General features: G+C 39.6%; 1 protein-coding gene across 3 annotated transcripts; it reads right to left on the bottom strand.

Moving 5' to 3' along the window:
• Window positions 1-17806: 17806 nt before the first annotated feature.
• LOC118210656 (leucine-rich repeat neuronal protein 1-like) lies at window positions 17807-33612 on the bottom strand. 3 transcript variants are annotated; one of them, XM_035387004.1, is made up of 3 exons: window positions 33478-33598; window positions 33065-33176; window positions 17807-21064 (listed from the first exon to the last, which is right to left on the bottom strand). In XM_035387004.1, the coding sequence occupies exon 3, from the start codon at window positions 20794-20796 to the stop codon at window positions 18631-18633; it is 2166 nt and encodes a 721-aa protein (XP_035242895.1). In that variant the 5' UTR covers window positions 20797-21064; window positions 33065-33176; window positions 33478-33598; the 3' UTR covers window positions 17807-18630. The 3 variants fall into 3 exon arrangements, with proteins under 3 accessions (XP_035242895.1, XP_035242896.1, XP_035242897.1); XM_035387005.1 differs by lacking the exon at window positions 33065-33176 and having other exon boundaries at window positions 33478-33612; XM_035387006.1 differs by lacking the exons at window positions 33065-33176; window positions 33478-33598 and adding an exon at window positions 32502-32797.
• Window positions 33613-65710: the final 32098 nt, after the last annotated feature.

Genomic DNA, 65710 nt, shown 5'->3' with positions numbered 1-65710 from the left:
GAGCGATCATGAGACAGAAGCCTCAGAGCTTTGCCACCAGCAGTGAGGAGATTCAATATACATACATAGAAAACAGAAATGACGAGTTTTTACTAATCATTCATAAGTAAAAACTCAAATAAAATGAAAATGAAGGTTGTTAATGCAGCAGTGCTGCTAGTGTGCTAGATAGGGAGCTAATGGTATTCAGTCTACTTGTCACTAAAAATAGTAAATAAGGCATACCTTTCCATAATAAAGTGTAAGATGATTAGTGTTTACTATGAAGACAAGAATACCACGTTCAATGTAAACATGCTAGCTTCTATCATGAAACAGATTCAGCTCTCAGCCCCTAACAGCTCGCTAATGAACAGCTTTGGCATGGTGCTCAATAAGCTCTCATTGAGCTATATCATTTCTCAATTTAATTAAATCTCCTTCTGTTTTATAGTAATATTGATTAGCGCTATGAGCATTGTTCATATACTTCATGACTCATTTAATTCACATCTGTAGTGGCTGAATCTGATCAGCATTGCTTTAAATAGTGTTACTGTCTTTTGATACTGTACCCTTGTCATGTGTCCTTGGTCTGCCAAAGAAATAAATGGAAAATATCATTTCAATTTCAGCTATTCTGGACCCACATAAATACAACTCTAGGGCAGGAAGGTGGGCATGGTTCATCACTAATCCTGTTTCCTGTGAGTTCCCAATCCTATGCTACCTGGCTCTTTGGGGATAAAATTCCTCTCTCCTCTTCGTGGCCTGTCCTGGAGAGCCAGCCAATGGGACTGCAGTATATGGGTTCTGAAAGGGGAAAAGGTGAGATCGGATTGTGTCTGGCTTGTGCTGTGCAGAGAGAAATCACATTACGCTGATAGAGCAGAGCACAAGGCGGTTGGGATAAATATAGCAGGGCCCTATAGAGGACACAAGGATGGATATCGCTATTTCTCTATCTCTCTGTATCTATTTTCTTCCATCACCCTGTTGCTGTTGCTCAACATTTCGTTTGCTCCTCTTGTCTTCCAAGGTCTGTAGAATCAGCACTAAATCTTCATTGGTGGCCCGACGTTAGCATCCATTCATGTGCTTTGAAAGTAAAGATTATCCAAGAAATTTGCTATAAGAATGTGTGATATTTTCGTGGCGCTTTCTTTTCTGCTACTAGTAAGAAATTCCTTGGTAGCCTCTTGGGAAATGAGAGTAAGTTAATTCAATTAATCTCAAAATATAACATTTGGAAAGAGAAATAAATTTGTTTTCTATTGTGGTATGGTCCCTGAAAGTCCTCTGTAAACTATATATGCTCATGGGTAAGTTACAAAATGGCAAAAATTATATTGCAAACAATGCTAATCAATTCCATAATAGACTGAAAATAAATAGTTACTAACAAAGGGTTACTTACCCATTGCTCAATTGTTTCTCTTTTCTCCTGAGTTAAAGGTAGTTAATCATTTCCACAATTGAAAAAGATGTTGACTGATGAAAAGCTCATTCATTTAATGCCACTGGTGCTGTGTCTAAAACAAACACTGAAATTCTACTTGGAGCTCTTAATTGAATCCTTAGAGAAAGCATTGCAGATGTGCAACTGGTTCACTCAATTCCTTACTTGTTTATCACAAATTAACAAGAAAATGTTTTGAGGCTTTCTGAGAGGGAAATGAAATTATATTTGTATATTTACTGTGACGAATTAATCACAAGTCAGTATCAATACACCTTAACAGCCACCTTACTCTTTGCATAAAAGACATACACACAAATGTTTACAAACACAATCAGGCACACGCACACACATAGGCACACAGAAGGCAGGATTAAGCATTTTTCTGACCAAAGTGAAATTGACCACAACCATGAGTGGGTAACCAGTGTGACACTGCACCGAGCTTCAGCAGAGCCATGTCTCATTTCAGCCACTTTTTGAAAATTATGGATTTCGTTGCAGAATAATATTCAGAAATAGTAACAAAAGCAAAAACAACAATACTGTCGTCCTTCAAAGCATTTCAAAGCAAATTCCACCACTAAGTCTACATGGGAAACTCTTAAGTTGTGCAAATAATAAAATGAGTAGTACATTTAGTTTCTTCAACAACCCTGCAGATAATCAATTTCTTGCCTTCTTTTTATCTATTCCCCAAACTGCTTTTGTGCAAGCAGGAACCCCAAGAAGGAAACAGAGTTTCCATGCTTTCATCCACTTTTAAGGTAGTGATAGCTTTATCCTCTGCGCTTCATTACTTTAAGCCTAGCAGCAGGGAGGGGCCCCACTGTGTTGCTGTATACTGTTCTGCCACTCAGGTGCCTCCTGTACTGGAGGAGATGACATCACCAGGAAGAGAGAGATGTCACTGATGAGGCAGACAGGTGCTGTCTCCACAGGTACTGGATCACGCCTCAAGGAAGGGCGTTGCACCCAGGCTGTCCTTGAAACTGAGTAAACAACCCCTTTTTGAGCCAGCTTTGTCGACAGAAAAAGGGCAAACAACACTGCTATTAAACACTGCCTACATAGTGGGAGCACTGGGAGGCCTTCCTAACCCATCGTGACTAATACAGTCCTTCCTTCATTATTTACATTTAACAAATTATGTTAATACTTTGATCAGAAATTCAGATGTTTTCATTTTGTTCTTTTAAAACCAAAAACTTGCTGTTCAAAATCTAGAGGGTTCCTGCTGATCTTGTCTAGACATGGATCAAGACATTCATAATATGGAAATAAAGTTTTTCATTCTTTCATGACATTGCATTACCCTGGAGTGATTCTAGAGTGCTTTCTATTTCTATTATTGCATAAGTTTATTTAATAGGTTAGCGCGACAACATTTCAAGTTCAAGGTACTTTCACAGTCAGTACTAGACATATGGAGCACACTGGCATATCTAATGTGTAATTCCATGGCAGTGTTCAGACAGATCTCAGGGTGAGCCGACACAAGGCTCTGGGCTTCATACAGAGCAAGGCAGCTCCCTCTGCCTTGTGCTCTGAACCGGCAGTCCTGTCTGTGGACATCAGGGCTAATGCAACAGCTTTTTCATCACACCAGGGCCATGTAAAGACCTTTAGAGGGACGGGTGCTCAAAGTGAGAAAAGGGCACCCCAGCCTAGAAAAACTGTTTCATGGCACCCAGGTATCATAAAAATATATTTTACCAAAATGAATTAATCAAAATTAATGACAGCAACAATAATAATACAAATTTTTTTTTTTATCAAATCAAGGGGGAAGATTGGGCATTTGGAGAAAAATGGGCAGGTGCTTTGACAGTGATTAAGGATGTAGGGGGCTAATGAGTTGCGCAAAAAGTTTAGCTAAAGCTCCATTGTGATTATTACAAGAAATACTTGACACAATACATGGACCATTCATATTTCTCAGTGTCATTTACAAGTGCCACTGAAGTGTTGCTAAGAAAAATCTGCACGGAATCCATGCAATATTGTGGAGAAAACATATGCAAAACAATAGCTAGCCTTACTGGGGAGAAGGTTAGAGTTTAGAAGTTCCCCTCATTTAAAGTGTGATATGTCCGGTACACTGGGAGATTATTCTATTACCTGCTCAGGCAGGAGAATACAACAGAGTACATGACAGGACATTAACAACCAAATAAATTGGTACAGACAAATTCTATTCCTGTATGAATTTCAGATGAAATACTCTCCCCTTGAGCTTTCTTGTAATGGCACATTTCTAGTTACAAAGTTGTTTTCATAATTCAAATTCTTATTATTTAAAAAAATGATGATACACAGCAACTGGGTGTAATATTTTCTTCTTGAAATAAATAAATAATCATGCCATCGTTCTACATTCCGGGAAGATAATTTTGTTTTTATAAACGTCAAAACTATTTTTGCTTGCAGGATATGACCCTTTTTATTAGAGCTGACAGTTTTATTGATAACTTTATGACTGTGCTGTGAATCAAACAGAATATGTTAGGCTTTAATAAAATGCACTGATTTCGATGTCTATCATGTATTATGGTATTTGCATAGCCTTTGTCTTCATTGAAAAGCAATTTTGAACAATGTCACGGCCACTGTTCATTGCTGAGGAACGATTTCATGCTCCCTTTGCATCTCCTTCCTCTCCATCTAATGATGCTATTCATTTTAAATGCATGTTTGCCATATTTATGTCAAATCCACCCATAGGAGTTAAGGAGCATGAAATCCATGGGTTGTTTAATAAGCCACGAACGAGGGTGTTTAAAACAGGGTTTCATCGCAATTAGCAGATATTCATTAATTAACACAAATGTTTAGAAATGGGAGGAGCATTTGCCAACTTGAGCTTCAAGCATCACTTAATGCAATCCTTCTCAACCCTGTTCCTTCGGTGATCCGTATATGCTGTTTTCATTCCAACAAATCTCTTGTTGAGTTGTTAGAAATGTATTTATGTTCCCTAATTCTGTGCTAAAACATACTGAAACATGGTTTAGCTTCAGTGAACAGATGTCCACAGCTTCAGAATTTAGGGTTTCACTGATTTCAGTTTAGTGTCAATACAAAATCTAACCTCATTTAAAATGAGTCTTTTGAGAGTATTAGTTTGCATCAGAAACCTGCTCTAACTGATTTGGGGTTTTGAAATTAATATGGAATATCTATCCTTTGTAACACTAATGTATTCTTTGGACATAATGTGGCATTAAGAGGATAAAAGATGCCAGTCTATACATTATCTAATTAAAAACAACAGTGCTTCATACTTCACAAATTGCAATTAAAGTTGGAATGAAATTCAGCTTTTACAGGGGTGCTACAGGACTAGGATTTAAGTCCAATATCTTCGTCACTTTAAGACATGAGGATGGATTAACTAAAGAAATAAATATCCAAAGGAATCCATGCTTGAGGTCTTCCTCTGTCTCCATAGATGCCCACTTACAGAATGATTCCCAGCCTTCTTGATCTCTGGATCAATCCAATTAATGACTTTAGAACTAATCTTTGCAATTAGAATTACAATTATACCACTTTTTATGACGGGTGACTTGCCAAAAATTTCAATGGAGCAGTCCCAGGATAACAAGGGTAACATGGTTTCAAAATTGCTTGCATTTTTAAAGCATAAAAAAATCTTTTGAGGTGTGCTATGTGATCAGTGCTCAGCTTTCCTCAGTGCTTCAGCACAGGAGAGTAGACAAGCCATGGTACAATGGTACAAGGACCCCTCTCTACTATGGCAGAGGTACAACTTAGTGTGGTTCTTATATGTGTCTGTCCATTTTAAATACATCGTGCAGCTGACTATTGTGTGTATATCTCTAGTCTGCCAAAAGAGTGGTCATAGTAGGCCTCTGGCCAAGCTTGTGGGTGCCCGTTGGGCTACCTGGCTAAATTGTGACAGTAAAAGTTTTGAGGGGACATTCCTGTTCGTTTAGAAAGCCAACTTCCATTAAGCAGCATGTATTCTCATATATACCCAAGAGATCAATATGTGTATCTCAGCCTACTTTGCCTCTCAGCAGCAAAATTAGGCCAGATCCATAGTAATAATGACCACAGAGGACAAATTGGAATTGCTCAGCTCCAAACATGACCACCAGAGCCTGGAGAAAGATTCCAGGTGGCTGGACAGGTGCATTAGGGGTCAATACATGTCAGGAGTGCAGGTGATGGCTGCAGCAAAAGCCAATGGCGCTTCTTTACAAGAGGATTTTCCTTTAAATTAAAACAATAAAAAGTCCTAAGTGACCCTAAAGCAGAGGCTTAAGAACAGCAGAAAGTGCTTGAATGACATTATGTCATCATGAACCACATCATAGGTGTACCTTCTGATGTCAGTCAACCAAACCAATGAAAAATATTTGCCATACACACAAAAATATCACTGGTAATTTAAAATTTACTTCCATGCTCCACATTTTTTGGGATTGTTGGCCTCACTCTCCTATCACCAATTTCTATGACATTTTCTTTGGAGTGGAGTACTGTACCTGTGTAGACTTGTTCATAATTTCCCTTCCTCCTTCATCTACATAGATGGTAGGGAGAAACTATACAGTTAATAGTTCTCTCCATCAGAAAAAGCCCTCTCAGTTAAGTACTGCAGCTAATGGAACGTGTCAGACCCTGGCACATCTTGTGTCTCTTCCCACTGTGTGGAAAGATGAAATTCTGATTAATTTCTCTCTGTGAGCCCTGGCAGCCACGGGGCTGTTTGGAAAGCAGTGACATTTATGCTGTGAGTCGGAGCGCAGACAGAGGTCACCCCACTTCACTCAGCCGTCACACCCCCCGGGTCACAGTGAGTCACATGGGTGCAGGGATGGACTTTGGAAATGTGGAAAGAGGGCTAGTTGACATGCGTGAACATGCAGTTCTGGGGTGCATACGGATGACCAAGCTAATGTACATTTAAATCCTTGCATCAACAGAAAAATATTCCCCTAGATTCAATTAAAACATAAATTTCAAGGAAGAACCCCTTTGCTTTAATAAAGTGCTAAAGTAATGTGGGAATTTGTATTAATATCGAACAGCTTACTTTGACTTTTTACTTCATTCAGGGGTCATTCACATGTTTATAACATCAACCCCTGGATTCAACCATTATTTTCATTATCTTTGTGAGTGTTGCTTTCTTCAACATGAGTGTTTTCAGTATTCTTAGTGAAGTGGCAAACATTTGGTTATGCATTTGAATGAATGATAAATGCAAATGCTTATGGAAAGCAGTGACTTGGTGTATGTTTAAGCATGGCCCATTAAGACATCACTCATGCCACATGCAGCACTTTGAATCTGCTCTGTGGTTTCAGCTGTAAGAGGAACTCACATTTAAGACATTAAGGTTTATTTAATCTCACCATGTTCAAACATCTTTCCCACCAAATGCATCACTTCAAATATGATTCCTAATTGTGGCTGCTGCAATAAGAGTGGCCCCATTCTGTCAGTCGTGACAAATGGTAATTAGAGGAATCGTTCACAGATGCTTCACAGAACTGTCCTCTGTTTTAATTTTCAGATTTATGAAACAGAACTTTACAGGACCATTTGATAACCCATCCCTCCCATTACATGGCTCCATTCAGCATTATGTCAGTCACTGACACTTGGCTGGCACAAGTCAGCGGAGAAGGTGTGGAAATATCTGGTATCAGAATGACATCAGAATGCAAGGCGTTTAAGATCCAGACTTGGTTTTTTCCATCTCCGCTCAAAAGGTATAAGGTTGCCCGCCTGCAGGGAGGTGACCTTGCCAGCAGTGTTTTAGTCTCAGTGCCTGGGGGCCTGCATATGCACTGCTGCCAGCATCACCAGGTGGAAGCACACAGGGTTGCCAAGGAAACGGGCCTGTGGGAGGACACAGGACGCAGGGTCTTCTGCACAAACTGACTCCAGCACACGTCTACTGAATCAAAGGACTCTGCTATGTCCTCCAAAATGCCTGCAGTTTGACTGATCTACCGACCTGAGCAGTTTGAGCAATTTGCCAGTTTGATCTACCGACTGCGCAGTTTGAGTAATTTGCTGAGCTGAACACCCTGCAGTTCAATTTAGGTTGAGCAGTCCAACTTGAATAAGTTGTAGGGAAGACTCAACCAATCAGAAAAAAGCATAGAGCATGCACTGTTGTAGGTACAGACCTGGAATGGGAAGCCCCTGGAATCAGTCTTTCATTTTCACCTGGAGTACCAGGTAAGAGGCCTTTCTGATCAAATAACAACTTCTGTTAAATTTTATTTATTTATTTATTTATTTATTTATTTATTTATTTATTTATTTGGGGCATGGTACATTAATGAAGAGTTCTGCTTTCATACCAAAGTGACTATTTAGTTCATTTTCTTAAGAAGTTGCTGGGCAGGTTAATACAGATTATAAGACAAATTACTTGACATCACCAACAGAAAACAATTACACCTCAGGTGACCTTCTTTTAAGATTATTGGATTGCAAGGTTGATTTGCTTACAGCCAGATATGAAGGTTATATTGGAAAATGTACAATTATAAAAATCTTATTTCACTTTACACTAACAAGCAGACTGCTAGTGTAAAGTGACTCTGACCAGGAGAGCTGACTGCCATAATTTGTGACATCGGAATGTCACCTTAAAAATCCCCTCTGGTGGCTGCCCTTGCTGTCCTTTGTTTTGCTTATGAACAATTCATGAGGATCACATGGAATCTTAAAAATGACTGACAGGTGGGGTTCCTTTGTTCAAGGAAGTAACTGCATTGCTTATTGCCAACACTATTGCCAACAGTACAAGCGCACTGCAAATAAAAACAATCCTGCATAAAACATACACAGCAGGAAGAGTGGGAGGGAACTGAGGGCCAGTGCATGTCTGTACTGTACTCCCCCCAGATCTTATTGGATTCAAATTGTGACCAAATCACATATGACTCCATGACTAAATTATTCAGTCTTGGGGTCTCCCACGATCATAGAACTAAATGACTTGCCTATGATAAGGTGTTTTTAAAAGCCATTTCTTAGTTTCATGCAAAATCAAAAACATTCCCATCCTTCAGCTCTTTGAGTACTGGCACACGGCCACTGACCTTAAAGGGTACCGTGAAAAGCACAGTATTGATATTCCATTTCGCCATTATCTTTGGAATTGCTCATTCAATCCAAGCATGAAATTCATCTTGGGATCTCTTTATAAAGTCAACTGGAATTATAGAAAGAGACAGAGATTAGCCTTTGCTGAACGTACCAATCAAATACCAAATAAAGACATGGAGGATGCAAGCCTTATGCTATCAATGTCCAGACTGGTTTACTAGCTGAGCCATAATACAAATAAAAGGGAGAACAGTTGCACACATGCCTAAGTTACAAATTATCTTTATTAAAATTGATATGATCCACTGAAAGTGCTTTTGAGCCTGCAAAATATAACTTGAAAGCTGTGCTTGGTCTATGCAAGCTTTACTTTTACTACTTTTTAAATTTATTTTATGTATTTTTAATGTACTGTCAAATCAATCTTGCTTTTTTTCACTATTCTGTAAAGCACTTTGAATTGCATTCAATTGTATGAATATGTGCTATATAAATAAACTTGACTTGGCTATGCTATCCAGCACTATACCCCAACAGTGTCGAAATCTTGCTTCATATCATTTTTGGTTTTGTGGATTAGGATTCAACAGGGTGAGGCTTTCCATTTATCTTTCAAATTACAGTCACATACCTCCTAATCACTCTAACTAAGTCTGTTTGAAGCAAGCTTGGAACATTGTGCCAAAGGGGGAATATCCTCATAAAGTAAGTTCTATTATTTGTTTATTTCATTTTCAGGGACATCAGAAGGGACAGTATGCCAAGATGCTCACCTATAATAGCCCAGAAAAACAGTAGCATCCTCCATTCTTAAGCCATCTAAAATGTTTAGTACCTGAAATATTCTCTGAAAACACATGGCAACATTGATTTTAAATTCTGGGTAGCAGCCACCCCCTCCTGGCAAGGCCTACACTGTCAGTGTTGGTTTCAGCTGGCCGTATCAAGCCCTTTCCCAATAGGATCTCTGACATTCACTGACATTCTCTTCGATTATTAATTCCAGCCAAAAAAACATTTATTGGAAAACAGATTTTAAATGTTTTTTTTTCCCTAAACACGATTAGGATGCAATGAAAATGTTAGCTTGTTTCTCTCTGAAGGATGACCCAAACATGATGGAAGGACAAATATATATTTTTGTCCAGTAATTCCAGGGGAGAGGGGGTGATTTTAACCCCTAAACAACTTTTAGGGGTTATTCAGGTGATGACTAATGCACATATTTCTAAAATTGATTGTACGTGCATAATAATGAATGAAACTGTAGATTCAAGAAATGCAAATGTTTTAACAGGTGTGCATTTGTCAGAAGACATTGTAAAGATAATAAGATCTTAAACTAAATAGCTACATGAAAATAAATACCAAATTGCTTGGAGACGTAGAGCAAAAAAAAAAAGAAAAATAAAATACAAAAAAAACCCCCACATAAAATCTCTATAAAGCTAATATTACATTCCTCACTAATTGCCTGTAACACTCCATGTGAATAGCATGTCTCCCTGTTGCTCCAGGTGATGATTGAATGGTCTCTGTAATCTGTAAGAGAAATAAAACAAAAACACTGGGGGCCAGGGCCCTGTTTCACATGTCACTCAAACAATTCAGGATAATTTGATGTGTCTCTTATTAAATTATTTTGTTAAATTTCGGCTAGCTCCTTTTCACGAACGTGAATTATGAATTTATAGTTAATCTAAGATGGAATCAACTCAGATAACTGTGCACACTTGCTCTGCTGGGTGCACCGCATGGCAAAAACAGAATCATACTCCTTAAATGACACAAGGCAGGTGATGCTGCTCTTCGTGGGACCACGTAAGCTATGTTGTTTTTATTTTGCTTTGGGGTTGTACTGTCGATCACTAAATTATGGCAACACCGGAACTGTAATATTTTTTCATCTAAAGTTGCCAGCCATCCATGACATCACAACACACAAACAGGCATGCGTAGGCAGGCTCACACATCCACTCCCATGTGGATAAAAACACAAAAATACTTGTTTGTGTTTAACATTCTGTTGATGTCTCATTTTTTCCTCTAACCTAGTGTAGCCTTTTTCTCAAACTGATTTTTTTTATAGGATCACAGTTGATGAATTATAACCATTGAGTTATTAATTATTCAGGCGTTGTGACGATTCAATGCATACAGTGGCCCCATGGGGATAATTGATGATTATACAATAATTGTACATTCTTATCCCAAACATCTACCTTGACTTCTGTTATAAGAATATTATTTTTCTTATTGAAATTGTTATGCGTTTTGTTATGCTATGTGATAGATTAATATAATATTTGTCATTCGTACAGACATGGATTGTTGTTTTTCACAATGCACTGTATTGTTTATGGAACAAAATTGGAGGCTATGTTAACCAACTGGGACATCTTCTCTTGGAAAGGGATTTATTTGGAGTTCACGCCCACTTGTTGCCGCAGTGAGGCAGGGCAATGAAAATGATTGCAGCGCAAGTTCACTCTCTGTCTCTGTGTATGTATATTACAAGCTGTGCTGGTGGGATAAAATTCTGAATGCTCACATCTCACAAATATTGCCTTGTATGTTTTTTTGTGCTTTTTTTCAAAACAAGTTCCTGGGAGACTGTGATGTGGGAGATGCCTGTGCTTAATTCCACAGTACAATTCACCCCCTTTCCACATGCCATCAGTGATGCAGCAAACGGCGTAAGTGGTGTAACGATGTGTTTCCCTCCCTGCCCTGGTTATGTTAGCTTCATTGTGCCTGATGGCCCGATTCAGTCCACCCCGACAAACTGAATTATTCATGACCTTGGTGTTTGACATGTCACGGGGGAAATTGTGCAAAACCGATAATGTAAAAGCCTTCTGCCCCTTCCCCAGCTCCCTCTGATTCCGGGTCTTTCCAGTCTGTCGTGCTGCATGCCCGTCCACGAGACCCAATTATTGCCGATCGATACGAGCGTGTCAGCTTTCAGCAACAGCCTCGTTAGGTTCTGTTTGGGAGCTGTTCTTTGGTGGTTTAATACACTGTGTGAATGATCATTTCTGCTCTTTGCCTCCATAGTGAGTCAATCTGGAGCCAATTAAAAAAAAAAAAAAAAAGAACACCATCCAACCCCCTCCTGCCCATCATACCCTGTCACCTCCTCCCTTTCCTTGTTAACAAGGCTTGATGGTCATTTCAAACACTTTCAGACCTGGTAGTGTGGTGACACCTCCGATGCACAAGGGGAATGTGGAGCACACACTGTGTGGCACAGGCTCTGAACTAATTGACAGAAGCCAGAGTGCTGGGTAAACAAGTGAAGCAGCTGAGGCTGACACATGTGACTTTTTTTCTCCTATTAAACCACAAAAGAGAAAGAAGACTAAATAAATAAACTGAGTAAAGTGACAGACAAAGAAGAAATTGAAGGAGGTGGAGTAGAATAAAAAAAGTTGGGCTTTTTTTGTTGCTGCTGTAGCTCTGTAAGCTGGGAGGTTGCCTAACTGCCTACCAAGAGCAGGAGCGCTGCTTCATGTTCCACCATCAGGAAAGAAAGGTCAGCTGCCATTGACCATGACAGGAATGGACCACCAGCCCCAGCCAAACGACCAAGCCGTGCCTGAGATTTCTGCTCATTGAAGTCCAGGAACAGTCATGTGACAGTGGCAGAGGGTCTACGGAGGGCTGGGGTGTGAGGAGGGGGGTGTGCTCCGTGTGATTAAAATCATATCTTCATCGCCAGGCCCAGCCATGTGCCAGGCCAGCCAAGCCCAGCCAGCGGGTGCCCTCTTGTATGAAAGTGCCACGCTGCTTTGCACCAGGCAGGAAGCGGCATTGCCCGACCGAGGTAATTAACCATCCCAATAACACAAACAGGCGTGCAGTCTCATTTCTGCCACCAGAACCCCCTCACAACACCTCCAACTCCTCTCCACCCTCCCCCCAGTCCCCAGCATTATTTTAATTAACTGGGAGTAGGCCTGTTGTACCCACTGAAGCAACTCAATGTTTTATATTTCCCAGGCTGAATCCACCTGTGGATTTTATTGTCTTTTTTTTTTTGTTTTGACGCTCACTCAAAACTTCACTCTACCATTCATTACTGTAGCACTGGGTCTTAAAATGGTTTCACATCAGCATTTGAAATATAAGACTTACATATTTAATCCTAATTTAAAATATTCATTACCCTCCATGGAATTACCTTTGAGAATGAAACAAAACTAGATTATAGTGCATTTATCAATAAGATGGTGAAAGGAAATTATATATGAACTATCAAAGGCAGACTATATTTTCAGATGTCTTTGTAATATACAGTTCTGTTCATATATAATTATTTAATTATTTCCACGTATGTCCTAACAATGTGCAATTTTATGGTATGGAACATATACAGTATATATTATGTAACACAAAAGTATTATTTTGTTGTCTATGTATTTTGTCTTCTTACTTGAATATACACTGCACTCTGTAAGTATTGGCACAGTGACACCATTCATTTATTTATTTTGCTCTGTACTCCAGCACATTATATTTGAAATGAAGCAATGAGGTTATTATATGAGATTGAAAGGGGCAATGGGGCTGATCCCCTACAGTAAATGGTTTACCCAACATGGATCATGGAAATAATCTCAAATTAAAGGTATCAGTCCGCACTTCAACCTCACTGTCATTGTTTTATTTCAAATCCAATGTGCTTGAATACAGAGCCAAAACAACAAAAATTGCATTACTATCCTAATACTTACAGACTGCACTGTATATAATATTCGGTGAGAAGTAAGACTTCCTTCCCTTTATGTAGTCAGACCACTAGTGTGAAAGCTTTAATGTGAAAACATTTCATTTAATCGACTCTATGACTCTCTAAGGCTCTGTTTATACTTTGATTTTATTTCAGCATAGCTATGGAAACGCTCAATTATATCACGTTTGGTTCTAATGTACAGGTAAATCATCATCTATTTCAAAGAGTGATGGAAATAGATGATGAAAAATGTGAGAACAACATTTTTACAGGGACAATTAATTTATATTGGCCCCTGTAGTTTTCACTAATGGACAGCCCAAGATACTGTAGCTTTACCCAGTTTGTACATAGGAAGCCTCCCTCTCTGAAGCCTAAAATAATAATATGAAAGAATCTGGCCCTGTCTCTTCCCCAGTGAATAGGGAATGACACTGAGGACCGTACTATGGGGAGGAATGTATTTCATGTATTGGACCAGCCCAGGAGCAGCATACAGTGAATAGCATTGATTAGTCTTGCTGTCTAAATGATCTGCTTTCTGCTCCAGTGAACAGACTTTGTTAGTACTGATCTGATCACTTTTTTTTTTAAGTGTTCACAATTCCACTTTCTTTCCCCAGCATCTGGAGTACTCCAGGACTTGTGTTACACACACTCCTGGCAACAACCTGGTGCACAGCATCTGCATCCCCTCATTACTTACATCCTACCATCTGCTCCTTTCCCCCTCTCCATATGACATTCGATTGAGCATAATAGCATTTATTCAAAAGCAGTTGATTGGAACCTGAATGAAGGACACTCAGCAGGGAGTCAGAGTGGGAAAAGAGAGAGAAGCCAAAAGTATAAACATTATGTTTTATACCCAGAAATGAGCACACGCCTCGGTTCATATGGAGCAAATTATTTTCTCAGCATATTATGTTTCCTGGGAATTTTGGGGTTCTGTCACATGTATTGAACATTGATCAGGACAATTATGCACCATCGGGAAAATAGTATACAGGAAATTTGCAGTCTTTTTTTAGTCTAGTTCTATTGGTAGAAGGCTAATTGGTTAGCTTAAGATAGCGCACTTAGTGTATCATACATTCTAGTGATGGCTACATTAGTTAGCAAGTAGCACTCTCAGCATTATGTTAGCTACAATAACTAAAATGCAAGATGCAAAACAATGATTTCAAATAAATGCCAAGGACTGTCTTAAAAAGTGTATACCACACCAGAAATAGCCTTCCTCTCATGGGAAACATTTAAACTGTGAAAAGCCCGGTTTTTAAATGTGTCTTTCAATATGTCACAAATTTGACCAATTATCTATAATTTCTTTTCCGCACAATAAATTGTTTTTTTTAATATTCTGTTCATACCTTAGGAAAATTATTTCAGGAGAAAAAGCACACCTGCTCAGAAAAGAACAAAAGGTGGGTCTGAATATTGCCTGTGATTATAACAATACATGACATGGTCTTCCAGTTAATTCTGATGAGTGAGTTCCAATATTTATCAGTTAATGGCATCTTAACGAAATATAACAATTTACTGAATTGTTTGGTTTGAATCACCTGAATCACATTTATAAGAATAAACAAAGAACTTTTATTATCCTTTCATAAACTACAATTCAACTGTTGGTATAATATAATACTAGTAGTTACAAATGTATAAGCAACAAAAACCTGATTTATGGGATAAAATCTTGAGAAGAAAAATTCTATTCATATTGTAAGTAAGCATACTTTTGCTTGCACATATAACTTTTTTAATATCTTGAAATAGAATAGCACAAAATATAAGAATTTCATTGCTACTAAATTTATCAGACAATAGCATCTACGAAATCTTAATAAAAAATATTAATATACCTCTGTAGCCCAATAAATATATTAATTTGTTTCATGTAAAGGCCTTTCCAAATAATACAGAACAAGCTGGCTGATGTTATTATGTCAGGTGTAGCAGCACAAAACGCAGTGAATTCTAAGGGTGAGCATCTCCACCTCTTGTCATGCCTAAAGGACAATGTGCATGCTGTTTTATTCCTTTGAAGTGTAGATTCTGCTAAAGTTGCTAATGACATTCACACCAACTCCAGAGAGATGAGACAGCAGGATAAATATATGCCCAGGGGAGCATAAATGGAGATTCTGATCTCTCCTCAAAGCTCCAAGCTGTCAGTCATAAGCGCGCACGCAATACAAATTCCCCAGTGAGCCCAGTCTCCCCGAGAAATGCCAGCCAATGGGATCGGTGTGTGCAATGAGGTGGATCCGCGATGCACTTCAGGGAGGTTGCTGTGTGGCCTGGAGTTCATCTGAATTCAGGGACATGCCTTGCCTCCTGTTTCAGTTGTCACCAGCCATCTTCACTTTTCATCTGTGAAATCTGAGAAACTGCTCAGTGGGAAGGATGAAGGAAAATGCCTTATACATACGTCAATACGTATCACTCTATGATCTGAAATATTGTCTGTGTAATACCAAAACCTAATTTCTTAATTTTTGACTATTTATTTCTTATAGTCACTGAAAGCACTTCTCCAGCTAAATACACTATATGTTAAATGTCTAATATAAATTAATAAGCACAGAAATATATAAAACCATAACAATGCTGTCATTGAACCTTTACAAAAAGTGTTTCTTGCTGTTCCTGAAAATCACATTTTTCAACATGGTGGTTTTTGCCTGAAACAGATTACTCAAATGTTTTCTTTTTTTTCTGGTACTTCAACTCTACAAACAGAAAATACAGCACCGTGTTCCCTCTTACACTGTGCCTGCAGTGGTCATTCAGGGTGGATTCACAGGTCATTATGCTTCTGTGCACTCCTTAAGTCAGCACTTTCGGAGACAGCAAGTGCTTTCGGATCATGATGACGGACCGAATGTACAGCTGATGTACCTCTAAGTGGCCACGCGCAGTATTTCAGATGCAAGGTTGCAAATTAGCCTGTTCCTTCTTCCCAATTACCTTCATTGTGCTGAGCTGATGGATGCGGCTGTCAGAGTTTATTGCCAAACTGTGTCTTGCATCGGGCCTCCCCGCAGTTATGCAGAGTGCTTGCGGAGTTTCAGTTCACTGACTTTCTGTACAAATGCAGCCCAGCTCAATACTGGCACTGTGCTGGATATTTGGAGTCCTGCAGATGCTGTGTCTGCACTCTGGAGGCTCGGATGAACATGGAAGTGGGTGGCAATGAACAACAATTGACACCCCCAGGCACACAGACACACAGGGGCATTTGTCATGCCTTCCTTGTCTGAAAGTAACATTTTCAGAAAGTTTCTGCTGAATAGTTTCCCCAGGCAGGAACAGAGCACATTGGGCCAGATTTACTAAAAGACTGCGACTGCTTTTCCCATGCAAAAGCTACAAGGACGCAATATCTACGTCATATTTACTAAACGGTTGCAAGGTGTCAAAATCGCTATGGGGATGTATATTGTTTCTGAAACCTTCTTATGGGTGTCTCCTACTGCAAACATTTGCATGAGAGTGATGAATTAATTTGATTGCGTAAATAGAACCAGTCTTGGTAAATTGGTCGTCAGTGTGTCAGTATACAGTGAATGTTTTGTGCTGCAACTATTTCCTTAGTAAATCTGGCCCATTATGAAGTTTTTTCAATGCTAGCTTTCCAATATTATTATATTTTGTGAAGAGAAAACTGCTGAGATTATACTCTCTCTAGAACTTATCTATGTTGAATGTTTCCAAGCTAGATGCAATTTTGTAAATGCAATCTGATTCTATTTTAATGTACTGTGGCTTGTGGATAGAACATTACCTGAACTTCCTCTAGAGTATGTAGTTCATTACACAGAAACTAAGAGCAAACTAAGCCTCACTGAAATCACAGGGCATTCTAAGTTTTAAAATGCATTTAGTTCAGAATGACAAAACAAAAAAAAACTTATTCCCACAAACCAAGTTGCACACACCTGTCTCTGTGAATTCCAGCCTAATTGTAAGGCTGCAGGAAGTTTCAGCAGAAAACATCTGGATGATTAAACCAGAACTGCTGGCCCGCGGAATATGTTGCTGCAGGGTTTGTTAATAGTTCCCATTATCTGTAATTACCCTCTCTTGGATCTGTATTGATTTCCTGTATACTGTTAAAAGCCTGTCCCAATAGAAAGGTCAAAAAATAAACTAAATGCCATCAGAGACAACAGACATCTTTGAGAATGTAGCCTGTCTTCCCTGCTAGTCAATATGCTCACCCTTGACCATAGAAGTTCCTATAATCCCTCTAGGACAAAGAACACACACACAGCATCATCCAATACTGGAATTTGTCTCTGCCAACAATGGTGTCCCCTAGCCTTCAACACAGCTGGCTCTGCTTTCAAATACATCCCAAATCTAAATATGAGCCTCTTGGTCCCGAGGAACTGGCTTTGGAATAGCCAAGTTCTGGGATGATTTTTTCATAAGCATGTCGGAAGAAAGATTTATACTCTTTTATTTTAATTGTTTCTGAAGTCTGCTGTCAAATTATATAATGAGTCATAACATGGACAGCCTTGTATGAAAATATGAGAACAAAACTGCAATTTATTTTAATCTATTATTCAATATACAACATATTGTGAGTGTGTTTATATCACAACAAAATTAAGTGCCCATTGAAATGTTCTAGCAAATAAAAAAGAATACTCAAGTGTAATTTTTAAAAAAAGCTTTGTTGACTACATATCTAGTTATCAAACATTCACATTTCTATTGCTTGTTACAGTGATTATATCTGCAAACTAAGTTCTAAATTAAAAAAGTTTTTCCCATAAACAAAAAGGTTCAAATGATAGTTGATACAACATTACAGTACAATTGCTAACGGTATTCAATAGACAGTATATCAAGTCTAATCTCAATTTGTCAGCTTATATTTAAGTCCATAGAAAATTGTGTTAATATGATTCAGTGCACAACAGTCAAACTGTTTTACAAAAGAGTGAAAGGAACATTGCAAATCTCTATGAATACTGCCAGAGGAGAAAACAAATGAAAGGAACAGTTCCTTCTGTTGAATCTGTTGACCCCCAGGTAAGTCCACATCCACATCCAAACTGTGCGATTAAGAGTGCACCACAAAAATAAAGCACAGCAAATAAGAGATCTTTGAAGCTAAAGAAAGCTGCCAATTTGAGTGTCAAAACAGGTAGTGGAGAGAAGAGGCATGATGCCCTATAAATAAAAAACTAACTATGACTCTACCACTCTCAGATGAGCAAATCTGACTACAAAAAAATCAGAATTTTTGGTTTTAAAATCTGATTTTTTTCCCCAATTGCGCTCCAAAAAAGCTGAAATGTGTCATTGTGCTCCTAAAAGCAAAGTCTCCTACACTTCACCACATGTAGTAGCTTCTCGTAGTATCAACCTGAGTCGGCTTGGTCTCTGATGCACCCTCCTTGTCCTTCTCAGAGTCCGCCTCCCACAGAGTAATAAGAGGTGGATAGAGCTCATTCAGGGGGATGGACGAGGTCTTCTGCATGTACTTCTTTAAGGAGTGGTGATAATTCTTTCTCTTGAATCGCTTGCCAATGTACACAGCAATGGAGGCCAAGCTGATGATCGCAAACATTGTGCCCATAACGGCTGCCAGGGCAGCACTGGTGCCCTGGTCAGAGATTTCCAGGGCAAAGGCTGCATTCTTGGTGGTTACGTTGACACAGGACCTCTGCGTCTGCTGGTGGATATTTGAGACGGTGAGACATACCTCATACTCAGTGGCAGGCTGCAGGTGGGTGAGGTTGTACTCGTGGACATCCACAGGCACTCGAGCGGTGTAAGTGATATGGGGGTTGTCGATCTTCATGGTGGCTGATGACCACTTCAGGTTGGAGGTCATGACATTGGAGTTTACCTTCCAGGACACAAGGATGGAGTGGGTCTCAGTCTGCTTGACGGAGATCTTCATGAGCTGGGCACTGTCCAGTAGGGTCCCATTGATCCGAATGGTGGACACCCGCGTATCAGCACCCTCGGCGTTCTGGGCCACGCAGGTATACTGTCCAGAGTCCTCCACTTGCATATGGTAGATGCGCAGGGTTCCCTCGCTGCTCAGATGGTACTTGTCAGACAAGATGTCCACAGTGACCTTATTCCCTAGCGGCGTGACCCAGTAGATCTCAGGCTCAGGTTCGGCCACAGCACGGCAGTCAAGGTCAATGGTCATGCCTATGTCCAGACTGAGGTGGCTGGGGAAGGTGTCGTGGGAGATCATGGGGAGGCACTGCTCAGCAGACACTTGCAGTTGCACCTCCCTCACATGCTGGCCCCGGAACTCGGGTGGCATAGCGCAGAACATGGACAGAGGCTCCATGAAGCGGATGCCGGTCTTATTGGAGCTCATCCACTGGATGACACAGTCACAGCGCAGAGGATTGCTGTGGATACTGATTTCTCGCAGGTTAGGCAGCAGCTCCACTGTCCTGTGGTACAGTGCATTCAGGGCATTGTTGTTCAGCATCAAGCTCTCCAGAGATGGCACTTCCCGGAAGGCTAGCCGGTTAATGTATGACAGCTTGGGGTTATTGGTGGCCTCCAACTTAGTCAGCTCAGGGAGATTGTCAAGCGCATATCGGTCGATGGAAACCATCTCCCCCATATTGTTCACACCCAGCTCTTTTAACCGTAGCATGTTCCGGAAGTCCCCTTCCTGAATCTTGTGTACTGGGTTTTTGTTTAAATCCAGGAATTTCAAGTTTGGAACTTTCTGCAGTGCGAGCTGTGGGACTCTAATGAGCTTGTTGTCATAAAAAGAAAGGCTCTCAAGGTTGTCTAGTCCCACAAATGCATTTCCGGGCACATCGGTCAAGTCCATCCCTGCCAGCACCAGACTCCTCAGATTAATCAGGGGCTTGAAGTTCATGTCCAGAATCCCAATTACAGGGTTCTCTCCTATCATGAGTATCTCCAGGTTCGGTGTTGACTCAAACCAGCGGCTGTCTATGATCCTCAACCTGTTGGAGTTGAGGTGGAGCCGTAGCAGGTTTCCCAGGCCAAAGAAGGCATCAGCGGAGATGGAGCTGATCTGGTTGTGATTAATGTAGAGCTCCTGCAAATTGATTAAATCCTGCAGGCAGTGATCAGACATCTCTGAGATTTGATTCTCCTCCAGGTGCAGCGTGGTGAGCTGGGACATGTTTACGAGACCCACATCCCGGATGCTACTGAAGTTGTTCTGGGACAGGTCCAGTTCAGTCAGGTTGAAGAGCTGCTCAAGCTCCTCGCTGGTGTGGGCGATGTAGTTGCTCTGCAGCAGGAGAACCTGGGTGTCGCTGGACAGGTTGCTAGGAATGTGGGTAAGCCGCAGGTCATTGCAGTCAACGGTGGTGGCCTCCCTGTAGGTGGACTGAGGAGTGAACCAGGGTCTGACCTCACACACGCATAGCTGAGGACACTCGTTGGCACTCACCAAGGACAGTCTCACTGATACTAGGAAGAGGCCAATGCACAGCTCGCCTAGTGTGAAGGGGGAGGATGCTGTCCCCCTTGCCATGGTGCCCATCCCCCGTCTATCTGTACGCACCTGAGACGGGATCTAATCCGGAAGTGACAGACAACTTTTGGAGTGGGCGTGAGACTGTCATCAAACAGAAATGTTTATCTCTGATCTATGTAGAGCCAAGGTGATTTGCGCTGAGGAGAGGAACTATGGAATGTGTACTGAGCGAGAACTGGAGATCAGACACCTTTCTGTACCAGTGCGCTTTTCATGTGCTCAGAGATGTGCTTGTGTCTCTTTCTTCCAGCTCTCTCAAAGCGGGTGCACGGACCTGGAAAAAGAAAAAAAAAGCAAGTCACAAAAAGTGTGGTGGTTGACAGGCAGACAGACACACAGAGCCATGTATGGAGCAGTGGGTACAGATTCAGGATAAGCCCATGCACAAAGCAAATGAATAGCATTGTATCTATTAAGACCGCAGACACAGTAATATTAGATTCATGAAATATATATATGAAATATATATATCTTTAAGAATGGCCTACATTACTGATTCACTGTCATTTCACATTCCCTTAGGTCATCTGCGGCTGGATTCTTAAATATCCATAAGCCAACCCTCAAGAAGGTTGGCAGTGCTGCGTTTTTTTAATAATGCTTTTATAACAGCATTCCAAAACAAATTACAGATGCAGGCTCAGTGGATGTGTATAAATAGCAACTGAAAACATATTTTTAAACCTTGCTTTTAAATAATTAACATTATTTATTTTACTATTTATTTACTGCTAAAAAATATCTCTCATCTTGTTTTTGAAGAAATGAATGATAAAGAATTTATGATACTGAGGACCAGATTTACTAAGGAAATATTCACAGCAGTCCAAGAAAATGTGGTATGATGTTAGGCAGTATACAAAGATAACAGAAATTCCTGCAACATAATGCAGGAAAAAGACACAGGTGGTGGTCGTGGAGGTAAAATATTAACACTTTTAAAAAATAGTGTAATAATCCTGGCAAAATGAGTCTGCTATTGGGGTGGAAAGAACAGATAAAGCTTAACTTGTGATGGGAGAAGGCTGCAGAGTATTATGGTAAAATTGCATTCACAATTCATTATATGCCCTGCTGAATGCATTCCCACAAGACATTTGTCTATATTCAGAACAGTTTTTATACTAACCACTAGCTAATGGTCAATAGATGTTCTGCATCCTTTTAATAAAAATGTACGAAACATACCATTTAAAGAATGTAAGCTAGGCTTTATCAGTCTGCAGCAAATTAATGCCAGCTTTAAAAAGCCGTTAAAATCCACAAGCAACGAGGTGAGTTTCAATTAATACATGCTTTAGTAAATTAGATGGAATACTTGGAATTGACCTAATTCACAAAATAAACCCCCCTTGTTTTAGTGCATTCACTCCAGGCACATGCGCATGAACAGATTTAACTATATATCAGAGGGAAATTTGCAATGACATAATTCCACTGAATCACATCCTAATAGAGATTTTGTGCTGCTGCTAGTGTTTAGTAAATTCGACATAGATTCCTTGTAGTGACTGGTGTGTTAAAAAAGGCAGTCACAATCTTTTAGTAAATATGGCCACAAGAGCAATAATTCACTGAGAGATATGCATTGAAAATACTGATACACATATGAACGTACTGTATGAATTAGATATTCCTTCAAAAAGTAAAAAAAGAGAAGAAAATCCAACTGGTGTGATTTATACAGTGAACAGACTATTATGCATGCGTACATCTTCCTAAAATGTAGCACTTTTGAAGGGAGCTCACATTTCTTTAAGGGCTTTCATCTCAAAAGGCATATGAAATGCACATCATTAGTTTTCCCAGCATGGGTAAATTCCCTGTGCTGCTTTAGAAGTCTGTGTGCAAAAAAAAGAACAAGAACCAAAAAATTTCATGCAACATCTTCTTCTGCAGTCTGTTTTTTTGCCCCAAAATACTTCAAAACAGTCCTGCAAGCACTTCATTTTCATATATTCATGAGGACCAATTTCAGTGCTTTTTCACAAACTTGTGTTAAACGTCTAGCTTGCATTGTATCTGATTTCTTATTTTTAAAACTGACAATTAAAAACAAATATATTATTCTCTATTGAGCTAAAAAAAAAACCATATCAGTTTGTGATGGGTTCGTGTATGAATCGATTCCTAAAAATCACTTCACGTAGTTATTAATGCAGACTAAACAAGATTATTTTGTTCTCTAAAGAACACGTATGCGGAGTATGAACAAGCAACTACCCTTATGTATTAAATGAATATATAAATATAATTTTTTTTTATTTACTATTGAATGCTAATAATGTGAGCTCAATACCTACAACTTTCAGTGATAATTATACCAACTTTCCTCTGTTCTAGATCTGAATATGCCTGTAAAAATATGTCCATGTAACAGATCAGGCAGAAGGAAAGAAGATTGAGGAAAAAACTTTTGGACAGTAAAGCTTAATAAAGCTTCAGTTATTCACTGGACTGGTTTGACATGCCTGATAGGGCAGAATGAAAGCATTTCTTATGGAGGACAACTAAACCTTTAAATGTGCATTTAAGACAGCCAAAGGGCTTCTGGGTGGCTCACTCAGTAAAACCATGAGCACCACAGTCTCGGATCACATCCGGCCCATGCCAGTGCAAATGTGGCCGACAGTCCTCCAGGTGTGGCACACAACGGGTGTCCCTTTGCCCAAAGGATTATGCACAGAACTGTTCTGTGGATATATGGGAGGGATTCAATCAGAGGGAACAGAGGTATTCATTGCTTGTGTCACCCCTGTTGGCCATTCAAGCACCTGTGGCTTACTCTCTGAGCACGCATATATCGGGGTCTTCTCTTCTCATGTTCACGTTCAAATCCTAATTCTAATAATGGACCACGGACATGAAGATGTGACTCATCAGAGAGATATGTTTAAAAAAATCTGCCCTCGAGCAAAAAGGTATAAATAGTTCCCTCACTGTGAAAAAGTTAACAACCGAATACAAAGAATATCTGAGACATAAAATAAAAAAGCTACACGACACACACACTTTTCAAACCTTTAAATGGCAAACTGCTGAGACTGTCCATTAACGCAGTTTTCTGAAAGAGAGTTCCTGTAATTCTGACTCATTGCACAGAGGCTCAGCTCTCTGCACCCACCCAATGATGCTAATGTGGTAAGTTTGAGCAGGTCTGCAGACAAGCCCAGACAAGAGCATGGCAATGACATGGGAATCTGTGTTTACAAGCCAAATGTTGCATGTTCAATTGCTGTAGCACACATAGACAAATGTTTCAACCTGAGCTGATCAGTAAACATTCCGCTGTACGGTTACTATGCAGAAACGTGAGCAACATCAGTGCTCCATGAAAGGGAGATTTGTTCTGCAAATGAGAGATTTGGGAGATGGGAGATTTGTTCTGCAGTACTGGATGTGCTTGGCTCGTTACTTGGCTTTGGAAGGATCTGCACATGAACTGAGGCCTGAGCCTGGAATCTACCACACCAGGGCCCCAGTGGAGCCATTAACATCTTTAGCATAGCCCAACCCAGCTTCCATTTTACATGAGATGCTTCAGTACACAGTACTGAGAAAGTATCAAGGTGTTGCAAATGTTTTTAAAAGCCCATTAGCTGAACATTGAATTTATTTCTGGCTCCTTCTATTTTTACTCCCCTCCTCCCAGGCATCAACAATTCTTGGAACACTGCCCTCGCAGAATACTGAAAAAATCCATAGGGAAGCACGCTCCATGCTGTGCTCAAATGCTGCATTGTCGGGATTGTCGAACGATCTGCCCTGCAACAGGGGGGAAAAGCATGATAGTTCAGCAGTAGCTGTAAAACACAAGATACTCAAAAGGGATAGAGGAACAACGCAGTGGGTGTGAATAAGCCCTTTTAACAAGCGATCGGATATCAATTAGAAGCTTGGAAGCTCCATGACCGCAAGAGTGGCAGTACAATCTGAAGTGGATCGTGATTATAACCTGGGCTGGAAATGTATTCATACACTCAGATCAAAGCCTAACAAAGTCCTACAGGCAAAGCCCACTTAAAACATTCCTGAACCCCATCAGGAGTATTAACTGAGGATCATATTTATTCTTTATTAATATAAGTATTTATAAGACAAAAGGAGAAATAACAAGAAATAGCAGTGTATAGTACATCACAGTGTAAGAAGATCTGGTTTAAGAAGCTTTAAAATGGTTATCACAGTAGAAAGGAAAAAGTGTATGTACAAATCCAACCAATCTATAAATATTAACATCAGCCCATTGCTTAGTGCTTTATCGGAACAATAGTAACAACATGCCCCCAGGTATTCCAGCAGCAACCAAATCATTAATGGCCAATGCCCCCAGTCCTAATGTTTGACCTACTGCTCCATGTTGTGCCAAAGTTCCATGACACTGTGTGACAACAAGAACTACACCACAGTGCACAGGAGGGGCTTTCCATCAATATCACTGATGGCTTTTTACCGCATGATCGCAGCCATTAATGGCAAATGATACCGCCAAGATGCACGGCTTGATGTTTGGCATGCAGCACGCTGCGCTGCTTTGAATTTGTCTCTCAGACAGCCCTTCATCTCAGCGTGCTTCGCTGATGTTTGCCTGTGTCTCTGAAGGGGAGGGTCACTGCAAGTCCCCAGGATTAGTGTGGCAGCATTTAGTAGGCTTTACCTATATATTGGGTTGAGCACTTCTCGATAGGGAATTACTGTTCTTCCCTCAAGCAAAATACTTGGTTCAGCAAATATACAGGAACATGTTGAGCTTACCAGTTTGTAGGCCACACCAGAGAAGGGTTTCCAGAGTGTAAATAAAGTAATACTTAGAAATTATATTTGAATGTTTACTGGATACGTGGGTACAACCTTTGAGGCACCACAGTAACGGGGCAGTTGTATAATGCAAGATGTCACAGCTTAGAAGCTCTTTAATATCTTATTAGTAGAAGTCTCTTAGAATTCCCAAGTTGTCATTAAACACATCCAGTTGACTACATCTAACATTCACGGAAATCCTGTCATTTTTCGACAGCATTTCACACTATTTTAATCTTGTTATTGTTACGAATGTATTACCATTACCATCCTGTAGGTAATACCCTACAGGAATAATTACATGGATGAGTGATGATCTAACAACAGCTAGTGTGTAACGTAATACACTAACAGAGAAAAGTATACAAATGTCCATTATAAATTTGTTTTATTCCTCACAAAACATTTTAAGATTTTTAATCAATGAAAACCCTCTGAATACTGGATTAAGATACACGATTGTAATTGTCTGGGTCATGCCAGCTGTTTTTTATTCATAACTAAGGTAAAAAGTCAAAGGAGGTTGAGACAACAGAGAATTTGGTAAACAGCAATAGAAACACTGAGGAGTCATCTGAGAAGGTGAACAGTTTACACTTCCTCTGCATCTTGTATCTACCCTGATGCTGACAAACTGAATCCTAACTCTGGGAGCATCCTCAACTGTATTTTAAATATAAAACCCAAAATATGAAATGTGAAAAACTCAGTTTTTTCATTTATAAATGCATGTATGAAAATCAAGATCATTAAAAATAATTATATGCCCAGGCCTTCAGCACAATGTAATGCAGTAAATCATTGGAAGGTAAGCATCTTTCCCTTTCTTGAACTGGTTGACTTTCTTTTTCACAGTCTTCCCAAAGCATTGTCTGTTAGTCCATCACACTGGAGGCAGCAGTGCTCCCTCTCTTTCCCATGCCACTGTGATCGCTGGTGGGACGTGACTTAAACTTCAGCCCGTCTCCCTCGCTCTCCCTAATCAAAGGTGACAGCTATGAAAATCTCTGCCTTCACGCAAGACCGTAAAGAAATAAGGCATCTGGTATTCAGCTTACAAAACCCATCAGCTCTGACTGAATGGGTAAATGTAATTAAGTCTCTAACACAATGCCCAACCTCTTCCCCCTGGTAGGACGTGAAACCCACAACAACAGAACCCTTACCTTGCCACCCCCCCTAATAACCCCTCCAAATAAGGCAAGGAAATACATCTTTGCTGGTGAAGTCTCCACCAAGAAAGAAACGGGGAACATGGGGTGTCTCTCAACACATGATGAAGGCTCTGAAATTGCTATTCCTCACTGCGAAATTTGAGAGTGATTATGAGAACAATAATCAATATGCATAATCAGTCATAGCAATGACCATTGAAGGGGGGTTTAAGCCAGCAGGCCATGCCCTGTCCTATCACACATTACTGAGTCTGAGAAAATCACAATCACCTTGGAAACCTAAGTGGGGAGTATACAAAAACATATCACGGAACAAGTGTGTTATTTTGACATTTTAACAAATATTGAAGAGCACCGATTGACTGGTTCTTGAAATTAAAGCATATTGTCCACAATCTTCTGCAAAACTATACACTCGATCAAGGGTAAACTGAGTCCAATCCATGATTTCAACCTGCAGCCCTCCTGACCAGCACAGACAGTGGTGTTACATGTAACACAGTTATACTACAATGTCTGACTTGCACAGCTGGTATAGCGCAATAATATGATTTGTATGACTGAAATATTATAGGTGATATAGGTTTTTTGCCACAAGTATATTACAGTGCCATTGTGTATATCGCAGAAATGTCACAGAGTGTGATTTGAGCAACAGGGATGTTAGAATGGTATGATTTATACCACAGATATAAAGCAATGGTGTGATTTCAGCCACAGGCATTTTTTTCAGGAACAAATAATTTAAAGAAAAGGTCTGCAGGTGCTGTCAGAAGGAAAAGCCAAGGTTTGCCATTGTATATGTATATTTATGTTGTGTTTTCTTAACACTGAAGCTCAAGATTATATCTTCATTCACAGTCATTTTTCTGAAATGTCCTGAATAGTAATATCCAGATTTTGACAAGAAAATGGGTAGTGGGTAATGTTTGTTCTTTCCTTGATCTTGTTTGCACAGGGTGTACATCCCTCACAATGACACAGAGTTCAGAAAGAAAACAAATTCCATCACACAATTCCTAAATAAACAAGACACCCTGCAGTGATTCCACAGGACCCAGGTCTCCACATCTACGATACAGGTGCCCTATGAAATCTGCCCCAAACCCTTGTGTTCATGCACAGTATCCTAGGGTACATCAGAATCCCCCAAAAACATGGGAATGTGGGTGCAGCAGTAACACTTTCAGCATCTCACAGATAATCAACAAAGTGTTTCTATACTCCAGGATCACATGAGCTATCTAGCCAAGTGCACTGGGAAGGCTGAGTATTTGCATAACAAGCACCCCCCCCCCCCCCCTCACCATCACCAAGAAAAATGCTCCACTACAAGGTAACATCCAGTCTGTGCCAGTGCTACCCTGAGCAGCAGTACACATAACAATGTTACACTCAACCAGGTTACAACATAGCAAGGAGAGTGTGGTGTGTTGTTGGAGGGCTGAGTAAGTGTGATTTTTATTTCCCCTCAATGTTTGAGATGATAAATGTTCACTCATTTCAATTAATATCACCTCATATCCAAGGCATTGAGAAATCATTATAAATTAGAGCGGCAATGTTTAAGCCACTGTGATGAATGAGGGCCAATCAATCACAGTGTGGCCACTTCAGCCTCTTTCAAGGAAAACCCTAGCTTAATTTATCCCTATGAGTGTGTGTGTGTGTGTGTGTGTGTGTGTGTGTGTGTGAGCATATGTGTGTTTGTGTGCGTGCATGCATGTGTGTGTGTTTGTGTGCGTGCGTGCATGTGTGTGCGCGTGTGCGTGTGCACTATACAGGTGGGAACGTCTTTCAGAGAGTGTGAAGAGATTGCTGAAATGATATGCACATCTACAAAGACAAGGTGTAGCCTTCCCTTAACATATAGAGTACAAGTAAAAAAATACTGGAATGTCTGATTACATTCAATCCTATTACATCCTAATTCTTATGTTGTCCTCCATGGCTTAAGGTATTTTCTGCTCATCTAATTCACTATTTACAATTTATTTACAATAATGTAATAATAAGGCATAGACTTCACACTGTGATGGCAGAAAGCAAGGTATTGGACACGATGTAGGCAAGGATGCCACAGTCTAACAGGAGGAATACTATTACTATTAGACTGAATGTTGCAGCCCTCAGCTAACTGCAAAGACTGAAAAATGAACGCCTTCTGAAGTCTGAACAACGAGTCCATCAATAGCATAACAGAGCAAAATGCTGTTTTTCAGAGACCTGCATTTCTACCAAACACATTCCCCCTCTTTCATTTTATCCAAATTTTTGGAGAGGTATAAAAACTGGGAAGAGCGGCGTCTCTTAATTGTGAGTCATACAACAGGCCTGTGTTCTTCTGGTCACCATGGAGACGAGCTGCACCACTGGCATGCCTGTTTCATATACAAATGAGCGGGCAGCTGTATGGGCCATTGATCTGTGAATGGGATAACTATGATGAAACAACAAATGTGCCACATGCACAGATTGCTTTATTCAATCAAAACCTACGGTTTCTGACTCAAACTAAAACAGACCGGTTCCTCATCAAACCCGTGCAGTTTGCCACATTAAAACTACCCAGTCCGATTTTGTAGCCACATTACCATAAATTACAACACAACTCAAAATTTCCTCAAAAAATATATAAAACAACAACACAATATGAATGGCTCACAATTTATTTCGCAAAACCTTTTGAATGCATTGACTTACTTCATTTAGGTATGCCTATTTGTGATTAGCGGGTATTCATACGTAGGGCAAATATAAATGACATTACTCAGGGGCCTACTCCTAAAGGTGTTACATAAAATTATAATATATGTTCAATAAAAGCAAGGTCTTCCAACCGTGTTCTTTGATGAAGACAAATGCCACAGTAAAGTGTATTCTTGCCTTTGAGGAAAAATGCTAATGAAATTTACAAAAAAATGGAATGAGGGCATTTTGAAACACATCAATCTGATAAAGAAAACTGACAGAAATGTTTTGGATGAGAATTTCAGTTTTCATGTCCATGGGATAGATTTTTAATAATATGACTTCAGTGTATATTTTCAATTGGACCATACTTAATTAATATAATTTTAGTCCAAAGATGTTTCTGACAACGTAGCAGCTTTAAAATGGTGAGCACATATGCAGATTCATGTTCTACAGCAAGAAAATAAAGGTCCACATAAGTCCAAAGTAGCATGCACAGTAACGTTATGTTTCCAGAGACTGTACATATGAACTCTCATTTCATAGTGTTAAGTCACAATTATAAGCATAAATTTCCTTTATAATAGTGTGTGTGTGCGCATGTGAGTGCGCACACGTGTGTGTGAGTGAATGCATGTGTGTGGGCATACACATGTATGAACATAATATACATAATTAAAATATATCTTTAAGGCCATGATGCTTATCTAAACTTGCTTCAAATGATTTAACTGATACTATAAGAGATTTGAATGATAGGATTCAAACATCATCAATCTTCAACAAAGAAAGTTTGGAATTCTGTGGCTCCTTTTTTCTTCCTACCCAACACCACCCCAACACACACACCCCTCCCATGGCTTTGACTGCAATGGCACAGCAAAGCCAAAGTGCCGTCATCTCCACAGGGAGCAAAAAAAGCTGACTTTAGCAGGTACTGAAAACACTCCACTGCTATGAAACAAATTCCCACACAGAACTAACGCTCATCTCAAGTTCAAATCTGAGTATGATGTTAAATTTTACAGTAAAGTGTAACGTACCTTGCGAAATACACTTTTATGCCTGTCAAATAACTGAATTTCTATATCAATAATAGCTATAAATAAAGGTTTTTAAATTAACTCTGCCCATTGATAAAAAATACACTCTATAATAATAATAATAATAAGTGTATTATTATTATTATTATAACCTTATTTAATCATTTTAAATTATTTTTAACTATTTGAAATTTGCCCTAACCATAACTCAGCCACCTGCTGTAATAATCAGTGAAGCCATTCAAAAGAAAAGATACATTTATTTTGTGAAATACGCTCTCTACATTAATCACAGCCCAACAGTTGTGTTACTTAGCAATGCATGCTTAAGACTATAATAACGTTCTCATGCAGCCTTCCCGGTTCAGATGTCCAAAACCAGTATGGCTCAATGTTACCAGACTTCTGTTACCAGGCAGGTCATTACTGAGGCTTAACAAACTGATTTTGAACATGGATATAGGAGATACTGCTGCATCTTCTGTCCCAGTCCTTACCTTATCTGTATAACCATCATAAAATAGAAAGACTTTTTAATTGTCCTGTCCCCTTTTGAATAATGTTAGCTTCCAAGGCCACAATGACCAAGTGACCGTTATCCTCTTTATGGTGTGTGTGTGTGTGCACACGCATATGTGCGTATACTGTATGTACACACGGTCCTGTCCCTTGACTCCCATGTTTACTACAGCATCTCCAAGACAGCACTGTCTAATAACTACAATGACAGCAGCAAAAATCTGTCAAAAATATTTCAAAATTGAACATTCCATATGGATGTATCCAACTGTATATTCTCATTTGGTTTAACTAATTAATAGTACTTGGGGTAAAAAATAATAAACAGGAATGTTTAACAAAGAGAACTGGTTAAAACAAAACAAATCTGTTTTTTTCTTCTTCTCATTTTTCATATTGCCAAAAATACTACACTCTTATACGATTTCACCAACGGATTTACAGTTAGCATGTGACTGATATCTACCATACCTAGCTGCGATGCAATAGCTGCGATGCAATCTTAAATAGGCTATGCAGGGCAGGAACTCACTGGTATTGCTGGTGTTACAGTACTTGCGGAAATGTAAGATCAAGTAACAGGTGCAATTATCTCTTGGCTAGGCTACACTAAATACATAACAGCTGGATGAACTGGGACGGCTGTCCTAAAGTAATAGGAAACAATACGTCCTAATCCCTATAAACCCTCCCCCCTTTTTCTTTCTCAGAACTTCTTGTGATTGTCCATTGTCTGGGCCTTTTCTTAAGACTCGCATTCCTGGGGCAATGAAAGAATCGAGACATCTGCCAGAACGTGCTCACATTTGAATGCAAATCAGAGTTTGGCAGATCATCCAGGCCGCTGCCACTGAACAACGGCGCGCGATGCAAGCGTGCATCAGCTGCCCTCTGCACCAAGCCAAGCCGCGTGCGAAATACGAATGGAAGTTTCTGTGCGGTAAAGATCTAACGTAATTCCGCTCTCGTCGCTATGCCAAAGCATGCATGTAAGTTGATGTAACAGACGTATGTGGATGTGCAACCACCCGAGTCTTTGTTACACTTTATCTTCGTACGTTGTGGCAATTATTCCTAAAATATAACGAATTAACGCATATTACAAAATCCATCATTGCATTCGTGTTTTCTCACTGAACTGAAACATGAATGAAGGGCAAGTTGTTCGATAGTAGGCTACACAAAATCACATTTACATGTCTACGATTTATACATTTAGCACAAAAAGCATAGCTATGCAGGCAAATTCTCAAACACATTGCAATCGCACAGCACAATGGACTAAATCCTCATATTTCACTGCACACGTGCTTGGCAACATGCAGGTTGGTCATGCCGAGGAATTGTGTATCGTATTTAAACTACACCTTTATACATAAAGTAACCTATCTTATAAAGTTCATCAAAATAACAGAAAACAGGCCAATGTAACATCGATACGAATAGAGTAATATAGTGAAATGCAATTGTCCTTGCATACCCAACTGACTATAGGATCGGTCCGCTGTGTCCTTCCAGTAATACAGAAAATTGCGATTACAGTGCTAAGAAGCTGGTTTAAAAATGGAGTACAGTGGGCTTTTTCCCACTTGAACAGAAATGTCGACGATGGCGTACAGCACATGTTCTGCGATGCAACGAAAAAAGATTTCAAAATAAGTGACAACACCTTCGCTTCCTCAATGACAGTCGCATCTCTCTCTGTATTACCATTGCTGGTTATCTTAGGTAGGCTATCTATCGGTGCTATTAGCTACAGCATTGCAGAGCAAGTGTAACACAAAACAAACAATAATTTATATAAACATTTCTTGCAAATTAATAGAAAGACAACACATGGACAAAACTGGTAATAAAATTCGTATCTCTCTTAAGTAGGCTATACTGGCAACTGTGGTTAGAGTGCTTGCAACAAATGTTTCCAAAAATAAAAAAATACCCTGTATGATTAACCGTACTTATTAGAATTATTGTATGCCACAATTTGTCCCTTGGCGATGTGATCATTCTTGAGCGTTAACTTAAAATATGCAGTCTGCTTACCTCGTTTTCATGGCAACCTTCTTTTTAAAAATAGCACTGGGTATACACCTCTCCACACTCCACAGCTTAGTCTCAAAATTGGTTACGCCAAAGTAGAATAACCGCTTCCCTCCTGTACAATATCAATAAATAAATCACAATAAATAAATCAATACGTTCATACATAAATGCAGCATATGTGTACTGCAACTTTGGATTAACCATAAACCTAACAAGAGCTATGTAAATATTTATATTGAGATCTGGTTCGGCTATAGATACAATATCGATTCGTAAATGTGCTTCGCGAGCCTCGCCTGACTAAACTAGAAAAAAGGGGCTATGTCGCCACCAGCAATCCGCTCGCTGACCACCACCGCTTCTCTACATACTGATTTTGCTCGCGTTCCGCTAAGAAAATATGATGGTAGCACCTGGCGCTGTCCAGACGACTCAGCTGATTCCTAACACGCGATTGGTTGCCAGCTGGTGCCTGTCACTCGTGTCCAAGCAGAGCACCATCTGTTCGAGGCTTGTTGTGATGGGAACAAAGGCATGTGTTGGGAGCGCGCAGTGGGATAACACGGGGCGTGGAGGGGAGGGGGGTCTTGGAATTATCTTGTGGGAACGTTTTATGCTGGCGTCTCCCTCCTGTCTTAGTCATAGACTCATGGTGCAGGCTGAGTGGGAACGATGTCCCTGTTGCCCGGCTTAAAAGGAAAACAATGTTCCACTTTTTTTTTCTTCTATATTTGTCATGTGCGGCTCCAAACCTCCAAACAAATTAGTTAGCCACATGAATAGCCTATATACAGCACAATGCTGTGTTCATTTTGCATGAAACATAAGGCTGGGTTTAATTTTCACCACATTTTGGATTCAAAGTGTGATGTCTGAGGTAGAATCCTTGCTATCTGGCGTCAGAATCAGAAACCAACTCATCTACCAACTAAGGACAGAAAACAGCTAATTTGATTCAAATGGAAAGCCACCCTCTGCAATGATCAGTTTCCATATCCCATCCCCTACTGCCAGGTGTTCACATATGGCTTACAATAAGCAGCTACCGCCTTTAACATTATTGATGAACACCCCAATACCTTAATTTTTTAAATCTGCATTATTGCTTCAGTGTCCAACATCCCATGAACATGTTGCCTAACTCAGCATGGTTACCTCTGAGTTGACGTTGGATCTTCCTTTGGCAGCAGGCAATGCTGTGACAGCAAGCTTATGTGCAAATGAGGCAATGAACCTGTGCTGAGAGACACACTGTTGGGAATGGAAAACAGCCAGAAGAACGTAGAGGCTCGATACAACCGTGATATCTATGGAGATTCACTGCAGTTACTGAAGTTGCTGATCAGGTTGTTTTCATCCAGATTGGCTCATAAGTGACATAATGCAAGTTCTGGCCTGCCTTTGTCAAACAATTATTAGCAATGGTGAGTCATGCTGGGCAGATAATTGTTGCTGATACTACTAAGAATTAATCAAAAATCTTAAAACTGTGGAGGTCTTAAAACTTACAAAACCTTAATGGCCACAAGACATGTGCAATTTAAAAATGCCAGTTTGCAAATAAAATGTCCTCTCCACACTTCTATAAAAGAAAACAACATCTTATGAAATGGATTTTCTAACAAAATTATTTATAGAAAATGATGGCAATTTACACTATAGTTTGACCCATGTGTCAGAGAAATTGTGCGAGCACTGTTCCAAGACCTGCTGCCTCATGTTTCATGTAACTTCACCAGTATTGTAGTACTAGAGTGGAGGACTTGGACTGAAGTCCAACTCCTGACAGTACTTTCATGATTCTGAATTGACTTGGACTTGACCATTTTTGATTTGGAAAATTACAGGACATGTTTGTAAGAATTAAGAGATCATGGTCCTTATGGGTATTTCTGTAGGAAAGCCTGAAAACTCTCTAAACTATTATATCTACATTGATATGGCAGAATGCCACAAACCCATAACATACGTATGTGTTATTGTTATATGCTTTCTGATCAGAGGGTTTAAGATGCCTAAAGTACCAAAGCTGTAGATGTTCGGTAATAGTAAAAATAATGGAGCCACACTGCATATAAAGGGAAAACCTCAGTGTTATTAAGATGAGGATTTGTCATGGCTGTACTAGGTAAAAGAAGGAAATAACCAAATATGAGTCATATCCATCAAAGTTAATTCTCCTGCTATGTAATGCATATGTAATTTACATATGTGGATTTCTGATTGATGGAAATTGCTGATTGATGCTGATTTCTCTGATGGAATAAATTAATTTGAATTAGTTTTTACGGTAGTTACAAAGAAACAGAGCTGTGAATTTCAAGGATTTTAGTATTCTATAGCTCCTAAGACCTAATAATCAAAGCCACAGATTCCCCTCCCCCTCCCCCAGGAGCTGCTTAAAACTCCAGCTCTTTCTGTGCAAGTAATGACTCACTGCAAAGAGATCTGCATTCACTCACACTTTCAGGTACTGTAGGAACATTAATAATATCAATGAGCTATCTGTTACTCTACACAGAGATCTAAGGCTCTCCTTCATGAATATTAATGAAAAAGAATAGCATGGAATTGAATAAAACTCTATACAGTACAGTCTCACACTGAAAAACACTATTGCATACTCAAGTTTTGTTTATGGTCAGTGATTTGCCATAAACCTTTCCATGTCCCACTGGTGTCTTTGGCATGGAGTTTGTTCTTCAGTTTACTCCTGTACTAGCCCTCTTCAAATAAATGCAAAAAATCTATTTGTGACAGGCCTGTCCCCTTGTGCTTGTGGAAAATGTTTTATTTTTAATATGAATAGAAAATATCAGTGAAAAATCAATGCATTTTTTTGAATGTTTCCTGAAAATCAATGTCAGTCGTGACAGAATTTTCCAAGTGTTTCTGCTTTCTGTTTTCACCTCACTGGAGATTTCATGGCAGAGAGGGGAAAATGTTCTCTGATCTCCCAAAATCTCATAAAGTCTGAGGTTCACCTCAGGCTCCGGTCAATGAAAGCATAATGTGGGATGGATCTGAAAGTGTCATATTTGGGATTAAGGATAGGTTGCTGCATTATTGCTTTTCAAATGTGACCGTACTCCTTGGATTAAAGAGCAGGTGTCAGGTAAATGTTAAGCCCAGAAATGTTAAACACTGAAAGAAATACATAAAGCTTACATTGATCTACACACAATGCTTTTTTTAGTTTAAATGCTGATGTTAGTCTTTACATAATGTCTTTTTGAATTTAAAGACATGAGTTTGATGTTTTCCTCAGAATCACTCAAGTTTCAAAATTCCCACAATGCAACACCTCTCTGATATGTTAATTGAACACAAGACACTTGGTAGCTCTCAAAGAAGGTGTTTGATATGTGCAAGGTTCTTTATATCCTTTCCTTTAATAAATATCCAGCTGTATAGATTTATTGTACATAAAAATAATGTAAACTGTCACTCTGGGCAAGCTGCATGTACAGTAGTTGTAGAGTGAAGCAACACGCATCTTGACTGTGTGAATGTACTTGCTATATTTATATTTATATATATATATATATATATATATATATATATATATATATATATATATAAACTTTAGGGGCTTTGACAATCCTCCCCCAAAGGAGTAGCAGCAATGGTTGTTTAAGCTAAAAAAAACAGTTGTATGTTTTAAGAACAGCATTTTCACATTCCTAAATATAAATAGCAGATAAAATGTTCTTGAATCGATCAAAACCAACGAAAGAAGCTTTGATAATACACTCCGATTTGTAACTACATGAGCAAAATTGCTGCTACAACTGCAAGCTAGATACAACATGCTCATTAACAGACTTACCAGCAAATCAATTGCCAGCACATTGTTACCATATGTGCAGAACCCCACAGCTCAAATAGAAAATAAAGACACCCAGCTTGCAATGTTATGTATGTATATTACACCTTTTCATTCTCAATGTGCTTTATTTCTAAATCTTGATTTACAAGATAAAGTAATGAACTGCTATGAACCATCCTCTTTTGTGCCAGCTTTCTGGTCATCAGTCTGAAAACTAGATACATTTATTTGTTTTTTTTTTTTTTTTTCTGTGAACCTGCGTTAAATTCTTACATACTCTAAGTTCATGATGCAGGTTAGTTTTGAAAGCAGGTTTTATCTTTTATTCTGTGTTCTGTCTTTGTAAGTCTCATAGGCTATGCTTGGTGTTACACTGCGGTTATGACCTTATCATTTAATGCTGTACAAAGAAATTGAAAAGCAGAGATAATCCTAGACCTCCCCCTGCACTCTGCCCCCCCTACACACACACATGCACACACACCCCTTCACACAGTCAGTCAGAAATCATTGCTCACTCTGAACAGCCCAGAGGAGTCCCTCACCAAAATGCCTGGGGGACACACAGAAAATAACAAATTGGGTTGCAAAAATCTGCCATTCCTTATAAGCTTGTCTCTTAAATCTGCAGATGCCTCTATCAGATAGTCCAGTGTTGTTTCCATGTCTGCACACAGACAGCTCTGAGACATTCATTTACATTGTATCCTCCATGGACTGAGGGGCTGGTGGATAGAGAACAGATAAGAATCTCTCTCGGCTTGCCTCTACCGTACCCACCAGCCCTCCCTATTTCTCGTTTCTGTAGGAAGGGCAGCTCTGTAGTAACTGTTACACACAGCTTGCACTTTTATTCCAGTCCTTCTTACCCTCTCCTTTAAAACATATAAACTGGCCTTTGCCTCAGGTTTCTTGGCCCCTGCCAGTGACATCTCAGCATTTTGAAAATGCATTTTAAAATTCAGACAGCACTACCAGCGATTGTCTCCATTTTTGCTCTAGAGGGTGACATCATCTTCTGTAGCTCCCACATTCTGGTTCCACTTCCAGTTCATTGATATATAACTTATAATTATCATTCAATACTTCTTTAGCAACTACCTAGCCATAAATAATCACATTCTTTACCTCATATACCCAACACAACTACCATAAAGGGACTTCAGGGCCTGGATAGGTTGGATAATGTTTACAGGGCTCATGGGGGTCCATTCTAATTGCCAATTCAGCACATTTAAACAACGCTGTTGTTTTGGCAAGGAAGACAACCTGATCCATGTGATGAAAAAGTGTTTGGAGGGTCCATTGGTTCTGCGTGTGTGTGTGTGCGTGTACGTGCAAGTGTGTGTGTGTGTGTGCTTGTGAAGTAAAAGTGACTGACAGGGTCATTGAAGGTTCACTTAGCCAGTCTTCCTGCATGCATGCTGCAGGCGCCAATTCTGTGCTGATACTGCAGCTCACTGCAGACACCACGCAGAGCAGAGGCTGTGCTGAAAATCTGATAACAAATAATCCAAAGGCAATAGCAGTCACCCTTCCTCCTGCAGTCTCGCATTGTACAGTGCAGGGTTCTTCACTTCCACCGTTCTCCATGCTCTTGCATTCATGCCCGACTCTTGTCCACATTACCTTTTGTAATGCACTTCATTATAGGTCTTTTAAATGTATTTTGTATTTATTCCTTATTGTGACATATTGATTGATTAATGAATTAATCAATAAATACATAAAGCAATCTATCTAATGATCACACATCAGAGTCAAAATGCCCAAATGCATGCATGCATTACATCTTGATTATATTATATAAATTCTAGTGAATTAGAGCTTGCACAACTTCGGAGGCAAGTCATAATAAAGGAATTTTGTTTTCAAGAAGTTATCAGAAGCCAATCTATTATGTGATACCCCCAAGAAGATAGTCCTGTCGCTTCTCTGTCACATAATTTTTTCTGGTCATTTTTCTGGTCCGCCTAGCATGTATGGATGAGCTACAGTGTCAATGTAAGCTCCCCTTCTCCATAAGGCAATACCCCTGGGTAAACTACAATTCCCAGTAGTGCTGAGTAGGAGGAGATCACAAAAGCAAATGTTTCATATGCTGAACATGATTGTTTTGCCTAAATCTGCTTTGGCTAGTTGAGGAACATCTACAGTAACTCATGACCACTTATATCTAACTTCCTAGGGCGGGAGACAAATACTTGAGATAACTACAGATTATCATGAAGTATCTCACCTCAAGCTAAGGGCCAATCATTTGCTGCTCCAGATTACAATAAGGTGAGACGAAAAACTGGCTGGTATTTTGCAAACCAAGTTTTTATGACTGTGAATCACTATATTAGAGAACAAAGCTTCCTCTTCCACATTACAGAATATTCCAATGAAACATGATATAATATCTCTCTCATGCGACTCTCCTCTGTTCAGACCTGAAGGTTTTTGTTTCTATGCGCAGAGAAGAGAATCTGTTCCCAAGCCACCAGTCTAAGAGACAGAAAAGGTTCATTTAATGAGAAATAAAACCCACAGATCTTTTTAAAATTGACACCCTGTGAAACAGCTACCACTTAAGGGATTTTGTTTCATTTCCATGTTTGTATAATACTTTTCTTTTCTAATGTCGCCCTGAAACAAATTAAAATGTTCTTAGCGAAGTGAAATTAACTTAGAGGGTCACTTTAAGTTTGGGGAAGTGGCACTTGTCTCTTCTGTCACAGCTGAACCACCCACACTTGGGCAAAGGGCACTGCAGGTAGAGAACATTCATCAACTTGCAGCCAGTCACAGTTCAACAAAAACGCCATTCTGTGCTATGGGAAAGCTGTGCCAGTTGGAGGACAGGTGTACCTCCCTGATACAAAACATTGCTTGTGGGCACCTGGCACATTGTTGGGAAGACCTCATGCACATTTACACTGACCCAACTCTTAGCCTGATGCTGGTTTTATCCAACCGCTGCAGATGCCTGGTCATAGTTAGGTAAAAACATGGATGACCCTTGTCACTTTTCCTGTATCTATTAAGAGATTCTATTAAATCTAGAAATTATGTAAATGGAATGGAGAGCGCTTTTGGAGCACAGGTCAAGAGCAGTGTGATTTATCTAACTTTTGATCTGGGTCAGTGTTTGGTCCAAATGGAGGAGCCTGGCTTTGATTCAGGATGTGGGGACTGAGAGCAGGAACACTGCGAGTGAAACCAGCGTTCAGCAGTTAGACTGTCAGGGTCACTGAACATCAACCATGCCTGATGCTGCTGACTGTTGACAGGAGCATATGGTGCACTTCACTGGGCTTCAGTGGAAAGCATAAACCCATCCTTACATCTTCAGGAAGCATACCAAAACTCAAACTCATCTCTGCATTTTCACACACCATACTGCATCTCAAACCCCTCCCTATACCTTACGCACACCATAACTCAAACTCATTCCTGCACTTTCGCACACTGCATTGCAACTCGAACCCATTCCTACACCTTCATGCACCCTACTACAACTCAACCCATCTCTACACCTTCACAAATTTTACTTTCTCAACTGGGAAATTCAGAACTTATTAACCTCTTACCACCCACCCCCCTTTTTGGAAAATTCTGCTTTGTTCATATCCATGCAACTTTTCATAGTGCTAGGATCCCGTGCTAATTTTATACAGCGCTAGCGTCCCACGGGCAAGACAGTGGGTGGTAAAAGGTATGAAAATTCCAAACTTCACTGCATTATATGTATATTACATTTCAAATGCAATGCTATTGCTCCTGACAGTCACAGTTGTGCAAAGCAAGACCATGATGACAAACAAGACCAGTTGGAAACAAATATAATTTCAAGCAACAGAACAATCAATATTTAGTGAAAAGCAGATCAGACTCAACCATTATCTGCAAAAGTAAAATGAGATATAAAGGACATGAATATTTCCTTTTCATTTTTTTATTCCATGTATATGGTATTGTATATCTACATGCTTTAACATAATTTGATTAATAACTGGTTATTAGGGTGCAATCAAATGTTTATTGTTTTTATTTTTTATATTTTATTTGCTTAACAGACAAACAAACAGACATTAACATAAATATGAACATTAGAGTCATTATGAGGAACATACACTTAAGATATTATGACAAACAGACATTACAGATATTTTGATGTTGACACAAATATGAAGACAAACAGTTCGGAGGACATGAATATTTGATTGTATGCACCATAAGTAAAAACATAATTGCTTCAAGGATGCTATGAAATAGAATCGTTTGAAAGCTAGGAGGTTAGGAATTGTCTGACAGAGATGGGCTGTAACCAGCCCTGAAGAACTGGAACAGTCACTGCCAGTGAAGAAAACCTGTACGTGAAGACCTGGTGGAGCCTCTCTACACCATAAATAATAGAACTATACCCAGAAATAGTTATCTAGCGCTAATGAAAAATGTGTTGTACTTTGTGCAGAATGGCAGCAATGACTGTGGAGGCAACACTGATTATTATACTAGGGGGTGATTCCAGTGGATTAAACTGTCACGTATATCTGACTGCATTACTTTCTACAGAGAGGTGAATTTGAGGTCCTTTACAGCCTTAAATCTACTCTGTAATCCAGGTCCAGGTAGCAGATGCTACACACAGTGACAGACAGCATAACCGTTTCACCTTTTCAGCTAGAGAGAGTGGGAGTGGGGAGGTGGAGCTGAGTGATGACATCCCCACTGTATGCACCTCCCAGCAGCACATTAACATAGGAACAGGTGCTAGTTCTGCCCCAGGGGCAGTAGTGTAATTTGGAGGGAAGTCCAGGGAACTGGGCTGCTGGATGTGGCAAGGATGGGGATGGTCTTGGAGGAGAAATTTGACTGGTCTAATGCCTGTCCAACCCCCTCTCAGCACATTGTTGCTAGGCAGATTTTGGCTTGTTTACCTTTAACTGGGAATCTCACTCCACTCTGCTGTGGCTTTGTGTTTCTACTGTACTACAGTGTTCTGCCTGCTTTCCAGTGCAGAGGATAGGTTTCTCCCCTTTTTCCTGCCAAAGCAGTGTTAGGTCCCTTCTCACAAACTCAACTGAATTACAGCTTTTTTGACCTCCCTCCATTTAAGAAGACCTTCATTTCATAATCAATTTTCAAATAGGTTGTCGTTGGTGTTTTAAATTTAAATTGGCCCCTTGCATGGTCTTGGAACTGTATGGATCTGCTCACGCAACACGATGCATGTCTTTAATATCAACAAGAGAACCACTGCTGCCTCAGTCCTTCCTGTGAGTGTGGTTCAATGTCCTGAGCAGCATCTTCTCTGTGTAAATCATCTTGACAGACAACTAATGGGGCAACATGCTGTAAAATCACACCACTGTAATACAGTGATAACAATAGTGGTTCACTTCACATGATAGCAGTAATGATGATGTGACATCAAAGCTCTTGTGCCTCGTAAAATATAAGAAAACAGTAAAACCTTCTCGACACAGCGACGATCATACACTCAATGCAATGTTTGTGTTTGATTTATTGGTCCCTTGAAGCAATGTGGCTGGTCAGAAAGTAATCAGCTGAATGGGACCTGATCTTGTGTGTAAAAAAGATTTATGCATTTCGAGTAAGCAGTGCTCAGTCTCTACAAGTGATAAAGATCACGTTGTGCATGGGGAGCAATGATCTCCTTCTGCTTCAAGGACAACAGAAATGAAACTGAACCATGTATATGAGAATTATCCGATCTAAACTAACTGGAGTTGGTGGGGGGGGAGGGGGGGGGGGTGGGAATAGAGGAAGGAAGACCAGTTATGTACTCAGAGACAGCGAATGTGACACCAAAACAGCAACACATTGTTATTGTATTTATTGTTTATTATTCAGATTCTTTGTCTTTAAATTATTCTTATGAATATTATTGTTTTTAATATTTGGTACTGTATAATAATAGTAACTTATTTCCAAAATGATTTATAATCTATAAATAATATCAGATGGAGAGTATTCTCATTTGTAATGTTCTCTATGCTGTATGTGCATTTGTCTAAAGGTAGCCTATCTTTGGCATTACAGTGCCTCTTCTCTGAAGAATGATAGCTGGGGTGAAGTTCAGGTCTGACAGTAGCTTCGATCCAGAGTGTACATGTTTAAAACTCCCACCTGTGGACAGAGGATAGAAATATCCTCATCAGTTCTAACATAAACTGGTACTGATACAGTTCTGAAGATGTTTTATTAAAGATACAGGAATCATTGTGGAACGGGGGATTGAAAGGGATTTTTTTTATTGCCTCGTGTTCCATAAGGCCACTTGCATCGGTAGAGAGTGCATCCTTGAAAAGCATGCAAAAGGACACGCAATTTAAATATTAACTACTTTTGCCTGGTAACCACATGTGCTGTCCCACCAGCCTCTTCCTGAGCTGCTAAATGTGAGAAAGGCTTATTCATTAGTTATGACCTGAGAGGCCTGCTTCAGAGGACACCAGAGGACTGTCCAGGCAAGTGGCTGAGTATGAATGTGTGTGTGCGTGTGTGTGTGTGTGTGTGTGTGTGGGCATGTGAGTGTGTGGGGCTGGAGAGGGTCAGTGCTTTCAGGAATAGCCATTGCACTCAATGCACTGATGTAATCCTGGTGACAACAGTATGAACAGTATGAATCTAATGGGTTGCAGATAGGGTGAAAAATAATTTTAAAATGCTGGCATGTACATTTAACAGCAGAAACAGGATAAAGTAAGACTGTTTTTGGCCAATGTTCTTTCTAGGTATTGGAATCCCCATGCCAATAATATGTTTACACCCTTCAGTTAATTTGTTCTAATAATAACATAAATGTTAACAAATAAAGGCCAAAAATAAAATGAGTAAATTCTTATAAATGCATTCAAACACAAAACTTTCAATAAAAAGCTGTGATGAAAAAGCAAAGAGCTACATTCATGTATTGATTGTTCAAGTGGAGTCAAGAGAGTCTGATGCCTTTCTGAAAGCACTTGTACTGAATTTAAGTAAAACCACAATGGGGGTTGCACCACAGTGATTCAGCAGGGACCCACACATTAGCAACGGGAAACTGAGACCATTGTGTCCGTCGTACACCTCCTTCCTGTCTGAGGAGACAGTTAGAATTAAATAATGACCAAAAAGGGAGATCAAGAGTAACAAATGTATGTGGACAAATCTGACTATAAGAACTGAAGAAGATGAGACCAATATGAGTTCTGAGTACCATTTATCCCAATCACAGTAACGTCCTATCTCTCTTTCAGACTGACTTTAAGCTTCTTTGGAAAATGTTGATACCAGGCAGACACTTGGCTTTAGAATGAGCCTGTGTGCATGTCTGTGTGTAGTTTCTGAGAAGCCTCTCTTGGTTAAATTGTGATTTTATTGCACTGATGTATGTGAAATGCTGTGTGATCAATGTGGGAAAGTTTTCACTGGGACGATTACAGATTAAAGAATGCAGCAGCTAAACCATGTGCCCTCAGTATACCTCATTGTGAGATTAGAAAGGTTGACTCAAAATCAAATTCATACCACTGTCAGCCCAAATGTCAGGCACTCACCTAGGACCTGGTGTCTCTTGATAGTTCTGCGGTGATATGGGCAGCAGATAAGTGCAGTGAAATGAGGACAATTTTCTTTCACCATCCAAACCTGCATTTGCCTTTCAACATTTCCCAGAATCAAAATAATTGCCTCCCCAGGATATTACTGGCAGACAAATGCCTCAGCGCCAGTGTGTTGTGTGCTCTCATAGTTGTACTGAATATAGGAGAGCAATTATGATACATTTACTCTTGACATATTTCAAAAACTGAATGCACAGAAATCATGTACTGCATAATTCATACTGATTTCAGATCAAGTCACATTCTTTTACAGCACCGTAGTCAATTTTCATGCCACTGACATTGCAGAAATCCATCTGTAATTGCAGGCAATCAAACTCTCCCCAGTGGGAATCTCTAAATTGCACTAAATGGGCAAATATTCCCGGTGTGGTTCAGCTGTGTGTTATTGATGTTCTGCCTGTTTCAGAGGACACATTCCTGTACCTGGCAGCATCCCTTGTATCCACACACAGTTGCTCTACAAGAATTATTTTACTTTCTTTCAAGGCTCTTTACCTGGGTAAAAAGGAGCGGGAAAAGGGATTAATTTTAATAGACACCATAGCTTATAATTTAAAAAACACACACACACACACACACACACACACAAAAACGTGTGAGTAATTGTTCCTACATTCTACATTATTTTTAGGAGTGATGGAAGAATTAGGTTTCATATACACCCAAAGCAGCCATGCTGCCAGTCCCAAACTTATTGGTATGAACCAATTGAAAGGCCTCCAAAGCAGAGTACTATCCATTGATCAGATTAGTGCATCCCTGACACCATATGCCATATGACACCATTTTTAATTGTGTTTGTAATCTTGGCTACATTGAAAATGAGGGCCTGGCCCTCAATTGTACTGGCAAGAATTTAAATAAAGGTTCTGACTGATATGCTCATGTGAATCATTTGAAGCCTCATAACATCTAACTCGTTTTAGTAATTTATAGCAATTTATTCTATACCTTAGATCTAGTGTAACTGCAGGCCTATGTATCCCAGTTCCTACAGGAGTTCCTAAGCAGTGCTGTCTCACTCCTGGTACAAAGTAAAATGTCTACTGCTAAATCAACTCTTACAGACTACATATGATCCTGCTCTGCTTTTACTGGACATCACTACCTGTTCCACCATGTGCTTTCTGTGGAGGTTTCAGCACTGTGGACAGAGGAAATATCTGGTTTGCCTACTGCTCCAAAAGAATAAGCTGAGATTCTATGTTATTTTTTACATAGAAATTAATTTTATAGAATGCATGTCTGCATGAGTGTTTAACTGTATACATCTCTTATAAACAAATACAGAAATAAGCAGGAAGCAGGAAGCAACAGGACGGTTCTTGTTGAATGCCAAAGCCCTTAGAAGTTTAGATGGGGTGGAAGGCAGTGCACTCCAGGGGTTACAGAGGGCTGCAGTGCTGTCTTGGTTTTACATGGAGGAACAGCATGTCTGACGAGGAGCCGTTCAGCTTCAGATGAGCAGTCATGCAGGAGGAGGTGTCAGAGGGACCTGCTGAGATTTTTAAGGAGACCAAGTGGAGGTCTGCTCATTTAATAATATGCCTGAAGCAAGGGAGGAGATTTTGTTATGAATGTTGGGAGGGTTGAAATGCATAGCCTAGCCATGAATAATATAAAAAAAAACAGCTGTGAAATGATCATTTGTCTTGTGAATTTGTGAAGGTGAAAATAGCTTACTACATATTATTGATCAGTAAGGCTTGATATTTGTCACAGAAGGTATTGACTTAAGTCATGGGCAGTCATGGCAAAATTGTTGAAAATCACAGAAAACTGAAAGTAGTGGAAAGAAAAGAAAAATACATTTATTAATAAAATTCATTAATAGATCTCATGCGCATCATGCACACCATTACTGTATGTCCATTTTTATTTATTTAAAGTTTGTTTTGGTTCAATATATTGCACTTTGCACGGTTTGAGTCTTTGATGAGCGCTTGTTGTCATTAATGCTACGGTAATGACAGAACGAGTAATGGCATCAATACTGTTGACAGGGGCCATAAACATCTGATTGCAACAACTGACAAGAATGAGAAACTTAATTCCATTGCATTCAGAATCTGTAGGTTTATATCTATGGCAATAGGCTATTGTTAAAATGTGTACGCCTATACAAATAACACCGAAGGCTACATTAAGGTTGACAGTTATCATCCAAAACTAAAAAATCTAGGAAAACCATGGGAAACACTAAAAGTGGAGGAAATCTCTAAAATGGCAAAAATGGCGAAAGTCACGGAATCTGTGGCACCCACAACTTCTATGACAAATGCTCAGCCTTACTGATCAGAATATTCCAATCACATTATGATATACTCATCTTTATTATATGACATTATTTTTCTCATCATCATGCAATATTGTTGGGGGGGGGGGGGGGGGGAGGTGCTTATGAGATTCAACTATGTAGCAGTCTCCTGGAAATGGTTACTTTGCTTTGTTTCATTTTTGATGCACACACAAGTAGTTCGTATCTCCCTTGTTTGCCTTGCCAGGGAGATGCAGCAAACGTCTGTGTGGGATTTGGGGACAGTTTGTAACAGCATCATTTAATGAGTGAGCCCAGCAAAAGCCCAGTAACCTGTAAGCGTGCTCCCTTTGAAGAAGGAAATTTCCCACATTTCCCTCTGAATCTAAATGACTATGACAGCTCCATACTAAATATATTACGGTGTGTGACAGAAATGTGAGAGTACCTGGAAGTTCTTCATAAAAAATTCAAAAATGCAAATAAAAAGAGTTTTGAATGCACTTTGTGACTACTACTGGATGGATGGAGATTGTACTGAGATCACAAATAAGCCTGGTGTCAAAAGCTGTGCTGGGCAGTTGACAGCACCTACTGATCATGGGCAGGAAGTAATGGTGGAAAATGGATTTTACATGGCCATGAGAGGCATTTTCTAAAGCAAATTTGGTATTGTATTCAGGCACATTTCTCAGTGGCTGCATTTGACAGATGGAGTTCAATTCTTGGTCTCATGGGGTCTTACCCACAATGCACTCAGTGACAGTCAATGTACCCCACTCTTCAAATAGCAGACAGCTCGAGATACTTATCAAGATTACCAGACAGCTTGTAGCAGCCTTTTTTCTTCTGTGGTGTTTTTTTTTTATTATACCTTTTTAGTCAGTAAACCTTTCTCTTGCTCTCTCCTGTGTAGCAACATTCTCACGGTGCACCAACTACACGCACAAACATATTAACAGTACTTAATTCAGTCAGACGTGCAAAATACTGCATGTTCTTGTTTTCAAACTTTAACATTTAATAATCTTGGGGAGCTGCTCAAAGTGTATGACGGTGAATTGTTCAGAGTTAATATTCTATTTGAATTTGCTACAGCTAACTTGAATTTGCTACAGCAATTACTGCTGTGTATATTGCATGCATGTCACTGGACTCATACATTTTTAAAAGGATACTTCCCTTGGGGAATAATCTCAATGTACCACGATCTTCATGAGGGAATGACTATTAGGATGACACATTCCCATGCTCACAACATTGCTCTGCTATGACTGTGCAACACTAGAGCATTCCTAATGCAGTATCTCTGAGTATTTTTATCCTTAGTAAATAAGTAGAGGTGTCCGAGTTTTGTCGTGCTGAGGAGAGGTTTGCTTTTGCTGCTGTAGACCGGCCCCTCAGCTGCATCTCATCTCCATTCATAAGTCTGCATCATCCCCATTCATTCCCTGGACAGAGACATCAGCTGGCTGTTTCTCATCATCTCAGCGCATCCTATCCCAACTAAAGGAATCCTCAGCTGGGAGAGCAGGAGATCCATGTCCCTTCAGCTGGGGCCCTGGGCCCCAGAACTATTCTCCAATTAGACAGGAACACATGCCCAGTTCCAAAAGTCTATCATTGGGGGAGTTTCTAATGGCAGAAGGGCTAATATGACAACAGCAATGACAGTCATAAAGGCATAGAGGTCCCCTTGATGATGCTGCCATAGCATATATGCATGCATTCATCAGTGACCTTCTGATTTTGTGCATTTCTGTCCTGAAACATCATAAAGAGCACAGATAAAATGAATAACCAAAAATACCCTCTTTTTCCAAAAACATAATTATCGAACCTATCTCCTCTGAATTGTAATTAAAAAATAGGAATTCTCATGAAATCTCTCTGTTCAGCAGGCAGAATGAATTAAGGTAATTAATGAATGAATTTCTATCTGTCACTGAGACTTTAATGGCCATAAGGTCCCTTTAAAAGTACATGCTTGGCTTTGGTGTTTGCAAAGATTTATGACTGTTACTGTACAACTCTTCCTCTCAAATTCCAAATGACGTGCCCTGTACTGTATAATGAAAATTGCAGTGCACCACACATAACTCGATTAACCTTTATTCAGAATTTAGAGAGAACGAGTGACTTCCATGAAAAATGGAAAGGGGACCCAGCTGAAACATATAACGAAGCATCAATCATTTCTGTCTGTGACTTTCAGTCCAGCGGGTTTCAAAAAAAGAAAGGTTATATCCACTATGTGTGTGACAGCGGCAAATAATCCAAACGAATCAAAAAAGTTGCTTTGGTAAAACAACTAGTTAGCAATTCACAAATCTTGCTAATTATATTAGTAACCTGCAACCTGGGATCTTGATCAATGAAGCTGCAGACACACAAGGAAGACAAAGTGTTGATTTTGTGTGGATGGGTGGTAATGTTAGCTCTATAGTCACCTTATATATGGCTTATGCATTTTGCCCAGGTGTAGAAAGCAGTTTGGTGTATTTTGTCAGATATTGCAGTTGACAAAAAATAATAATAATTAAAAAAAAAAAAACATGTAATGTAAATCATTGAAAGCATTTAACCTTTCTGCTGGTAATTCTCAGATTAATTTATTCTTACAAGAGGTTCTGTATATTCATATAAGCAGAGTACATTCAATTCACTTGAATGGAATTATTTTTGTAATAATGTAGTTCTTATTGACATCAGGTCTGTGAGCAAATCTGTGCTTATTTTAGTATAGTTTAGAGAGAAGTACAGTAGTTACAGTTCTGGACAGTGAAACAATTTTACACATCTTTTTTTAATGAGAATTTCTAGCACATAATCCACAGTGAAATGCTGCTTCTGAAGGTTAAATATACTGGCCACTTGGTGGCACAGTCTACTCAAGTGAAATAAAATTGATGTCTTTTATTTATGTTTTTTGATGAAGGTTACGTTGCTAGCTGCCATTTTACTATACACATGAAAAAAACACAGCTGCAGCCAACTGAGCTTTTGAAATATGAATTAACTTGTGTCATTTTGTAATCTGGCAATCATTTAAGAAATTACTTGATAAACCTGTCCAGTATTAATGGCAACTCCTTCATGCAGAAGGTTTGAGTTTAGACTGAAGGATAGTCAGAGCCTTGAATAATTTTCAGTTCTTCGCCAGCACACAGGACCTTTCTTATCTGCCACATTGAAGAGCAAACCTTGTTTTATGTGATCTCATTTTCCTATTTTTTGGGAAGCAGTTAAATATTGGATAGGCTAATCAAAGCTTTCTCCACAGGCTACTGTTAATGCCTTGTGAGGATGATAGGAGAATTGGCCATTGTTAGCTAGGTTGATAGTGAACTTTAAATAGCCAGCTTTAAATTAGTGAGGACCTCTCTAAATGTATTTGTGTGTGTGTGAGTGTATGTGAGAGAGAGAGAGAGAGAGAGAGAGAGAGAAAGAGCCACAATTCCACCATCATATGCAAAGGGATCACATGCAATGATATAAAAAATGGACTGTGATTGCCTTTTGAGCTTATCTCCAAATCAATCATACAGAAATGAGATCAGGAGCAGCATGTGAATCCTAATGTTTTAACATCCCCAGTCAGAGTACCTCGGTCAATGCATGAATTTATGTTTGTAACATTGAGTGGTTTTGTGTGTGTGTGTGTCAAACACGGGGCAAATACAACGGCAAGCCATAACAGAAAAAAGCTAAAGATTCTGCAGTGAGGCTCCCTTTGAAGGTGGAGATGAAGAAAAAAACACTTTGCTGCAGCGAGTTACTTTCATCCTTAGTTTGGATAAATGAGCCTCTGCTGCTGAACTAGCAGAGGTGAACAAGACTGCAGAGGTAGGAGGATTAGCTGATCCCTAGAGAGGACACCCCCCACACAAGACAGAAAATGTACCAACACATCCCATGGGGCTTGGAGCTGCAGCTGCATTATGGGAGCTGTTTGGGCTAAAAGTTTGCGCTGCAGTTCTTCCCGGCAGCAGCCTCCAGAGTTTCAGCCCTGTTTGCAGCAGAAACATCAGCAGTACCCGCTCCGCTCACCGTTCTATCCTCCATTTCCCAGCACAGGGAAACACAAGCAGCGGGGGTGGGTGGAACAAGTGATCTATCCTGCACTGCTGAGGCTAATCAGAAGTGCACTGTATGACACAAATGCTGAGGTATTTCTTTGTTTTGGGGACCAAGGAGAAGTTGTCAATATTTTTTCTTCATCCTTGATTTCCTTGCGTTTAATCTCTTTTTTCCGTTGTTCTCACCTCTGTAGCAAAATGTCTATGCAATGTTGTTTTCATAACATCTTACACTGAAAAAAGTTCCCTTTGGAAGGTTCATTAATTGGCCATTTATGATTATTTATTTAAGAGCCCAATATAATTTAATTTCAATTTAATTTCCCTGGTCGCATTCAAATGGCTGAGACTGCATCTTTCTGGCTATGACGCTCAAACTCAATGAAATCACACAATATTGTATTGGCAGGCTTGACTTCTTCCAAGTAAATCATTGCTATAGTTTTCTTCCCTTAAAACTGCATACTATTATTTGGAAAATCTAAAATAATGGTATAAATGACAGGCTTCTGGAAGCCCCTTTCTGGGACATAAAACAGCAGCAGAAATGAGTGTTGATGTTATCAGAGTCAAACCGGTGCCACTATAAGGTAGTTAAAGAAAAAAAAAAAATGATTTCAAAACCTCCGAACGGTCGGGAGCAATAAATGGCTGCGTTAGCTGACTGGCCAAGATATATTGAGTTAATTACATCCCTTTCCACCTGAGACTCAAGCAGGCAGTCTGCGGAGGAGATAACACCGGCTACAGTAGAGCTGCCTGCTGTTCTGCCTTCAGTGCAGGGTACGCTCAGTGCATCAGGTAAAACGTGTCTCTGCAGAAAGAACACATGCAGCTCAAAAAACGTATTTTATCCTTTTTGTTTTAAATAAACAAAAATGTGTTTATTAAGAATCCGTTTGCTCACTATACCCAGTAACGAACAGCTATTACTTTGTGTGATGGACTACTGTAATTCCTCTGTCTTCTCTCTGCCAGCCCTCCAAACAGAGTGGCAAGGTTCTCTGATTTCATAACATTTATCAAAATGAAAATGACATGTCAAAAGTTTCCACCCCTACACATTTTTCTAAAAGATTCTCATGAGCATGTTCCCTTAAGAGGTGAAATTCATTTCACCTTCTATTCTCTATGTAAGGTTATGCTGCTATCTGACAGTTGATGTGGTGTGTAAATTCCAAAAACTATGATCATCTGCTGCATTTATATTAGCACAATACATTAAACATTGTTTGACCATGGTGACGTACATTAAATGCACTGATTGATAAAGGGCAGTGGTTTGCAGTGCACATGGGCACATACATTCAAATGGCCATCACATTGATGCTGTCATGTTTTCATATTGGCTGAGAAGTGGTACACAACATCAACGGTGACATGCAAACAAGACTGTCATGTTAAATGAGGGTGTATTGATTTCCACCTCAGGGGAGAAGGAAGGATAAAATGTCAGTGGGGGGAATCTCCCAATGCTGAATGCCTGAGAGGCTGGGAATCACCAGCAGGGAAAGGGGCATCTATCATTGGAACAGACAATCTTTAATAGGAGCATGCTTACTATAGGGCATATTATGCTACAGAACTGATAAAAATACCGGTTCATTTACATACAGGAAGAATAACCAAAATAACCATTTTAGAGTGGAATGCTGGTTTGTTTCTCTTTGTGTGTGGGCAGAAAAAAAGGAAAAGCAAAGACTCTACAATTACTGTGGAACATATGTTTTCCAGTTCTGGCAATCAAAAAACACTACAAACCATTTGCTTGTGCCTCTCCACCACCAACCTATATGTGCGTCTCTTTTCTCCTGTTAAACAGCAACGGTGGCTAACCGAGAGTAGCAGTTTAGCTCATACTCTGCTTGTCACCATGGGAGGTAACATAGCAACACTGATACTAATCTTAGTCTCTCCTACTTACTAAAGGAAAAACAAATTGGACAGTGCAGGAATCTTACCCACCAATCCCTCTGCAGCACTTGTTTGTATAAAATGGCCACCTTTCCTTTTTTATTTACCTGCCATATTGTAATAGTAATTTCAGATATTATTTTTAAGAAGATATGTTGTCATGGGTCTATATCAGCTAGAGTATATACTTCCACTTTCACATGTTGTAAGGTGATTCCTTTTAGTTCCCATTTTTATTAATTCATGTAATTCAATGTAATTTGTATCTTTTATTAATCAAAAATGTGTATGTGCTGCAGACTTATATGTAACAAAATGGAACTAATTTAGTTTTGTTGTTATTGTTATTGTTGCTTTTTGCTTGACTTACACCCATGTGTGTCTGATGCAATATTATATCTGAAAATGAAAAAGAATGCTTACAGAATCCAGGAGGATTGTAAGTGAAAATATTTGCTGGAAGAAGTTGCAGGGAACATGGCTGAAAGAACCCCTGGTGTTGGTAAATGGAGGTTCAGTAACTGTAAAATATTTATGATGCAATCATTGCTTAACTACTTAAGTATTGCAGATATTTTATTCTGAAAATCACTTTTCAGCTGCTATTTTTTATATGCCACACATCCAAGCTGTATTCCCACAAACCATAGTAATTGCTTCATACAAAAGTATATTGTATTTCTTCATTCTTTCATTGTTTGCTAAATTGTATTGGCACTGAGCTAACTTTGCTGCTACAGTCTGGTGTTTGAGAGTATGGAGACATGACTAGTGTCACCCAGGTGAGGAAGTGATGACAATGAAAAAAAAACTATGGTGCCACTTCAAAGTTTTCCAATATTGTAAAGACACACAATATTTGTACACAGAGATCTTGAATGACCTTGCATTGGAGCACACCCCCTCCCTAACCCCCCATCTCCCTCTTTCCTCCTCTGTACTTTTCTAAAGAGATAAAACAGTGCCGAACCCATTTTAAGCCTCTTCAAGTCAAACCACAACATATCTCCCACTGGGGCCAAACCATGACCTACTTTAACACTACAGCTAATATTCTATATCTGCCAAACCCACATTTTTCACTGGCACAGTGCCATGGTTTTACACGCAGCTGTAAATTTGGCAGATAAACTAGGCTCTGTGAGGATATCCCTTTAATATTTTATGTCCTCCAGCACCGTTAAAAAGCACAGGGTTTGGAAATAAAAAATTTGCCCGAGCCCCGATACATTTACTTTTTTATTGGTTTCTTTTTTCTACACTACCGTGAGGGGTTTGGGGGTTGGGCAGAGAGGGAGGCATTGCAGTACAGATATTGGAGCAGAATTTGTACTGTTTCCAAGTCTGATTTCAGAACCCTACAGTATATGAGGAATTTGTGAATAAGGGGCATCTTTGTCTGTGCTAGGCTACAGCTCCTCCCAGGGGCTGGTGCAAAACTGGCAGGAAAAATCCACTCATTCATCCAAACTCCCCAATCGTTCACTACTTTTATTTCATTTCCAAGTAGCTGATCCACAGGGCAAATCATTTTAATTAAAAAATTCAAGCATACATTACTACTAATGTTACACCTGCAAGCAAACACAAATGGTAAGACAGCCTGAGCAAAAAAAAAGGAAAAAGGATATTAAAAGTGAAAACAATATCAGATTCTTTTTCCTTCAAACTCATGTTATATGTGCACTGTGTCTGATTTAGACTATGACAACAACTAGACCTGTTTTATCTTAAAAACACTTTTTATGAAAAATATAATTCAAATGAAGGGTGCAATTCGTATTTAACTTTCACTGCTACAGTAGAATGAGAGCTTAACACAGCACAATAAATGAGGAACTACTTTTCCCAGACAATAATGCAATGGAAATAAATGAATAAATAACCCCTCATGCCCCCCCCCCACCCCCAAACAAAAAATGTATGATTATGACCCAGATATTCATAATGTGGATAACAAGGTGTTAGGCTGTGAGATGGGTGTGAAAATCAATCTCATCGGAAATACAGGAAAGTTGGCAGGTGTGGGAAAGGTGCTGATTGTGTGATAAACACATGGTGTGTGTGTGTGTGTGTGTGTGTTTGTGTGTACATGGACAAGGGGTGCTTATGATATGTGTCTCACAACTAAGTCAAATTTAATCTGAATTATTAGGTCTTATCCATTCTAGCTGCTGTGGTGAACAATTCAGCATAATGGACAAATTAGATAACCCATATGAAAATTAGTTCTGCCATGTTTGAATGGATAAGCCTCTTTCCCCTCTTGGCTTCAGTAAATGTACCCACCCCAGCCCACTCTTTCCCAATGATACGGCTTGCCCTCTGCACCATTAGGCCTTTGTGCAGCTATGGTACAGTCCATTCTCAGTAATGATGAATAGCTGAGGAAGCTGTCACTCATGAGGGATGGCCAGGGGCATTGTGGGAAGGCCTGTGTGTCGGTGTGCTCTGCACTGATGTGGTCACACACCGTGCCTCTCTCCCTCGACTAGGGACCTCGTCCTGTAGCTCCGTCTGAGCGAGATGGATTGCCGCCACGGCCCATAAACCATAGTGGCCAACCCATGTTGGACCAGTGTTTCCTTGGTCGACCTCTTGTTCCGTCCCTTGGAGGAAATAATGAGAAGTAATGGCAGTTCAGTGAGGGCATGAGAAGACTGTGCTTACAGGTGGGGAAATGACCTCAGGCGTGGGCTGACGACTCCCTTGCCAATGTGGGGTAGATGCATTAGGCCTCCCTCTTAGTCTTTTCCCAATCCCACCAGCATCAGTCAACACAGACATCATACTGTAGTGTACAAGCAGCACAGGAACCCAGTCTGGACCTAGTGCTTGTAATAATTTGTGAGTCATTATATCACAGTTATTTGTTTAGTTTCTTAGCTTTTGTTTAGTTCTATTAAATCAGAATTTAAGAATATCAAACCTACTGTGAAAGCTATAACACTTTAACTTTCATCATATTTTTCTCATTTAACATGCAAAACGCATAGGTCATTGTCATTGTTCCAAAAAAAACATTTTCGTCATGTTATTGCCTTCATCATTATCATCAAAAAATGTTGTCATAATTTTAGTTGACGAAAGCAACACTGGCTCAGAGAGAACAGTAAAGATGTGCATTTGAGGTCAGTGGTTTCAGGGACCCTGAAGATCTGAGATCAGGTATTGTGTTCAGTAGGCAGCATTTATTAAATGTACACATTTTTGTTATGAAAGTTATGAAAATTAATTCTTAAATTAAATTGAATTAAATTCTACAATGAAAATGAAATAAAGTTATTTTTGTGCACAGTCATGGGTTCAGTTAATGGGCACCTTAGGTTTCAATGACTAATGATATGCTATCACCACTGTATTAAAAAGTAGCAGGACACAGTTTTATTTTCCTTCCATACAGTGATAATCACATGAGACAGAAAAGAAAAAAAAAAACTCAGACTAAAGACTAAATTTGAATTCCATTTGAGAGTCCAGTAATGTAGCCTCTTTATCAGTTTGATTACTTGCATTTGAATTAAGGCTAAATTGTATCTGAAATTAGTCCATTAGCATTGTGGTGAGAATACAAATCTTGCCTCCTGGCTTGTTTTTATCAGCTGAAATTGATTTCCACTGTTTCTAAACCAAAACACTTTCACTGATTCTTTCATCCTTATCACTACTGACAGATTACTTCAGGGACCTTTCTTCTCCTTAACACAGACAAAATATGACAAAAATAAATAAATAAACAAATAAACACAGGGATTTGCTGGCATTTATCATTGCATAGCTCATTACTGAGAACCAAGTCCTCAGTTTGCACCAAACTCAGTCATATTTCTATCAAAATTCAGGGTTTTAAAAATTTGAATGGGGACACTGAAAGCCATTAGCACACTTGTGCACTCCTTACTCTGCAGAACAACACAAAAATTTGTTTTAATTTAGGATTACACAGACAATAGGGCTTAGGTATACTGATTACAATCAGGAACATGTATTTGAGAAATAGCTTGTGAAGACTGAAACAAAAAATAAAGCCTGCAAACTCTTAAAATGCAGAAATTGTCAGAATATTTTGGTATATCTGAATATTTCTGCATAATATGTGGGTGTTGTTGTCAGGGTCCACTGTATTTTTAGGAACTGAACATGAGTGTATGTGCTGGTCTCTAGGTGTATACTGACCGTAGGTGTGTGTGGCTGTGAGTGCATATTGAGCACCCAGGCAGAAGTGGGTCCTTGAACCCTTAAGCAAGATCTACAATCGGGGGTAGAAGGAGTAATTGGATTAGAACTTCCAAACTGCAACACAAACCTCAAGTTTGCCAGGTGGCTTCCGGCCAGCCTTCGCTTAACCTATTAATTCATTAGCACTGAATCAACTGGTCCAGGCGCCAAACCACAAACACAGGCCGCATCCATGCTGGGACCACCCAGCCACTGAATGGCAATCAAAGGCAGCTCCACATTTTGTCAGCAGCTCTGCAGGTGCCAAGCTGTCTTCAGCTTCACAAGGAGGATGTGCTAATCTGGCTCTCACTTCGGCTAAAAATATGGATAAATAAAACATCATAGGCCTCTGACAGCTTATTTTCAGTCTGTAAAATTGAAGGGATTTCCTGGGATGTGATGAACGGGATTTACACTGAATTTCAAACTTCCTTTCCAGAGCTGTTTTAAAGTACATGTAGAAACAAGAAATTCTGCTGATTTCATCTTCGGATTGTTGTTGTGGGAGGCAGAGAAGTGCAGTATACCATACAGGCTACAGCATGGCACTGACCACACAACCATAGGCTTCATGACTCAGCACTCCACCTAGACTGCATTCACCCACCCCTGCCCCCCACCCATGATTTTCATGCTAAATGTTTAACATCGCCTTTTGAGAGCACTCATGCATCACTCCAAGAGGCACTTACAGTATGTAGGAGGGGCATGGAAATGGATCCCAGAGCTGGAACAGGATTAGCCTTAGATACAGAATGCACATATATGCATTCTGTATGTGTATGAGAACATCATATTGACCATGATCAGATCAAATATTATCTCAAAATCAAATATCATTATTTTACAGTATATCTGATCGAAGCCACCAGAATGTAAGTTTTCATCAATTCAGTTTGCCGTTTTAGAGAGGAAACAGTAACACGTATCAGATAGAAACTAGTTCCAGTCAGTACCTGTGACATGTTCTCCGGAGGTTCATGTATGCAGTATAGTTTCTCAGGACGCTAGATTTTAAACATCTTACCATTTTAACAACATTCATATTTCACTTCAAGGAAAATCACTCAGTAAAGAAGAGACAAATAGTTGCTGGTATGACTGAGCGGGATTATCTCTCTGTGGAATTATGCTCATGGTTAAATAAAAGCTGGGCATGTGTCAGGAGAAGGGTGACAGGGCTTGGCTATGGACAGAAACTCCTAGATCACTTGTCCTCCTCTCCACACTCCACTGTCATCCCTCACTTTGGCATGTCTGAGAATGAGCAGGGAGATTTGCAGGAGTGATGAAGAGTGCATGAGCCACCGCGCTGTCACGGGCAGATTGATCCCACTCTCCACACCTCCTCCATCCCTCATAGACAGGGGAGAGAGAGAAAACCTCTCTGTTACAGTTCTCAGGGAAGGAATTCTGTGTGTGCACATCATGAGAACTTTGGAATGGCATGCAAATGGCATGGCATTTTTTCAATTTTACAGTGTTTTAGGTCAAAGGCTGGATATACTACCGGTTGTTGATGAATCTGTTAAAGAATGTGACACCTTAAAGATGATCACGTTACTTGGTATAATTACTCACTGGAAACATCTCCCTGACAATAGCATTAGTCAAAGTTTGGCAGAAGAGGAGCAATGTGTCATGGTTCTGTGTTTCTGTCTCTGTTTTTCCTTGTTGGGCCGCCAGACGGCGGCACTTCTGTTTTGTGTCCGGCTCGTTCCCTTGTTAATTGTATTATTGCTTTCAATTATTCTATCATTGTTCTCACCTGTGTCTTGTTATCCCCTTCTTTTCTGGTTTGATTGTTCTTTGAGTTCACCTGTGTCTTGTTACCCCTGTCTATTTAAGTTCTTTGTCCCCTTGACTTGGGTGCTGGTTCTTTGTGTTTGTTCCCTACTTGTGTTTGTTCTGACCGTTTGTTCCTGCCCGTGGTTTTGACTTGCTTTGCTTGCTCCTACCATTTGTTTTCTGTTCTTGTGAAGTTCTGTTTTTTTTGTATTCTTTTAGTTTTTGTTATATGCCCCTTGTGGCTCTTTGCTTGTTCAGTTTTTTTTGTTAGTAAAGTCTTATTTGCATCTACATTTTTTGAGTTTTGTGTTTGTTCCCACTCTGCGCCTGGGTCCTAGCCCCCGTAGCGTGACACAATGCTCACAGCCAACACTGATATAACACTGTTCAGAGAGAGCGGATTCTCCTCTCCAACACCCATCTTCTCCCCTCCATTGTGCAGTAGGGCAGGGGTGGGTGGGATCCTGAGTAACTGTTGATTCAATTGATTAATTCTGCAGACATGTGTCCTAAAGGAAAACGTTTTGTCAACTCCTTGAAATTAAAATGCTGAGCCGTGCTCTCTGGGTTTGTGATACCATTCTAAGCACTGCAATGGAAAACACATACACACATAGAAATTCATATTTGGGAAAAAGTTTTACTTATTCTAAAAATGTTACCTTCTCATTTGTTTATATAGTTTAGTTATCCACTTGGAGAATTAATCAGTCAAACTACTGAAGGCAAAGTAGTGAAAGTAAGGTGAAACTAGCAAGGAACATTCTGTTACTAATGTTAGCTGCTCGATCATAGTATTAACACAGCAGTTCTTATTGTATGATAAAATGTGTACTGAATGCTATGTGAGCAATTATCTGTGAATAATAGGTTACAAAATATATGGAGTATAACTTTTGCAAAAATCTATATCATCTGTCCTGCCATATTAATATTTAATTTACTGGTCATAGGTAAGTCAAAGGGACATGGTGCATGATATTCATTTATTACTGTTGCTGTAGACAAATTAAACTGTCAGTTATAATTTATCTATCTTCTACTTAATTGCTTTTAAGGCTCAAGCACATTAGTCACAGTCTAGCAAATTCCTTTCAAGTTTGTTGTCAAGAGGCATTTTTCTTAGAACAGCTACTTTGGCTTTAGCTTAAATTGCATCTTTTTTTTAATTACTTCCCTTGATAAATCCAACAAACAAAGTCCTTTGTCTGACACAAACGATCCTCTAATTAAATTGTTTCCACCTACAAACGACCATGTTCTTAAGGATTATCTGGGACTGCTTATTACTGAAAATCACTAGCATAGCAATGACTGAAACTGTAAAAATTCATTCTGAGCACATGTAAGACATTAAAGCACCTAACGCCTTCTCCAACTCCTTCGGTGACTACATCCTATGATGGTAATAAGAATGTCAATGTCAAGAGGTGTTCAGAGAGTGTTTTTCATTCTGATGCAAACTTCAGTTTTAAAGTTGAACAATTAATGCTTAATGTATATGCACAACAGACTTCCCACTTACGGCACAAGCTAATTGTATAAAATATAACTGTAAGCTGTAAAGTGTTCACATTTCCTCACAACCAGCTGCAGAAAAAAAAAGTTCTGGTTGGGGGCTAGAGTAGTAGCAGCTTACTACATATTATGTTTTTGTTTTTTTCCCCGTCACCATTAACCTCTCTCTCACCACCACCAGATACATCAATTTTTTCTGGACTGACCTTCAGGAATAAATATCACAATTAATTAACAACCAGTTTCCCTGAGCATTGCAGAGACATTGATTCCCGCAGCTAATCCGTGTATTCACTTTCACAGCTCTGTTGCTTCAGTTTGAAACAATGATTCAGGAGGTCTGTGGGCAGGTGCTTTGATCTGAGAAATGTTTTATAGGATAATAAAAAGATTATGTTAATGTTTGAGACCTTTATCTGACATCTATCATAAGCTGCAGGACACTGTTTATTCACTGGTTTTGGAAAATATATTTATCAATGTAGAAACTTGCAGCAACACCATTATAAAATGTATCTACAAACAGTTTAAAAAAGTACAACATATTCTAAAAATAGAACAATTTTCCCCTTTTGCTGGTGACCACCTAGCCTGCCCATCCTTCACAGACCTCCATAGGTCACCATACCCCAATATGAAACTCCTGCAATAGGCTAGATATGTAACAACCAATCACAGCCTGCAGTTGGGTTAGGCCTTTCGAGGTTTCACTCAAGGGTCCAGCTGGAGTGCTTAGAGATGTTAAGGGGTGTTCTAAAGGTTAATGCCAAGAGGAAGCAACCAGAACAGTGTTGGGGGGTGTTCTATCAGGGTCTTTGGTGAGGGACCACCGCTGTGTCTGTGTGGATGTGGGAGTAGAGTTTAGAGGTCCAGGGTCAATAAGACCTGCCTGACCCGGATAGTCTTGGAGATTTCATTGGCCCCAGCACACATGCAACATGGTTAGGCTTGGACACTAGGTCAAAGGGGGAAATAATTTATCATAAAATCAGTTTTAAACATGTACCTATTACCATGCCTACATGCAGTATAATCATTATTACTTGTCCTCCATCACCAACTCAGAAAATGGCAATACAAAATGTTCCTGTTGTCACTCTGCTATGTGTCCATTCACTGTCACACACATAAATATAGCATGCTTATACTATATACATTACATGGATTTCTACATTTCTATTTAAAGAAATCACAAACTTGTTCACTTGTTCTGTTCAACCAAACATTCATATGCTTTTTTGACATACTGCACTATACAAGGAAAAGAAAAAACCTTCTGTCATAAAGATATACAACACAATTGAATATTTAAATGAAAAAAATAAGAATTAGGCAATGTGTGAGGCTGTGCATGAGGGTTATTTGCAGCTGAGGGCAAAGACTCACAGTTAATCCCATCAGCATGCTCTGCTTTTTTAAAAATAATGAGCATCCAATCTCAGAAAGCACCCATAGCAGGATAGCATTGTTTATACTACATCACTGTCACTTCTACTGTCAAAACCATCACCACTATCTCTGCAAATCCTTACAGCAGCAAGGCATCTTTGACTGACACACGCCCACCATTCTGTCTCCCTCCATCCCTCATTCCCTCCCTCCAGGTTTCTCTGGCTCTGTGACAGGTGTTCATGCCTCCTCATTTGTGAAAGTCATAGAAACATTACACAAACGCACGCTCTGAAGGAAGACGTGTCAGCGCTCATTCATCTTCATATAATCTCTTACGTCACAGCTCCCTTCTACTGATGTCATCTCCCACCTTCACCCTGAGAATGATGGCCATGGTCTGCCTGTGGCTGCAGATGTAATACTTCAGAAAAACAGGACCTGCATTAATAATTTAGGGTGTTATGCAGTCCATGTAATTTGTTTGCACAGAATCTCACAAAAGTGTCGTGCTGGGGTCACAAACAATGTGAGGGCTCTGACGATAACTGACAATAAAGGATCAGGTGGGGAGTGGTGCAAGGAATGTTCATATTTTAAATCAAACTATTTCAAATATGAATTTTTGGAAGGGCCTCTTGAAATCTGTTCCTTAATAGCTGAAGGGATTCATTATTTCATTCATGAAATCCATTAACTGGTTTCCAGAATATACCCACACTTTCTGTAATAAACCTGAAGGTTTATAGGGCTGAACCCATTGCGGTTAGAATATATCCAGTGAGAAGTCAAATATGTCAGATTAATTCAGTATTTTAAATCACTTAACAAGCATTGCTTGAGGCTGAAGACAGATAATTTTCTTTAGAATTTATTTTGTATAATATAAATGTAAATATATAATATGGATATAAATATAACATTTACTAGCTTTAGCCAGTGCCTTCCAGGTGGAACTTATCTGAAAAATGATATTTATTCTTAGAATGCAGAAAATACAAAGAAGATATATTGAATCATGGTATGTTTTTTCTGCAAATATTATTGTTTTGTGAGACAGCACTACTGTGTGTGTATGCGCATGTGTGTGAGATTAAATTTATGGAACATACTCATAAATATCTGTTCATAACTTCCCAACGTTTTGTCAGAGAGACATTATATGGAAAAAATAAATATAGAATAAATATGGAATTTAATAAATTTCAAATTTTAATTTTACAAATGATTGATGAATAACAGATATATGTTCTAAATTTGCTTGGATTTGTCTTCTTGAGAACAAGAGTGGGGCTAAAGTGACTCGGGCCTTTGAAGACATTTGCTCACAAGAACATTTTTTTTCAACAAGGGATTCCAAAAGCTAATGAAGCAACACGAGATAACACATTTTGCCACAGGTAATAATCTGAAAGCTTCTGTGGTCGAGCAGTTTAATAGAACCTTGAAAATGAGAATGTGGCATTACATCACAGTGCATAACACTGGACGGTACATAGACATTGTACATTGGTCTGGTCATACAATAACAGCTACCACAATATGATTAAAATGAAGACAGTTTAAGTAAATGATGCTAATGCTTTTAAAGTACTGAAAAATATGTATGTTCTCTTTCCAAAAAGGTCTAAAAATCTAAAGTTTAAGTTTGACAGCATCAGAGTTTCCAAAGTGTATGGGAAGTTTGTAAAAGGCTATGACATCACATTCACAATCATTCACATTCAATCATGGACTCATTTGCTGGGGCCCCACAGTCTATCTGTAGCAAGTTCTTTATAACACCGAGCTCTGACATGTGAATCACAGCACATGTATTTAATTGATACAGCATCCTTCAAAAATGGGATGATCACAGAGTCCTTGCAAAAGGGTTGCACAGAGAGGAGGAAGCAAATATAGGAAGAAGGAAGGAAATATAATCTAAATATATTAGCCACTGTAGAGTGCATGGGAACATATAAAAAACACTGATGACATTATGAATGAAAGTGACTGAATTAAAGGGACATCATAGACGATGATTTTGTTTGTGAAATGATTTAGCAGGCAGAATAGAGGTTGAAATTTGAAAAAAATGAAACAGGGAGGAAGGATTAAGGGAAGATGTCACACAGAAATTCACTCACACAGGCACCGCCACACCCTGTCCCCCTTAAAAAAAAAAAAGAAAAGCTGATAACACGTGCCGGGCCATGAAGACAGCACTCCTTCTCAATTATTCAACACACAGAGGAAAAAGCAATTATATAAAGCGCACTATCAATTATTAATAAAGTCATGCATTATTTATGCTGCAAGCAGAACATCATTGGCACTTTGTTGTCGCGGCTTTGTTACAAGACGAGGCGGCAGAGTCGTGGGCCTGGAGATATTGCTCCTATATTTCTCAGGAAGGACACCAGCAGTGGGGCCATTAGCCTGGAAGGGCTTTCAGGTTCAGCAGCACTCAAACGCTGTGCATCAAATCGTGAGTTGGCCCCATAGGACCGCTGAAACGTTTCTGGTGCAGCCCAGGGGCCAAAGCAGACAAATAGTGATGGTGTTTCCCCTGCAGGACCGCACCTGCTGCAGCCCTCTTACAGCAAGGCTCCAGAGGACTCTGGCTGCTGGCCCCCTGGAGCAAACACGATGACATGTTTAATGCTGTTTATTTACATACAAAACATGGCTGCACTCACAGACTTCACGTCGGCCTCATGTCGTTTAGTACACTTCTCTATTTTAAATGCTTATCTTTACTGAAAATTAAGAGGTCTTCAGGACCTTGGACTGCAGATACACACACCTGGGACTGACTGATCATTAACCCAGGAGTTACTCATAGCCTTTGTCGAGACACGGTAAGCTTTTATAGTTTTATTACATATAAAATATGTGTGCTTTTATTGACTGTGCTCACTCTATTCCATCTCAGAAATGCAAATGCAGCTCATTTACTATTACAATTTGGACCAGTGAGAACCCTGGATGGTTCACATTGTTCACTGTGATAGACCCATTTTACTGTATTATATCCCTTTTCATACTCCTCTGCCGATACTATTTTGTGAATACCCCCAAAATTGTTCTGCCATCTGATTATAGAAAATGATGGATGGCTTTTGCTATACTCATGCCAGGAGCATTGGGATATGTCATCCATTTACTGCACTCAAGGGTATTCTCAGAACAGCCATTCATCACCGAGACACTGTAAAACATGCAGCAGCCATAGCAAATGTCCAAACGTCAATCCAATGCTGAAGTAGACTGCAGGGGGGTTCTGCAACAGTAGACAATGAGGCCATATTAATAACAGGGTGATTAAATTAGTTGGGGCGTAGGGGATTTGGGGGAATAACTTTGGACCTTGTAAATAAAAAAGACATGAATGATAGTTCTAATATACAACTCAGGGCTCCTTCTCTAATGCAATATGATATGACTATTATCAAGGGCTTAATGACCCACAGGTACAGTAAGTGGGTCACTCGGGGTTACAGACTGCGATACATGTGCATTTCTTTTCTCCTTTAAGTATTTATCCTTTTCCACTTTCAGTTTGGAATGGCCAATCATACTGGTAGTTTCATCAGAATGTCCTGTGTGGCCCATAATATGGGCTCTCATACCTAGCATGTGCTGCACATTTCCTTTCCCTCCATTGTCCACCAGCAGGGACAGTCCTGCTGAAAGGAATCCCCTGTCCTGGCCAATGCAACAGCAAATTATACACCGCCCTGCCAGCCTGCCAGCCTGCCAGCCTGCCAGCACTGACATGTTCAGGATTTGTGAACAGAATGTGCACTGAACCCTTTGTGGTTTTTTAATCCAACAGGAGCCCCAAACATTCCCGATTACCATGGGCACATACCAAGACTGACTTTCCTCATCTTTGGAAAGATTCTGAAAAGGTGCATTGAGGTTAGTTTCAATTTCCCATTTCGAAAAACAATAAACAAGGCGAAAGGTTTATTCAATATTCAATGTATTATATTGCCAGCAGAATCATATAATTCTGTTTTCCAGTAGCACCACTTTGTAATAATG

This window comes from Anguilla anguilla, chromosome 13 (genome assembly GCF_013347855.1).
Source record: "Anguilla anguilla isolate fAngAng1 chromosome 13, fAngAng1.pri, whole genome shotgun sequence".
NCBI classification, from domain to species: Eukaryota; Metazoa; Chordata; class Actinopteri; order Anguilliformes; family Anguillidae; genus Anguilla; species Anguilla anguilla.
Note: the sequence above shows the minus strand (reverse complement) of the source record. Positions and strands in the feature narration are given on the sequence as shown.

What these genes read in the sequence shown, in the direction of transcription:
- LOC118210656 (XM_035387005.1), bottom strand. Translation starts at nt 20,796, where the DNA reads ATGGGCACCATGGCAAGGGGGACAGCATCCTCCCCCTTCACACTAGGC.